Raw genomic sequence first — 55,597 nt, 5'->3', positions numbered from 1 at the left:
AATATATTTGCATTTCTTTAACACTGTTTTGGTTACTACATGATTCCATATGTGTTATTTCATAGTTTTCACGTCTTCGTTATTATTCTACAATGTAGAAAATAGTAAAAACAAGAAAACCCCCTTGAATGAGTAGGTGTCCAAACTTTTTTTTAGTACTGTATGTAAATGTGATGTTTCAGTGTTTATTTTTAATACATTTGCAAAAAATTCTAAAAACATGTTTTTACTTTGTCATTGTGGGGTATTGTGTGTAGATTGATGCAACAAACGATGTAATCAATTTTAGAATAAGGATGTAACGTAACAAAATGTGAAAAAAGTCAAGGGGTCTGAATACTTTCCGAAAGCACTGTAGGCCTATCTACCTCCATGAATTGATGAAGTCATTCTGATTTTAATTTATTATAATAATGATTTAATGATTATTTTTATTTGTAAACATTTAGTTTTTCCAATGACTGTCTAAGGCTCAGACAGTCAATCAAGGGATATAGTACCAATATTCTGGTCTAACTGTACTGTCAGGGTGTGCAAACGGAGGGATTGCAGGGAGGGATACGAGCGTCAAGCTCGGCAGTGGCAGCCTCCATCCATCCACCCCTCCCCTCCCCCTCCTACCCGTCGCATAGAACAGCCCATTTGAATGTTGCCATCACCTTAGGACCAGTGCGGTTAGCGAGGTATCTTTTCAGCATGTAGACCCAAATTCTTGCTTACCCATTGGAGCTTATGCTGTATTCTCAGACAAAAAATAACAGCAACGAGAAACATTGGGAACAACGACAAGAACAGTAGGCCTAATAATATCAAATAGCTACCTGCAGTCCATAACCATTCATTTATGCAAACACGCTAATATCTACTCTGTATCATTTCATTTTCTTCAGCATTAGAGGAATTCCACATAGGCCTAGACGTCTGCACAATTCTGTGCTCTACATTTTTATATGCTGACCAGAAACAACAGATGGGACATCACGTCGGTATACATCCCTCAAACGTTTTTTTCTCTGTCGGATTTGAAGTGAATTTGAACGTGAAGAACATTGTATTTTCTGTTTTTCTAAACTCCCTGTTGACGTCCTTGGACATGGCCGGGTGAGTATTTTAACTCCGTTCAGTGGTGTTCTTCTGTTATTATGATAGGCTAAGGATAATATTGACTCAAAATGCCTCGTGATATTTGAATGACCTGTGAAAATGTCGATGATGTGCACCATTTATTTATTTATATTATTATTATACCTTTCTCGCTAGAAGGCTATTGATATATTATGGGACTGGTAGGCTAATACTGACTACTCCATGAGATAAAACGTAGCCTATTCATGCATCCAACACTGAACATACAGTGGCTACATTACCTTTATCAATATGAAATGCTATAAAACATGTATCAGTTATCTAGGTAGGCTACATTAATGTTGTGGGCAACAGGAATAGATTATGATTCATTAGTAGGGAAGCACTGGCATCTGGAATATCTGAAATCCCGATTTGGCGTATTCTGGGAATAGGGTATAGGCCTACCGGTCACTACTATGATTTATGTCCGAATCCACAGAGATGAGTTATTCAGCAAATAAACCAAAGCCGGTGTCTATCCGGTGTTAACCTTGCAGTAGCCTAGGCCAGCTCACGTATTAAATGTAGCACATTCACGCGGGCAGAATTTGATCGTTTTCCCACTATCAAGAAACGCAATATGTTCCAATCGTATTTTTCTATGTGCTGCAATTCCTCTGAAATCTGTTGCCTCGAAAATGTGTTCTTATTCATATTAGGCCCATCATACCCCATTCCACCTCTAGAAAATAAAAATGAAACCGAATTTAAGAGGTGTATAATTCCATGCTTTGGTGTGCATTTCTATCGTAATGGAAGGATATCGTTGACAAAATAGATTTTTGTGCAGACCAAGGTTAACAACTGATATCTGAAGGTTACAAGTAAAGGGCACGGTGGATTTTGACAATGTACTACTACAATAATACATGCTCCGTGTTGCAAGGGAAAGGGATGCTTTTTAAAAGAATGATATATAAACAGCTATTCTTCCATTCGCTCTTTGATACTGTGGAAATATAAGAACATCTTAGTATAATGCTTCGTGCCACGATGGAGGTGCTTTTACCCTCGCATCACTCCGAGGAGAGTATCCTCTCTGAATCCCAGATCGCTGAGCATCATGGCTGTGCGCGTCGCCTTGGTAAAACCCATTCTAGACATGGATTGGCTATTTCCATAAGAGCGTGACGACGCTCATTCAGAAGGCGGTACTGTGAGAACAAATATATTCTGGAAATGTGTTTACTGTTTGTGTTTAACCTTAAAAATGTTCTTGGGATTTTGATGATTCCTGGGCGCATATAGTAGGCCTAATTTGTCATGTATGGATGGAATAGCATCGAGGGAATAACATTCTCTGTTTGAAGATGATTAAGAGAGGAGGTTATTATGCAAACATAAATAATTATACAAAGTTTAGAAAAGTGTAGCATTAGGAGGCTAAAAGCTTGTCAAATTCATTAGGGCCAAAATAATCAGCAAATCCCATACACACAATCGGATTATTTGCGTAGGCCTTTAAACCATTGATTATGAAGTATAAAATCATAAGGAAATGTAAAGATTTCTCTGTAATGATGTACTGTACTATTTGAAGTCACAATTCAAAGATGTGACTTGGAGTCATAGATAAATAACAGCATCAGTCTTATAAAGATATTGTATATTTGCATGTGTTTTCATCCCAATGCCTTTCTCCTTAATTTGTTTAGTATGAGCATTCAGGATGGTTACGCATGTCCCCATGATCAGAGAGCCAACCCACTGTTAAGTTGTTTCAAGCCAGAGAGGCCTTAACCCCCTAAATCAATAAACTCCAACTCAATAGTCCTCTTATAAATAAGTTATGGTGTCTGTTTTTTTTGTTTTGTTTGTTTCTTCTCCCAGTGAAGGGGGTGTGGGATTCCAGCAACTCCTATTGGGTCACTAGGAATTATCTTTAATACAAATGATAGATCGTATTTTCATGACATGGTGACATTCTGCCAAGACCCTCAATTCCTTACAATCTGAGAGTTATTTTGAGACCTGACTATAAAGTCTTTTAAGGGGACTAATAGTTATTTTTCTCTGTTGGCAAATGCTAACAATTTGATTTATAGATAGGTTTGAATGATAAAAGAATATTCTCTACAAAACCCCTTTTCTCCAGCCTCTAGGTGAATCCAACACGCCACCTTCTGAAGCCTCTTACTCTTTACACTCAAACGTTTGAGCTCTTCTTTTTATTTCTCTCCTTACAAATATCTGTTTCTATGGATTGGTATCCTCCCTATCATTTAGCGTGATGCCCTTTTCTCTTCTGGGGTTGTGAGAAACACCAGATTAAGGTCTCTGGTGGAATAAACCACCGTCAAAGCACACAACAAAAACATTTCCATATGTTCTTCCACACATGCCTTGATATGGAGAATCATAGAAGGGGAAAAGGAGGGAGTGGCATGGGGGAACATTAATCTAAAAATCACATAGTCAAGCATACCCCACTTCCTACCCTGGCCAAGGAGTCCATCAGAAAATCATTGTTTTTTTGAAGAATCAACACATTTCTATAACCACACATTATCATGGGGGACTTAGCCAATAGCTCGGTGGAGTTCAAACCCAAGAAGCGAGGTAGTGGAGGGGGAATGGAGGTCAACCATGCAGGGGACTTTGGGGCTACCCTGGAGGACCTGCGGGACCTTATGGAGCTGAGGGGTGCAGAAGCCATTCAGAAGATCCAGGAGAACTACACGGACACAGAGGGCCTCTGTCAGAGACTGAAGACCTCCCCAGCCGATGGTGAGAGTCTCACTCAGACACACCACTCTCAGAGTGACATACTTCACTTGTAACACAAGATGCACATTATTAGTCCACCTTACTAATCAAATTCAAACCAATATGTTAAATCAACTGAATTTTTTATGAAGAACCAGTTGATGATATTGTATGCCATAGCGCCACTGCCATCGTGTTTGCATAGACGGTTTCTACTTTACTCAATGTCATCATTTGTACTGTCCTCATCCATCTGGTTTTCTATCTGTATTTTTGTATTCCCAACCCAGTCTGCCCGAACATGCTTTCATGTCGTTGCTAAGCTACAAAAGCATCAGCAATCTGGTGGGTGTGAGGCAGAGACAGACACCTCCTCTCATTCAACCTCCAGCAAACATCAAATCAGCCCGAGGAGAGATGCTCAAACCTATAAGAGCATTTCATGTTTTCAGCATAATTACTTTATTTTCACTACTATAGTTTCAAATGATGTAATTGAAAAAAAACTCAGATGACCTTAAATGATACAAGTGCCTTACTGTTCTTCACCATATCATCTTAAACAGGGATTTTTGCTTATGCTGTTGAGTTGAATGGGAACTTTCCAATTAATGTCGGTTTCAGTTTCAATTTACTTAAGTGGAAATTACTAAGTACAGAGCAAAGGAGTCTCATTTGGATTTGCATTTTTTAAGAACAATTTTAAATATTCCTGTTTTTACAATTCAACACACCTCTAATATCTGCAAACTTTTATAATGATTACAAAACAATGTTTTATAATTCAATAGAAATACATGTTTCAATAATCAAATCAAATGTTATTGGTCACGTGCACAGATTTGCTGATGTAATCGCAGGTGCAGTGAAATGCTTTCTAGCTCCCAACAGTACAGCAATACCTTGCAATAATAAAACAAAACAATACACACATAATCCAGAAAAATAAAGAAATCAAGAAACATCTAAACGAGCAATGTCAGAGACCGGACTATAAATATATATCTAATATCCAAAAGGTTTTTCCAGGTGTAGGTAATAATAAAATAAATGTTCTGAGGAAATAATATAAGAAATTACCCTCCAAAACATGATAGTCAATACTGCAAAGTTGGCTAGGAGGTAGAAACAGAGTGATCATGTCTGTCGGCACCATCTTGTTAGAGAGATCAAGAGGAATTTGTTCATGAACCTTTCATTACCATAGAAACTGCAAGAATATTGTCTGAATTAGTAAAAGGGGAATTTTCACAGAGTTTCCATTCAGATAAATGATTCATTAGCATATCTCCTCAACCTGAGATGTCGCTACTCACGTGTCATTTTATCATCCGACTGTTTCACACAATTTCTGAACTTGGTCAAGGTCACATGGAGTTCTGTGTGCGGTGCAGGCCTAGCTCTGGTTATGGTGCGACTACATTTTGACTACCCGACGAAATGGGACTGTGTGAAAAAGAAACCGATAAAGAGAGAGGGAGAGAAAGAGACACAGAGAGAGTGATGACTGGGTTGCCAGTAGCAGCAGGTGACGTTTGGCAGGGAAGGACATGAGGAGTGTGTGACAGTCTGCCTAAGTGTGCTTGCCAGAGCACACACCCCACAGAGAAGCAGACACACTGACTTAGCCATCTGTGCTGTTCACACCCCATCTATCTCACTTCACCAAGAGAGCACCCAGCACTCAAACATGTATATTTCTGTCATATGATGCATGTGAGTGAGTCTATTGACATGTACATTTACAGAAGTAATTGAATGATGCCGTATACTGTGTTCTGTCTGCTCTATTGTAGACATTTTGATAGCACTGTCATAATGCCTACACAAGGCTATAAGAAACATGGCCTAAACTGTCATTTTCTCAAGTTTTATGACCATGTCCAATATAATGTAATGACTGTTTATGACAACATTATTTCACAAGGACACGTTTCTAATATGAACCTATCATGAAGTGTTTCACACTGACTTTGTGAATCATGATGCACTGAAACTCAACAGATTCATGTCAGAGACCTGCGATTTGACAAAGGTTTAGTCTTATGTAGGCATCCTGACAGAACTACCCCCTATACCTACTGAATTCACGCCAGACTCTAATGCCCTCTAGTAGCGTTTTACATTAAATCCAGTGAGGTGAATGATGGGATGCCGTACACCATTGTCAGTAGCAGTATTCCCTCTCCTCTAGGCCTGTCAGACAACCCGTCAGACCTGGAGAAGCGTGGCCAGGTGTTTGGCCAGAACTTTATCCCTCCTAAGAAAGCCAAGTCGTTCCTGGAGCTGGTCTGGGAGGCCCTACAGGATGTCACTCTCATCATCCTGGAGATAGCTGCCATCATCTCCCTCGCACTGTCCTTCTACCAACCGCCCGGAGAGGAGAGCGAAGGTAGGTTTGACTGGCTATCCAGGTATTGAACTTGGGCTTTCCGCATGCCTTAAGAAAGCATTAGCCCTCTGAGCTAATGCCTAGATATTACCTCTGGGAGCTAACCCAAGTTTTCAGTTCTATCAGTTAAGGTAACTCATCAGGTGAGTGGAGTTCTGTCTTCCCTAATTTCTCTGCCCCCTCTCTTTCTCTGTCTCTCTCTGTCATCTTTCTTTCTGTTTCTCTCTCTCCCTCTCTCTGCAGCGTGTGGGAACGTGGCGTCCGGTGCAGAGGATGAGGGCGAAGCGGAGGCTGGCTGGATCGAGGGCGCAGCCATCTTGTTGTCCGTAGTCTGTGTGGTGCTGGTGACGGCCTTCAATGACTGGAGCAAGGAGAAACAGTTCCGGGGACTGCAGAGCCGCATCGAGCAGGAGCAGCGATTCGCCGTGGTGCGGAACGGCACCGTCATCCAGATCCCCGTGGCCGAAATGGTGGTCGGGGATGTGGCCCAAATCAAATACGGTCAGTCCAGGATCAGGAGAGGTCACCTGTGTAGTATACCTGGTTAGACTATCTACATAGCTACCTGTGTAAAACGCATTTGTGGCATTCGTGGTCCTTACAGCAACCATATAATTCATTAAACATATCTGGTATTGTGTATACTTTTATTAAGCAGTTATAACGATGTTTGGATCTTTATAATTCCTTATAGATCCTTATAAGTCTCTGGTCCCATGTCTCCTCCTGCATCCCGCTCCCACACAGGCGATCTCCTTCCTGCTGATGGGATACTGATACAGGGAAATGACCTGAAGATCGATGAGAGCTCGCTGACAGGAGAGTCTGACCATGTAAAAAAGTCTGTTGACAAGGACCCTATGTTGCTGTCTGGTGAGTTGTTTGCATATAATACAGTAGTCATGTTACAGTTGGGCGACAGAGGCCATGCTAGGGGTGTTTGCCTCTGTGCAGTGTGTGTGTGTGTGTTCTAGGTGCTTCCTTAAGCGTGTTCTTTTGTTTCTTGTACGTGCCTACGTCTGACTGATGAGCTGCCTGAGTGAATGGCCTGTCTAATGTGTCAGTATGCTGGCTGTAATGCAGAGAGGGGAAATCTCATTGCCTCTCCCAGTAAGAAAGTGACTCCTCCCTGTTCCCTGGAGCCTGACAGGGCTAATCGGATTGTAGCCCCTGGTCAGCTTCCTGAGCACCGGGTCATAGATCCATTAGACCCACAGGACACCCTCTCTCATCCTTTTCCCAATAATGATACTCGGAACTGGACTTTGCTACTCACTCCATAGGTCCATTGCCCGGCCAGGCCTATGCAGAGATCTAAAAGAGGAGCGTGATATTGTGATCATGGTGTAGCAGCCTCATCCACATTGCTGTAATGGAGCAGAAGAACAAATATTGAACGTTTTCAGATGCAGGTTAAGAAATATGTATGATACGATTGGTCAGTCATTTCATCAATATAGACAATTCCATTTTCTTAGCATTGATGTTTTTTTCCCGGTATGTACCTGTCACGCTTACATACATCACTTGATGTTTGGGCCACAGCATACTGGATGATTGCAAACTCTGTAAATGCAGGAGAATGTATCAGTTCCAGTTGAAATAAATTAGCTTTACCTGCTCTGACCATCTACATGCTGTGGTTTAGTACACATATTCATAAGTCTCAAGCCATTGCATATTTAAGCATTCACAAACATCAAACATATTTAGCAGTATTCTGCGCTATTACTGATTGTTCTTTCTCACAGAGGGCTATTCCTCTCCCTGGTATTAGGGTATGTGAACAGTGTTATTGTACAACTCCTGGTCTCTTGTGATCGAGTAGTTTAATTAATGGGAACATAATGAAGCTCTGCTGTACAAAAGTAATTAGATCACCGGTCAGTAGGAAAAACAGAGGAACGTGACCTTACACAGTGATTAAAAAAGACAAACTACAGTAGCCACAGATTGTTGAGTGTAATTCTGCATTGACCCTGGATTCGACCCTCCGTTCCCAACGGCACACCTCACTCAAGCCAACCATGCAAAACTCTAGAGCAAGAAGCTAGCTTGTCACTCCAGGAATGAGAGTTGGCTTTTAGGTCTTAGGAAAGATGACATCGCTGTGTAATGTTAACTTAGTCGTCCACTATATCTACACTAAACAAAAATATAAACGCAACATGTAAAGTGTTGGTCCCATGTTTCATGAGCTGAAATAAAAGATCCCCTGAATTTTCCATACGCACAAAACGTTTATTTCTCTCAAATGTTGTGCACAAATTTGTTTACATCCCTGTTAGTGAGCATTTCTCCTTTGCCAAGATAATCCATCCACCTGACAGGTGTGGCATATCAAGAAGCTGATTAAACAGCATAATCATTACACAGGTGCCCCTTGTGCTAGGGACAATAAAAGGCCACTCTAAAATGTGCAGTTTTGTCACACAACACAATGCCACATATGTCTCAAGTTTTGAGGGAGCGTGCAATTGGCATGCTAACTGCAGGAATGTCCACCAGAGCTGTTGCCATATCATTTAATGTTAATTTCTCTACCATAAGCCGCATCCAACGTTGTTTTTGAGAATTTGGCAGTACAGGGCCTTCAGAAAGTATTCATACCCCTTGACTTATTCCACATTTTGTTCTGTTACAGCTTGAATTCAAAATGTATTAAATAGATTGGTTTTCTCCACCATCTACACACAATACCCCATAATGACAAATTCAAAACATGTTTTTTGAAATGTTTGCAAATGTATTGAAAATGAAATACAGAAACATCAATTTACATAAGTATTTACACCCCTGAGTAGATACATGTTAGATTCACATTTGGCATTGATTACAGATGTGAGTCTTTCTGGGTAAGTCTCTAAGAGCTTTGACACCCGGATTGTACAATATTTGCACATTATAATTTGTCAAGTTGGTTGTTGACCATCGCTAGACAGACATTTTTAAGTCTTGACATAGATTTTCACGCCGACGTAAGTCTACACTGTAACTAGGCCACTCAGAAACATTCAATGTCGTCTTGGTAAGCAACTCCAGTGTATATTTGGCCTTGTGTTTTGGGTTATTGTCCTGCTGAAAGGGGAATTCATATCCCAGTGTCTGGTGGAAAGCAGACTGAACTAGATTTTCCTCTAGGATTTTGCCTGTCCTTAACGATTACACGCATACCCATAACATGATGCAGCCACCACTAAGCTTAAAACTATGGCGAGTGGTACTCAGTAATGTGTTTTATTGGATTTGCCCCAAACATAACACTTTGTATTCATTGCTTTGCCAATTTTTTTGCAGTATTACTTATATGCATCCTGTTGCAAACAGGATGCATATTTTGGAATATTTTTATTCTGTACAGGCTTCTTTCTTTTCACTCTGTCAATTAGGTTAATATTGTGGAGTAACTAGAATGTTGTTGATCCATGCTCAGTTTTCTCCTATCGCAGCCATTATACTCAGTAACTGTTTTAAAGTCGCCATTGGCCTCATAGTAAAATCACTGAGCGGTTTCCGTCCTCTCCGGAAACTGAGTTCAGAAGGACTCCTGTATATTTGTAGTGACTCTATGTATTGATACACCATCTAAAGTGTAATTAATAACTTTACCATGCTCAAAGGGATATTCAGTGTCAGCTTTTTTTATTTTTACCCATCCATCAATTGGTGCCCTTCTTCGCGAGGCAATGGAAAACATCACTGGTCTTTGTGGTTTAATCTGTGTTTGAAATCCAGATAATTGTATGTGTGGGGTACAGAGATGAGGTAGTCATTAAAAAATCTTGATAAACACTACTATTGCACACAGAGTGAGTCCATGCAACTTATTATGTGACTTGTTAAGCAAATTTTTACTCCTGAACTTATTTTGTCTTGAAATAACAAAGGGGATGAATACTTATTGACTCAATACATTTCAGTTTTTAATTTTGAATTAATAAAAACATTTCAAAAACATAATTAAACTTTGACATTATGGGGTATTGTGTGTAGGCCAGTGACACAAAATCTCAATTTAAATCATTTTAAATTCAGGCTGTAAGACAACAAAATGTGGAAAAAGTCCAGGAGTGTGAATACTTTCTGAAGGCACTGTACGTCTAACCGGTCTCACAACTGCAGACCATGGCGTCGTGTGGGTAAGTGGTTTGCTGATGTCAACGTTGTGAACGAAGTGCCCCATGGTGGCTGTGGTCTTATGGTATGCACAGACATACCGTGATGAGATCCTGAGGTCCATTCTGAGGCCCATTTTTTTTAAAGGTATCTGTGAGGTATCTGGAAATACATATCTGTATTCCCAGTCATGTGAAATCCATAGATTAGGGCCTAATTTATTTATTTCAATTGACTGATTTCCTCATATGTCACGTCCTGACCAGTGAAAAGGGTCATTTGCCATAGTAGAATGGTCAGGGCGTGGCAGGGGGGTTGTTTTGTGTGTTTTGGGGTTTTTTGGTTCTAGGGGAATTTGTTCAAGTTTTCCATTTCTATGTTTCGTTTTCAATGTTTGGCTGAGTATGGTTTCCAATCAGAGGCAAGTGTCTTTCGTTGTCTCTGATTGGAAGCCATACTTAGGCAGCCTGTTTTCCTTTGGGTTTTGTGGGTGGTTGTTTTCCGTTTAGTTATTGTACCTGACGAAACTGTTGGTTGTTTTTTGTTATTTTGTAAGTGTTACTCATTAAAGCATTTGGAATGAGCACTAAACACGCTGCACCTTGGTCTGCTCACTACGACGCCTGTGACATCATATGAACTGTAACTCAGTAAAATCTTTGAAATTGTTGCATGTTACATTTATATTTTTGTTCAGTATACATCCTAGAAATAAACATGATTTTTCTGCAATAACAATCTTTGAATAGCATACAAACAATATTTATGGACATTTTCTCTTCTGTTTTAGGTGCCATATATATAAAGGTACTCTGTTTAATATAGTGTTGATAACTGTGAGTTATTTCCATGCCTATTTATGAATTATATCTTTGTGTCCCCTTAGGAACTCATGTGATGGAAGGCTCTGGAAAGATGCTGGTTACTGCTGTGGGGATCAACTCTCAAACTGGAATCATCTTCACTCTACTGGGGGCTGGAGAGGGTGATCAAGAGGAGGAGAAGAAAGACAAGAAAGGTAAGATAATAAGACATGCTGAAGGTGTAATGTCCTTAAGATGTTGTTATCATTGGTATAAAAGCAAATATAGTAGCCTACATTTGAATCTCAACACATATAGCAGGGATGCTTAATATGGATACAGTGAGGGAAAAAAGTATTTGATCCCCTGCTGATTTTGTACATTTGCCCACTGACAAAGAAATGATCAGTCTATAATTTTAATGGTAGGTTTATTTGAACAGTGAGAGACAGAATAACAACAAAAAAAAACTGAAAAACGCATGTCAAAAATGTTATAAATTGATTTGCATTTTAATGAGGGAAATAAGTATTTGACCCCTCTGCAAAACATGACTTAGTACTTGGTGGCAAAACCCTTGTTGGCAATCACAGAGGTCAGACGTTTCTTGTTGTTGGCCACCGGGTTTGCACACATCTCAGGAGGGATTTTGTCCCACTCCTCTTTGCAGATCTTCTCCAAGACATTAAGGTTTCAAGGCTGACCTTTGACTACTCAAACCTTCAGCTCCCTCCACAGATTTTCTATGGGATTAAGTTCTGGAGACTGGCTAGGCCACTCCAGGACCTTAATGTGCTTCTTCTTGAGCCACTCCTTTGTTGCCTTGGACGTGTGTTTTGAGTCATTGTCATGCTGGAATACCCATCAACGAGCCATTTTCAATGCCCTGGCTGAGGGAAGGAGGTTCTCACCCAAGATTTGACGGTACATGGCCCCGTCCATCGTCCCTTTGATGCGGTGAAGTTGTCCTGTCCCCTTAGCAGAAAAACACCCCCAAAGCATAATGTTTCCACCTCCATGTTTGACGGTGGGGATGGTGTTCTTGGGGTCATAGGCAGCATTCCTCCTCCTCCAAACACGGTGAGTTGAGTTGATGCCAAAGAGCTCCATTTTGGTCTCATCTGACCACAACACTTTCACCCAGTTGTCCTCTGAATCATTCAGATGTTGAGTGGCAAACTTCAGACGGGCATGTATATGTGCTTTCTTGAGCAGGGGGACCTTGCGGGCGCTGCAGGATTTCAGTCCTTCACGGCGTAGTGTGTTACCAATTGTTTTCTTGGTGACTATGGTCCCAGCTGCCTTGAGATCATTGACAAGATCCTCCCGTGTAGTTCTGGGCTGATTCCTCACCATTCTCATGATCATTGCAACTCCTCGAGGTGAGATCTTGCATGGAGCCCCAGGCCGAGGAAGATTGACAGTTCTTTTGTGTTTCTTCCATTTGCGAATAATCACACCAACTGTTGTCACCTTCTCACCAAGCTGCTTGGCGATGGTCTTGTAGCGCATTCCAGCCTTGTGTAGGTCTACAATCTTGTCCCTGACATCCTTGGAGAGCTCTTTGGTCTTGGCCATGGTGGAGAGTTTGGAATCTGATTGATTGCTTCTGTGGACAGGTGTCTTTTATACAGGTAACAAACTGAGATTAGGAGCACTCCCTTTAAGAGTGTGCTCCTAATCTCAGCTCATTACCTGTATAAAAGATACCTGGGAGACAGAAATCTTTCTGATTGAGAGGGGGTCAAATACTTATTTCCCTCATTAAAATGCAAATCAATGTATAACATTTTTGACATGCGTTTTTCTGGATTTTTTTGTTGTTATTCTGTCTCTCACTGTTCAAATAAACCTACCATTAAAATTATAGACTGATCATTTCTTTGTCAGTGGGCAAACGTACAAAATCAGCAGGGGATCAAATACTTTTTTCCCTCACTGTATATACTGTACACGGATGTATTTACATATGATTGACTTGCAATGTCTGTTCCTTATACTGTGTATATACACAGAGACATGTATGTATCAAATAAATAAAAATGAAAATAAATCATGCATTGGCAGTTTCAATAGGTGTGTTGAAATGATGCTCCATTTAGCTGTGAGTCATTTAAGACCGGATGTTACTTCTGCTGAGAAAGAGAGAGCAGAGAGAGCATCACTGAGCTGTACAGTGTATATTTACAGTACATGGGCAGAGACTTTCCTCCCTGTCTCCCTCTCCTTGATATGAAGAGAGTGGTAGCTAGCTAGCTGTTTAATAATTATATCCAGTAAAAGCATAGCAGTCTGCAGAGCGATCAATAATTTAATGGAAAGAGGGAGAGCAAGATGGAGATGGGGTTACACAGACATGGAAGCCTCTGGTTAGGACCAAACTTCAATGTAGACCACAGAAAGATATGATGCAATGGTTTACTTATTTACTGCTCCTGAGGTCTCATTCACTCATTTTTATCCATTCCCTGTTTGTGTTGTTTCTGTTGCTCATTCTTTTTAGTGATTTGATTGTTTTTGTCTCTTAATTTGATAAAATCTCTTATTGTCCCTGTCCCTATCTCAAATCCCAAACCTCTATCCCGTCAGAGGGCAATAATACCCCTGCAGTCGAAGCAAAACAGATCAGCATCACGAATGGTAGGTGTTTCCCCTACTAGACTGGTTAGATTGGTGAAGGGATTTGCTAGAGATATTCCATGGGACTTCCATGGGAAATTGTGGGCCCCTAATGTAATTTGGGGAAAAAATACAAACTGTAAACATATTTTGAAAATTATGTTTAACATGCAATTTCTTCACATGTTTCTGTCACTTTCATTTTGTCTATTCATTTTCCCATTCAATTTTTACTCCTTTAGGGGGGTTAAAATGGGAGCCATGTTTGCCTCCCATGCAGCATTATGTCTGTCACGTTCAGCTGTATCAGTCTAGATATTTATCTCTCTCTCACTCAATCACAGGTAAGCAAGATGGGACATTGGAAAACAATCAGAACAAAGGTAAGAAACAGTGGGATTTCAAGGCAGATGAATCATCCCTCATTTCAAATAGGCTGCCATATATAAAGCATTTGGAGAACTATACAAACAACAGATGGTATGAGGTAATAATTTATACCAAATATTTATATAGAACATTTTTACTTCTCGAATAAGATGGAAGCAATCTCTTGATATATGTTGAAAACATCTTACCTGCACCTGTAAATGTGATAATAATGGATTGTATGTATACAGCGCCTTTTTATTAGGTCTCAAAGTGCTTAAAATCCTATAGGAGGCACTCCATGTTACAGTTGCATACTGTAGCACCAACCTGAGCGAAGCACGGCAGCCATTTTGTGCCGCAACGCTCACCACACCTTTTGACATTCATCTAACCATCCTAACCACTCCCTAACTTTGTGACAACCCCCAACCTTAGCCAAGAAACAGGATGAGGCCGTTGCCATGGAGATGCAGCCCCTGAAGAGCGCTGAAGGAGGGGAGGTGGAAGCAGAGAAGAAAAAGGGCAACGTGCCTAAAAAAGAGAAGTCTGTGCTCCAGGGCAAACTCACTAAACTGGCCGTGCAGATCGGGAAGGCAGGTGAGGGCTGACTCTAAGCATTCAGCATTCATAATCTCTTTTCTGCTGGCCTGCTTGTTCACTTTGACTTGACCTGTGAATACACAAGGTGGCTAGTAGTGCATACACTGCTGACAAACTCTTCACATTTTCTGTCCTCTTTCTCAGGTCTGGTCATGTCAGCCATCACAGTGATCATCCTGGTGATGTACTTTGTGATCGAGACCTTTGTGGTTCAGGGCCGGGAGTGGCTCACTGAGTGTACACCCGTCTATGTGCAGTACTTTGTCAAGTTCTTCATCATCGGCGTCACAGTGCTGGTGGTGGCTGTGCCTGAAGGGCTGCCACTGGCTGTCACTATATCACTTGCCTACTCTGTCAAGGTGAGGGGAATAAGCTGTGTGTGTGTGTGTGTGTGTGTGTGTGTGTGTTGCAGCAGACATTATGTGACAATCATGTTAAATCGCATTTTTGCTCAAATATCCCCCATGTGACAAAAACAAGGCGCGATTACACTATATATTGTGCATGCAGCTGAAATTGTATTGTAGTTTCTCAGGCCTAACAGTAAGATTCCTCTCTGTCTGTTTTCTCCTGTTTCCCTATAGAAAATGATGAAGGACAATAACTTGGTGCGCCACCTAGATGCCTGTGAGACCATGGGCAATGCCACGGCCATTTGCTCTGACAAGACGGGCACCCTCACTACCAACCGCATGACCGTGGTGCAGGCCTACGCGGGCGACCAGCACTTCCACAGGGTCCCACACCCTGACCAGATGAATCCTATGGTGCTGGACACACTCGTAAACGCCATAGCTGTCAACAGCGCCTACACCTCCAAGATTATGGTGAGAGGGTGGATTGTGAAAGACAGATACTGTAGATACCTGCACACTGTTGAATTCTCCTACAGTTTTATTGTGGCATATGTCTGCAGCGTGGAATGATAACGGGACACAGATTTATTTTTTCTGTTTATTCAGTGTAGTTTAGTTGGACATTTACATCTTTATTGGCCATTTGGATGGAAACTCATTTTGTTCATGTCAGCACAACATACAGTAGCTAAAACAATTCATAGAATTCAGAATGTACATACAAATTTGCATACACATTTACATACAAATGTTATCGTCTTACCTTTTCTTTTCCTTCTTGTCTTAGACTCATTTTGCCCAGTCTGTTGAGCGGGGGGGAAATAGTAACTTAATATTTTATCCATTAGCCCCCAGATAAGGAGGGAGGCCTACCCAAGCAGGTGGGCAACAAGACAGAGTGTGCCCTACTTGGCTTCATCCTGGACCTGAAGAGGGACTATGCCCCCGTGAGAGAACAGATCCCTGAGGAGAAGCTCTACAAGGTCTACACCTTCAACTCGGTGCGCAAGTCCATGAGCACAGTGGTGCAGTTGCCCGATGGATCCTTCCGCCTCTACAGCAAGGGGGCCTCTGAGATCCTGCTCAAGAAGTAAGTCTGACTCCGAGGCTTTACAAATAAAGTTGGATTTGATTTGAGGTTACAGCTTTGATAGAGAATGTGGTGGTGGTGGCCTCGAGATAAAGTTAGCCTTGAATGAGGTTTGATGAACAAAACAAAACGACTAACATTAATATTGTGCCCTAACATACAGAGCATCTGACTTGTGTCCTGACTAGGGTATCAAAGGAAGGGTATATTACTGGAAAGTAGCAGTATCTAACACAATTTTGGTAACTTTCAAGGATTTTAAGGAATTTATCACTGGACATCTCGTGGACCTTTTAGGTTCTTCAGATGGTCACTGGTGTCTGTAATTATCTCTGGCCTTCTGAGTGGCCTTATCATATGTACAATATATAACATAATCTAATAAGATTATTTTTTAAATAACATTTAAAATAGAATGACAAAGGTGTAAAATATCCTAAGTATAAACCATGAATTTAGAGAATACCACCATATGCCACCATAAAATATCCTTTATATATTTTTTTACAGACTTGTATTTATTTTACTGTGTCAATATGTCTTTGTTGTAAATGTTGTGGTGCCAAACTGGTGGCAGTTGTGAAAAAATAAATAGTTGGAAAAGTTGCATAGTTAATAAAAAATAATGCCATTGTTGATTAGATGTATTTTTTTTTTTAATGTAATCGGCTATTTTCTCTTGAACCATATGGTCTATTCACTAGTAGCTCATGGAAAATATGGACACAGATATAAAAAATGAATACTATATACTGTATGAATACTTAAAAGTTATTCAAGTATACATTTCCTGTAATTACCGGTAGCTTTGCAACCATAGTTCTGACTCTCTGTCTGTCAGGTGCTCCTCTATCATGGCTGGCGGTGGAGATCCGCGAGGTTTCCGCCCCCGGGACAGGGACGAGATGGTGAAGAAGGTGATCGAGCCCATGGCCTGCGACGGCCTGCGCACCATCTGCGTGGCCTACAAGGACCTGCCAGCCAGCCCTGAGCCCGACTGGGAGGACGAGGCGGGCATCGTCAGCAACCTCATCTGTATCACCGTGGTGGGCATTGAGGACCCTGTCCGCCCAGAGGTAACCAAGACCTTACGCAGAGGGACTCTCTATTGCGGTGCAGTTGTTTACAGATGTAGGTAGAGATTTGGAGTTGAGTTTTTCCACAGGTATGACAATTGACTGTTTCTTGCTCTTCATTTCAAGTGAGTTATTCTGCAGATAAATGTCTAAATAAGTAAAATAGTTATGAATTTAGGAATAAATAAGTTTAGAGTGGGAAGACCCATGCCATTATGGAAGGACTGGAACAGCAGGGTGACACAACAGGTATTGTATACAACAGGTATTGTTAAACAGCAGGTATAGGTATAGTTAGGTATAGGTATAGTTAGGTATAGGTGTAGTTAGGTATAGGTATAGTCAGGTATAGGTATAGTTAGGTATAGGTGTAGTTAGGTATAGGTATAGTTAGGAATAGGTGTAGATAGGTATAGTTAGGTATAGGTGTAGTTAGGTATAGGTGTAGTTAGGTATAGGTGTAGTTAGGAATAGGTGTAGTTAGGTATAGGTATAGTTAGGAATAGGTGTAGATAGGTATAGTTAGGTATAGGTGTAGTTAGGTATAGGTGTAGTTAGGTATAGGTGTAGTTAGGTATAGGTATAGTTAGGAATAGGTATAGTTAGGTATAGTTAGGTATAGGTGTAGTTAGGTATAGGTATAGTTAGGAATAGGTGTTGTTAGGTATAGGTATAGATAGGTATAGTTAGGTATAGTTAGGTATAGGTGTAGATAGGTATAGTTAGGTATAGGTGTAGTTAGGTATAGTTAGGTATAGGTGTAGTTAGGTATAGGTGTAGTTAGGAATAGGTATAGTTAGGAATAGGTATAGTTAGGTATAGGTATAGTTAGGAATAGGTATAGATAGGTATAGTTAGGTATAGGTGTAGTTAGGTATAGGTGTAGTTAGGTATAGGTATAGTGAGGAATAGGTATAGATAGGTATAGTTAGGTATAGGTATAGTTAGGAATAGGTATAGATAGGTATAGTTAGGTATAGGTGTAGTTAGGTATAGGTGTAGTTAGGTATAGGTATAGTTAGGTATAGGTATAGTTAGGAATAGGTATAGATAGGTATAGGTGTAGTTAGGTATAGGTATAGTTAGGAATAGGTATAGATAGGTATAGTTAGGTATAGGTGTAGTTAGGTATAGGTGTAGTTAGGTATAGTTAGGTATAGGTATAGTTAGGTATAGGTGTAGTTAGGAATAGGTATAGTCAGGTATAGGTATAGATAGGCATAGTTAGGTATAGGTATAGGTATAGTTAGGTATAGGTATAGTTAGGTATAGGTATAGTCAGGTATAGGTATAGATAGGCATAGTTAGGTATAGGAATAGGTATAGTTAGGTATAGGTATAGATAGGCATAGTTAGGTATAGGTATAGGTATAGTTAGGTATAGGTATAGTTAGGTATAGGTATAGTCAGGTATTGGTATAGATAGGCATAGTTAGGTATAGGTATAGTTAGGTATAGGTATAGTTAGGTATAGGTATAGTCAGGTATAGGCATAGTTAGGTATAGGTATAGTTAGGTATAGGTATAGTTAGGTATAGGTATAGATAGGCATAGTTAGGTATAGGTATAGTTAGGTATAGGTATAGTTAGGTATAGGTATAGATAGGCATAGTTAGGTATAGGCATAGTTAGGTATAGGTATAGTTAGGTATAGGTATAGTCAGGTATAGGTATAGATAGGCATAGTTAGGTATAGGTATAGTCAGGTATAGGTGTAGTTAGGTATAGGCATAGTTAGGTATAGGTATAGATAGGCATAGTTAGGTATAGGTATAGATAGGTATAGTTAGGTATAGATAGGTGTAGTTAGGTATAGGTATAGTCAGGTATAGGTGTAGTCAGGTATAGGTATAGATAGGCATAGTTAGGTATAGGTATTGTAATCTCACACGTAACATACATAATAAATAGTATCGTAGCGTCTGTCAACAGACTGGGATGCGACGACTAACAAGGAACTTTGTCGCAGGTGTTCGCATTTTTAGAGTTTCGGAAGGGGAGTGGACATTTGGACCATAGACTTGCCATAAGGATACAGAGGGGGGGGGGGCTATTTCACTCCTTGTTGTAGTATATTTTCTAACACATCTGCCCCCAGAACATAATCAAGTGTCCGATGCAATTAAAAATGTTTCAGTTCTGCGTTTCTGATATTATAGGTATTGTTATAATTGTAGTAAATATTCAGTGATTAAGCTGTAGTTTCATGCACATTAGCTAGTAAGAGGGTGTGCCAAGGCTTTATCAAAACCCAGCTGTCTTTTCTAACCAGGTCCCAGATGCTATCAAGAAATGCCAGCGAGCAGGTATCACGGTGCGCATGGTGACAGGTGACAACATCAACACAGCACGAGCCATCGCTGCCAAGTGTGGCATCATCCAGCCAGGGGATGACTTCCTGTGTATAGACGGGAAGGAATTCAACCGACGAATCAGAAATGAGAAAGGAGAGGTAGAATTCATCATTCATGAATTGTTTGACACTTTTTAACTGACAAAAAAATATAAGTGCCCTGGTTCAGTTCCTTAGCTTGTTTTACATAGTGTTACATGACTCAACATTTTCTGTGGATACCCAATCTTTCTTTCTTACAGGTTGAGCAGGAGCGCATTGATAAGGTTTGGCCCAAACTGAGAGTTCTGGCTAGGTCCTCACCTACAGACAAACATACACTGGTCAAAGGTGGGTCAGAGATTCTACAATCAAAGCTACAGTATTCTTTTGTAAACCGTTTGTAAACCATGCAACTGCAGCATTTCCAATGAGACCTTAATCTCCCTGCAGGCATCATAGACAGCACCGTACTGGAACAGCGGCAGGTAGTGGCTGTGACAGGGGACGGGACAAACGACGGACCCGCCCTGAAGAAGGCCGATGTTGGCTTTGCCATGGTGAGACATCATGATGATGATGATGAGGATGGCAAATCTTTAGTCATTTTAGTAACTTTGGGAAAATATTAAGTCCCACACTTAAAGTTGCAGTCCAGGATCATAAGCACTTACAAATTTGTAACGTATCATACAAAATGGTTGATGTAGTACACAATTGTGCACAATTTTCAGGGACCAGTTTTGGCTCGTGAGCACTGCTTTCAAAACTACTGTGTGATATTATGCAAGACCTTTGGAGGATCACTTTAATAATACATTTCCTTACCTATTTACATTGTAGTTACATAGGCATGGTATGTACTGTGGTATTGTTACATTAGTTCTAACATAGTACTTACGGCTATGTAACTATCATGCACATACATAGGTATTAGTGACATGTTTTTTTATGTGAGACTTGTGCAAGCAGGGGGGGTTAATTTAAAGTGGATAATTTTTTGGGCTCTGTGTAGGGCATCGCTGGTACTGACGTAGCCAAGGAAGCCTCTGACATCATCCTGACTGATGACAACTTCTCTAGCATTGTGAAGGCAGTCATGTGGGGACGTAACGTCTATGACAGCATCTCCAAGTTTCTCCAGTTCCAGCTCACTGTCAACGTGGTGGCTGTCATCGTGGCCTTCACCGGCGCCTGTATCACACAGGTACTCACTCCATCTCTGACTGTCACACACCATAGCACAGCACACCACACCACAGCACACCACAACACAATTCACTGTTGTGTAAAATCCAAATTGACCATTTAAGTAACTGTAGTAAATGATCTAAGATGTAGGTAACGGTCTGTGGACATTCCAAACAAGCTTTGAAGCAAAATGAATTAAAATTATATCTACTACCTCTTTTTCTCTCTCCTTCTCTCCTTACCTCTCTCTCTTGCTGTTTCTCTTTTTACTTCTCCCTCTGCCTCTTTCCTTCCCCCTCTCTCTACCTCTTTCTCCCTCTCTCCTTGCATGTCCCAACCCCCTCCTCTCTTTCTCCTCCCTTCAGGACTCTCCTCTGAAGGCTGTCCAGATGTTGTGGGTGAACCTGATCATGGACACCTTTGCCTCCCTGGCCTTAGCCACCGAGCCGCCCACTGAGTCCCTGCTCCTGAGGAAGCCTTACGGCCGCAACAACCCCCTCATCTCCCGCACCATGATGAAGAACATCCTGGGCCATGCCATCTACCAGCTCACCATCATCTTCACCCTGCTGTTTGCGGGTACACACAAGGGAGGAGGAGAGAGACTGGAAGTGGGAGGAGAATGGAGACAATGGGAGGAAGTGGAGGGGGGCTGCAGGTGGAGGTGGGGAAAGGGGGAGTGGGGTGTAGGTAATGGCAATAGTGAGGAACAAGAAGGTTGAAGAAAAACAGTCATAGAACTGTGGTGCTCTATTTAGCTCATAGTATTTTACATGATCATTTAGTATACCTTTGCTTGCCATTAAAGGGATAGTGTGTTTTGCTACTTATCCAGTCAGATGAACTCATGGATACCATTTTTACGTCTTTGCGTTCAGTATGAAGGAAGTTGTAGGTAGTTTTGCGTGCCAATGCTAACTAGCGTTAACGTAATCACTGGAAGTAGAAACTACCGTCAACTTCCTTCAAACTGCACGCAGAGACATAGAAAATGGTATCCATGACTTCATCTGACTTTGGGTAAGTAGCAAGACAGCTTAATTTTCCGAATCTTGCGCTATCCCTTTAACTACAAAATATATATTGACTACATGTGTCTCTTTCTATTGTTTGCTTATCCTTTTTGTGTTCCTCTCCATCTCAGGAGAAAAGATCTTCAACATTGATAGCGGACGCAACGCCCCTCTGCACTCTCCCCCCTCCGAGCACTACACGATCATTTTCAACACCTTTGTGCTCATGCAACTGTTCAACGAGATCAACGCCCGCAAGATCCACGGTGAAAGGAATGTTTTCGACGGCATATTCCACAACCCTATTTTCTGCAGTATTGTGCTGGGGACTTTTTTAATGCAGGTGAGAGGACCACAAGCGTTTACTTTTTATACGTTGTTTTCCCTTTACATTATAGCAACCCTAGTAATGTTATTCAACCATGACATATACCTAATAATATTGACTACTTAATTATTGTCTCACAGGATATATGATACATGTATGTTGTGCTAACCAATGGCAACCACTTTTTGTGATCATATCTCGCTCGTCTTGTGTCTTGTTCTGTACAGTTTGTGATTGTGCAGTTTGGGGGGAAACCTTTCAGCTGCACACCGCTCAATGTGGAGCAGTGGCTGTGGTGTCTGCTCGTGGGAGTAGGAGAGTTGCTGTGGGGACAGGTACTTATGCTGGAGTTAATGTTGTGTGAATGTGTTAACCAATCTGTGGTTCTCCAGTGGTTTTGTGTCAAGACACAATTAAGACCTTTGACATAGACAAACCCACATATCCATAACCCAGTCTTCAGTTGGCTTTGACACAAGGACTTGCTAGGACCAACCAGACCGAAACGGAAGTTGTGTTCTTCTGCTCGTCAACTAACGCTGACCCCTGACCCCAACAGCTCATCACCACGGTGCCTACCAGCCGCCTGCCCTGTCTGAAGGAAGCGGGTCATGCGCTGGGTAAGGAAGAGATGATTGATGATGACATGGCAGATGATGAGCAAGAGATTGACCATGCTGAGAGGGAGCTACGTCGAGGGCAGATCCTCTGGTTCCGGGGCCTCAATCGTATTCAGACTCAGGTACAGTGCATTGGGCTCCACCATTCTCTGTCCCTTGTCTTTCCCTAACAAGGGCTCTGGTATGTGCTGTACTGTCCTACGAAGAGTCTTTTCTGCTTGCCCGACTTATCTCTGTTAATTTGTGTCTCTCTTTCTTCACCATTTGATGCCTTAATTTATTTCACCACACTTTGTTTTCCTATATTTATTGAAATATAATAATCTCTATTGTAACCTATCAGAGTAATTTTGATTACATCTCATGGTCATATTTCTCACTTTTTATCCTTCATCCTCATGTCATTGCGATTATCACAGTTTCTGTCTTTATTTTTTATGTATCGTTAGTCCTCGTCACTGTTACACAGAAAATTCTTCAATGATCATACCTAATAATCCTAACAACAAGTATATTAAATATATTACAAGAGTTCTAATTGTAGCCTGTCTCTTACTCAAACCAACCTCTAGGTGTGACATATGATACTGATGTAGTGCTAAATACAATAATTAACATTACCAGTCCATGTTTAGGGGGCAACATCATTGATTTAAAACATACTTAGATTTTCTTTTAAAATGCCTTTTTGTATCTAATACATGCTTTTGATACCTTCATAGTGGAACATGAACTCTACAAAACTAAAAGTTCTACTATACCATCCCTTGATTCATTCTGCCTGTTGCTTTCATAGCTCTCCAATATGCCCCACAGGGCCCCCTACCAACTGACATGAGGTACTTCAAGACTGTCATGTCCTCTCTGTAATATCCTCCCTTTCTCTCCAACAGATGGAGGTAGTGAGTACCTTCAAGAGAAGTGGTTCCTTTCAGGGTGCTGCGCGACGTCGCTCCTCAGTTCTCAGCCAACTCCATGACGTAACCAATATTTCTACTCCCACTCACGTAGTTCTCTCCACTGCCAATGCAACTGGTGCGCCTGGGAGTGAGTTTCTGCCATCCATTAACGGCACACAACAAAAAACAGTCCACTCACCATCATCAAAATGAGCATGTTGTATGTAGAAAATTGACCTTTGCCTGCCCAGAAATGCAATTAAGCATCAAAGATATGTGTGTTTGTCTGTGTGTGTGTTGTGGCGTGGGGGAGTCAACACTGAGGTGCCTGACCAACTGACCTTTTCATTTGAGTTTTCCTCCTTTGTTCTGGTTTATCTACCATCTCTATCTCCATTATGTTTTAATTCGTTTAGTGACTGTGTGTCTATGTGTATATTTGTGGTTTTATTATTTGTTAATTTAATATTACATTTCTCTACCTCCTTTTCACTACTACCTCATGATCTTAGGCCAGGATTCAATCAGATCCCCGCTAGCCGACAACCGCATAGCTCTTGTTCGAGTGCCGCAATGTCAGGCTGTATACTCGTTTGTCTTTGTAATTATGTATAGGCTACTTCGCTTCTTCAAGCGTGATATTAGCTGGCCAGCTGTATTAAATGAACCCATAAATTAAAATATTTATTTATTATTATTTATGTACAGTGCCTTGCAAAAGTATTCATCCCCCTTGGCGTTTTTCCTATTTTGTTGCATTACAACCTGTAGTTTAAATGGATTTTTATTTGGAGTCATGTAATGGACATACACAAAATAGTCCAAATTGGTGAAGTGAAATGAAAAAAATGACTTGTTTCAAAAAATTCCCAAAAATTAAAAACGGAAAAGTGGTGCATGCATATGTATTCACCCCCTTTGCTATGAAGCCCCTGAATAAGATCTGGTGCAACCAATTACCTTCAGAAGTCACATTATTTAACTAATTAAGTCCACCTGTGTGCAATCTAAGTGTCACATGATCTCAGTATATATACACCTGTTCTGAAAGGCCCCAGAGTCTGCCACACCACCAATCAAGCGGCACCATGAAGACCAAGGAGCTCTCCAAACAGGTTAGGGACAGAGTTGTGGAGAAGTACAGATCAGGATTGGGTTATAAAAAAAATATCTGAAACTTTGAACATCCCACAGAGCACCATTAAATCCATTATTCAAAAATGGAAGAATATGGCACCACAACAAACCTGCCAAGAGAGGGCCGCCCACCAAAACTCACAGACCAGGCAAGGAGGGCATTAATCAGAGAGGCAACAAAGAGACCAAAGATCACCCTGAAGGAGCTGCAAAGCTCCACAGCGGAGACTAGAGTATCTGTCCATAGGACCACTTTAAGCCGTACACTCCACAGAGCTGAGCTTTACGGAAGAGTGGCCAGAAAAAATCAATTTCTTAAAGAAAAAAATAAGCAAACATGTTTGGTGTTCACCAAAAGGCATGTGGGAGACCCCAAACATATGGAAGAAGGTACTCTGGTCAGATGAAAATGGGGGGGGGGGGGGGGGGGGGGGTTAATAGTTATGCACGCTAAAGTTTTCAGTTTTTTTCTTAAAAGTGGTAGGCATGTTGTGTAAATCAATTGATACAACCCCCCCCCCCCCCCAAAAAAAACCATTTTCATTTCAGGTTGTAAGGCAACAAAATAGGAAAAATGCCAAGGGGGCTGAATAGTTCCGCAAGCCACTGTATTCTTTTTTGATTAATTATAGCCTATATTTTTTATGTATGAGAATTTCATAGTTCTGAAAATGTTTCCTCATTTATGCTTTTTGACTGCAAAAATAAGGAGAACGTAGCCAGGTGCCTTTTGTAAACAGTTTTTTGAAAGATTTTACATTCAAGTGTAATTATTTCTATCATCAATAGAGTCTACACGTTATATCAATATTTTGAACTACTAACATTTTAGTGAACGACGGTATCAGGTTTCGGGTAAGACCCAAGTGCAGACTGTGTAGAAGTAACAATGTTTATTGCAACAGCAGGGGCAGGCAAACAACAGGTCAAGGCAGGCAGGAGTTGATAATCCAGAGGGGGACAAGGTACAGGTTGGCAGGCAGGCTCAGGGTCAAGGGTAGGCAGAGTGGTCAGGCAGGCGGGCTCAGAGTCAGGACAGGCAAGGGTCAAAACCAGGAGGGCGATAAAAGAGAGACTGGAAAAAGCAGCAGCTGAGGCACAAAACGCTAGTTGACTTGAACAAACAAGACGAACTGGCAACAGACAAACAGAGAACACAGGTATAAATACACAGGGGATAATGGGGAAGATGGGTGATACCTGGAGGGGGGTGGAGACAATCACAAGGACAGGTGAAACAGATCCCACATTAGCTTCTATTTCTGAATTTGCATTGTTCAGCGTGTCTTTTACTTAATTGTTTTGCTGTTCAGCTTTATAGGTAGTTCTCAATGCTGGTTGACTTGAACAAACAAGATGAACTGGCAACAGAAAAACAGAGAACACAGGTATAAATACACAGGGGATAATGGGGAAGATGGGTGACACCTGGAGGGGGGTGGAGACAGGTGAAACAGATCAGGGCATGACAGACGGTAGTGTCTTTTGACAATGTCCACAAGAGCAGCAGCTCACCAATTTGACAGCTCATACCGTAGTTATACCTCTTACCCGGCCTAAACAAGAGTTTGTTGGCTAATGTGGGTTACCGCTGATCTGATTTAATCCTGGCCTTAATCTATTTCTTCATCTTGCTGCTTTGTTTGGCTTGATGCAGTCTGTGATCAATCGTGTTTTAAACTGCCCAGAGCAGACTGTCTGTATGCTCCTATGGTTTTATCAGATTTGTGACGATACATATGTTTAATTTTCAAAGAGATACGAATTTTATTCAGAGCATTACAACAATGCCAATTTTAAAGAATTTCTTAAATGGCAAATCAAGGTAAAAAAAGACACAAAAGATATAAGAAAAAAAAGAACATGTATTTTGGGTTTGTGCACTTCTAGACAGTTGTAAACCTTCGAGTGTAAGCCTGAAACAGTGACATTTCTAAGATGTTACTGTTTGGTCACCCTACCAATACAAATCTTTCTCTGTCCCTAGGTTCGATCAGACTGCCAAAATAGGATCTGCAGTGTTGCTTTGTACAAATAACTATCCTCATTTTACTTGGTCTTTTTCATTCTCTCTCATTGTAGGTTCTGCATCTCATGAAGGAAGTAGTTTTATTTCCTTTCTATTTCCTAACATAGGCCAACTCTAACTGATTATTACAGTTCATTTTTGTTGTTGTTTTCTTTTCTTATAAAACATACAGATTATCTTATTCCATTGAGATCATTCAATTATATGTTTCCATTAAGATAAGTCAATGATGGGTTGAGGGTGGGCTTAAACTGGAAACTACAGCTCCAAGCATTGCGGGTTCAATCTTGTTTTATTTTTTCTGTTTTAACCCTATCCCAAACCTTAACCCTAACATTTTAACCACTTAGAATGAATGCCTTAACTTAAGTTTCGGTTTCACTTCTACACAGTTTGACTGACAGCTAACTTCAGTTCAGTTTAACTGACAGCTTACATATGGCAAAATACACCATAATTGAAGGGCAAGACACGCCATATATCTGTTGCATGCAGTTATGTCAAATGTCTCCATTTCCTTTGGAGGTTGCATTGCAGCATTTGGTATAATGCAATACCGAGGCATTCGTCCAACCCATATTCAAAAACAGACCATTAAGTGTTGTGCACTTTGCCTATTATCATTTCCTTTGAGGACTTTTTGATTTGCTAATTTCTCTTATAAACAGCCACAGATTGTTCTGTATGTTAGGAAGGTTAGTAGACATCTGAATGTAGGAACACTAGCTTCTATTTCTGAATTTGCATTGTTCAGCGTGTCTTTTACTTAATTGTTTTGCTGTTCAGCTTTATAGATAGTTCTCATTGTTTCCTCTTAATCATACTGTGTACATTGATGGATGGTCCATTATCTTCACTGAGAATAGTTTGACCAATTCATGAATAGAATTGCCATTTAATTCCCTGAATTGACTGAGTGAAAATGAATTGAGCCTAACCCTGACTTGCGTAAATTGTTTAGTGTAATTCAATAAGTCTGAAGTGACCATGGGATTCATACTCCACCACAATAAAACAGGCCTTCTCATCTTCTTCTGTTTTTCCATCCAGCTCCTTGAGAGAACTTTAAGTGGCCCATTTGAAAGAACCAAGGGAATACATTGACTTGAGTAATAGTTCATTTTCAACAGCTGTAGTGTTTTATTGACCATTGCGGGCACTATACTCGAAAGTTTACAATTTTCACAAGGGGACATGAATTCAGAGGGCACATAATAATTATTTATTTTCTAAATAATTTACTTTATGGGAACAAACAGCTCATTGGAAAAACAAATCAGCACAAGTCAACCTTAACAGTGTCTCTGTGTTGCCTGACTCCCTCATCACAACAATGTTATTGGGTCATGTCGCTTCTTGTGCAAGATCTTTGTGGTCATTTTCACATTTAGAATGTTTTTTTGGGTTGTGCTTGCTACAAAGGTTGGTCTTTTTAGAGGTCCTTGCTGAAGAAATGGGTCTTTGTGGCTATGCTTGCTGCAGGAATGAACAAACAAATCATATTGTTTGTGCATGCTGAGGTACAGTCCACTGAGCAAATAGGAATAAGGACCTAAGTATAATTTCTAATGCTCGCCCAAAACTCAGACTTTCACACGAATATCCCTTTTTATATCAGTGCATGATTTAAACAAGGGTTTTAGTTACTCACGTGTATCTCAAGTTAGGATTCAGCCTGTAGTGCCCATCGCAACAGAATATGATTGCATTCATGTTCACACACTTATTTGCTCTGTGGGAATGAATGCATTATTATTATTTTATTATACTTCACAATATGTGCATCTCTTTACCATTTAGGACCAGCCATAGTCATTACAGAAACATTCTATTTATTCATGTATTGTTTTCCTCATTAACAATATTAAAGCAAGCTTACCATAAGGCCTATTAAGACCTATGTTGAGTTCTGTGTGAATGGGTGCTGACTTTGAGTGGATGAATAACCCATCACTTCTTATTCTTTTTGTACAAGGAGATGGGTATGTGGTGGCTGGACACAGAACAACTGGTGGTGTATCATCATAAATGTTTCAAATGTAGATTTTCCCATGCTTACAGTGCCTTACAGTGCAGAAAGTATTCAGACCCCTTGACTTTTTCCACATTTTGTTATGTCACAGTCTCATTCTAAAATGTATTAAATCGTTTATTCCCCCTCATCAATCTACACACAATACCCCATAATGACAAATCAAAAACAGGTTTTTAGAAATTGTTGCTAATTTATCAAAAATTAAAAATGTGTGTTATTTCATAGTTTGATGTCTTCAATATTATATTAAAATTTGTAGGTGTGTCCAAACTTTTGACTGGTACTGTAAGTATTCGGACACTTTGTTGAAGCACCTTTGGCAGAAATTACAGCATTGAGTCTTCTTGCGTACGACGCTACAAGCTTGGCACACCTGTATTTGGGGAGTTACTCCCATTTTCTCAGCAGATCCTCTTATACTCGGTCAGGATGGATGGGGAGCGTTGCTGCACAGCTATTTTCATGTCTCTCCAGATATGATCGATCAGGTTCAAGTCTGGGCTCTGGCTGGGCCACTCAAGGACATTCAGAGACTTGTCCCGAAGCCACTCCTACGTTGTCTTGGCTGTGTGCTTAGGGTCGTTGCCCTGTTGGAAGATGAACCTTCGCCCCAGTCTGAGGTCCTGAGTGCTCTGGAGCAGGTTTTCATCAAGGATCTCTCAGCACTTTGCTCAGTTCATCTTTCCCTCGGTCCTGTCTAGTCTCTGCCGCTGAAAAACATCCCCACCATGCTTCACCGTAGGGATGGTGCCAGGTTTCCTCCAGACTTGACACTTGGCATTCAGGCCAAAGAGTTCAATCTTGGTTTCATCAGACCAGAGAGTCTTGTTTTTCATGGTTTGTGAGTCTTTAGGTGCCTTTTGGCAAACTCCATGCAGGCTGTCATGTGCCTTTACTGAGGAGTGGCTTCCATCTGGCCACTCTACCATAAAGGCCTGATTGGTGGTGCTGCAGAGATGGTTGTCCTTCTGCAAGGTTCTCCCATCTCTACAGAGGAACTCTAGGGCTCTGTCAGAGTGACAATCAGGTTCTTGGTCACCTCCCTGACCAAGGCCCTTCTCCCCCAATTGCTCTGTTTGGCTGGGCGGCCAGCTCTAGGAAGAGTCTTGGTGGTTCCAGTCTTGGTGGTTCCAAAGCTGCAGACATTTTTTTGTACCCTTCCCCCTATCCTGTCTCGGAGCTCTACGGACAATTGCTTCGACCTAATGGCTTGGTTTTTGCGCTGACATGCACTGTCAACTGTGGGATCTTATATAGACAGGTGTGTCTTTCCAAATCATGTCCAATCAATTGACCACAAGTGGACTCCAATCAAGTTGTAGAAACATCTCAAGGATGATCAATGGAAACAGGATGCACCTGAGCTCAATTTCGAGTCTCATAGCAAAGGGGCTGAATACTTATGTAAATAACGTATTTCCACTTTGTCATTATGTGGTATTGTGTGTAGATTGATGAGGGGAAACAAACTATTTAATCCATTTTACAATAAGGCTGTAAAAAAAAATATATATATTTTGAAAAAATCATGGGGTCTGAATACTTTCCGAAGGCACTGTATAATGTGATTTTGAGGAACAGTTTTTAAAACAATTGTTCTAACATTGAAGGTAATGATTTGTTGTACAGCACTGGCAATTCCAGTCTGGTGACTATTGTGCCTTATGTAATACATCTATTGTCTACTATATTGCCATTTTTGTACTGAGCTGGATGATTGCATTTATGACCTTACATTTGTTTGTACTGTATCTAAAACACCTGAGTTTAGATATACCCTAGATAACTTAAAAGTACACGTTCAAGATGTTCAATAGAAATATACATTTCACTTTCAGTAATACTTTTTTGGAAGTTTAACTAATTATTCACATACACTGTTAAGGAAGGGCTTTTTTTTACAGCCACCCCCAAATTTACAGAGTAAATTTGAACAACTTTTACAGTGATATAACAACATTACTCATCAAGTCTACAGAAGCCTGTGATTACTGTGACTGGTCTGTATTGTGGGTGATGTTCACTTAGCTTAACTGGTAGCTGCATTATGGCTCATTGGACGTTGCATCACCCAAACAATATGTTATCCAACTACACCCATTTTCGTTTGCACCAGGACAAGCTCATGCACGACCACCTTGAATGTGTTTCTTTTACAGCATGGCAGTAAATGAGGCTCTCACATGATCAGTCTTGGCATGTCAGTTGTTGTTTGGTTTTTGAACTGATCTGAATCCCATGCTCTGTGTTCTACTTGTTTCACTTGTCCCGTATGCAAGTTCAGAGTTCAGTAGAAAAATGTTTATATGTTTGAGTGTGTGTGTGTGTGTGTGTGTGTGTGTGTGTGTGTGTGTGTGTGTGTGTGTGTGTGTGTGTGTGTGTGTGTGTGTGTGTGTGTGTGTGTGTGTGTGTCAGACAATGTTGTATATCCATCAATTAATATTTGATTAATTTTAAATATCTTATATTGAACTGACAACACTAAGTTTTACTTAAGTCGTTATTTCAGTTTTCATTTGTTTTACTTTCCCTCATTTACTTTAAAGTTACAGAGTAATCCAAAGTGGACATGTACATATTGTACACATACAGTAGGTTTTATCAGGTCAGTGAAACTCATAGGTAATTGATTGCCTTTAAAGAGGCTCTACAGAACTTTTGCCTCTGGGCAAGTTCTTGAGCAAAAGGTGTCCCCTAAATGGACAAATATAATATCTAGGAATGACCTTATTGGACAGAAAGAGGTACACCTCCCCACGCCCAGGCAAGCCTACTACTGTACGATAACACCTTTTATTTAGAATTTATCTAACATTTAGTCGAATTTTCAGAAGATTCAAAAGTTGGATTTTTTCATAACTTTTTCAGGTCAGTTCAGCCAAATAATTCTGCCACTGTGATGCTTTTAAATACTTAAATGCTACATCTCTCTCCAATTGTTTGTCCCATCTATTCCCTTTTCCTTTCTGCATTTCTCCCCTTGTTTGACCATTATTATATAAAACTCAACATAGATCCGAGTGGTGAAAGCATTCCGTAGTCCACTTTATGAGGGCATTGAGAAGCCGGAATCCAAGAACTCCATCCACGACTTCATGGCACACCCGGAATTTCTCATCAGTGACTTGGTCCACAACATCCCCTTGATTGACGAGACAGACATTGAAACCGAAGAATCAGAGCGCTCAGACTGCAACAAAGTTCGCCTGGCTTTTCGTCAAGCACCTCCCCCTGCCCAGCCCCCTCAGCTTCCCCCTCGCTGCCGCTCCGCCTCCCGTCCCGCCCCCTACCGCCAGCAGAGCCTCCCCGTTACACTCAACTGCAACAACAACGCCACTGCTGCTGCTGACGCTGAGAATGGAGATCATCTGAACCCAAAAGATGCAAGACTACCAACTGCTTCTCTCTGCCGCCCCGCCAGCCCATTGCACAGCTTGGAGACCTGTTTATAACTACAATCTGGGCACGTGGTTGACAAGTAGGGAGAGGAAACACCAATGACTTTGATGGACATGGATGTTACCCAACAAAGAGGAAATGAAGAGGAAAACTGGACATGGAAAGAGAAAGTATTACATTGTATAGACCAATGGTTTTATAGATTGTTGCCCAACCTTTCCCCAAAAAGCCACTGCTTTTAGCCTGCACTCCGCTTCAAAACACTCACATATCCTCTCAAAAAGCTCCACAATCTAACGATGCTAACCCCATCAGACTCTGATTGACACTTTTGAAATGTATATCTAGGCACGCAATAGAGGAGTGATTGGTGTAGCAGAGACAAGAAGGAACTGGAATTGATTCTTGCCCTTTTGATTGAAAATATGAAAGACAATGGAAAGTGAAATGGGGTTAATTCATTCTGCTTTTTAACAATATAATTGTTCAGATTATTACTGTTGTTATTACTACTGCAATTATTACAATTACTACTACAATTATTATATTCCAGTTAATGATGCTTCATTAATTAGCTTTATCTTTCCATGTATGTTTGTATGTATTGTTTGTTTGCTTAACTGCTGTATTTGTCTCCTTGTTTTTCTGTTTTTATATACTCCTGGTCACGTCACCTTTTTCCTTTTCTGTGTTTACATGTGTTGTGTATGTCTTGAAAAAGAAAATAATAAATATAACTATTCAAATAAATTTAAAACATATACAACAACTTCAAAACACAAAATGGTAAGAAAATAGTAGATATGCTATAAAAAAACTCCCCAAAAGCACTACTAATATTTTTGGTTCTTCTCTTCATGTAGATATGTCTTGAATTAAGTTATTCATTTGGACACTTCCATGAACAAAGGGAACAACTGAACTGAGTATTGAAAATATTAAGTTGTGCGTAGTGATTAAAGTAATTTTATTTAAATGATTATTTTATTAATCCATGTGTATTCTCTTTATTTTTGTCTTTTAGTTTGCATAGATTACATAACACCAAATGAAAAGGAAATAATTACTTTTTGATGTACTTTAGAATCTATCAAACAATATTTGACTGTATGATTTACAGTGAGGGAAAAAAGTATTTGATCCCCTGCTGATTTTGTACGTTTGCCCACTGACAAAGAAATGATCAGTCTATAATTTTAATGGTAGGTTTATTTGGACAGTGAGAGACAGAATAACAACAACAAAAATCCAGAAAAACGCATGTCAAAAATGTTATAAGATGATTTGCATTTTAATGAGCTAAATAAGTATTGAACCCCTCTGCAAAACATGACTTAGTACTTGGTGGCAAAACCCTTGTTGGCAATCACAGAGGTCAGACGTTTCTTGTAGTTGGCCACCAGGTTTGCACACATCTCAGGAGGGAGTTTGTCCCACTCCTCTTTGCAGATCTTCTCCAAGTCATTAAGGTTTCGAGGCTGACGTTTGGCAACTTGAACCTTCAGCTCCCTCCACAGATTTTCTTTGGGATTAAGGTCTGGAGACTGGCTAGGCCACTCCAGGAACTTAATGTGCTTCTTCTTGAGCCACTCCTTTGTTGCTTTGGCCGTGTGTTTTGGGTCATTGTCATGCTGGAATACCCATCCACGACCCATTTTCAATGCCCTGGCTGAGGGAAGGAGGTTCTCACCCAAGATTTGACGGTACATGGCCCCGTCCATCGTCCCTTTGATGCGGTGAAGTTGTCCTGTCCCCTTAGCAGAAAAACACCCCCAAAGCATAATGTTTCCACCTCCATGTTTGACGGTGGGGATGGTGTTCTTGGGGTCATAGGCAGCATTCCTCCTCCTCCAAACACGGCGAGTTGAGTTGATGCCAAAGAGCTCCATTTTGGTCTCATCTGACCACAACACTTTCACCCAGTTGTCCTCTGAATCATTCAGATGTTCATGGGCAAACTTCAGACGGGCATGTATATGTGCTTTCTTGAGCAGGGGGACCTTGCGGGCGCTGCAGCGTTTCAGTCCTTCACGGCGTAGAGCGTTACCAATTGTTTTCTTGGTGACTATGGTCCCAGCTGCCTTGAGATCATTGACAAGATCCTCCCGTGTAGTTCTGGGCTGATTCCTTACGGTTCTCATGATCATTGCAACTCCACGATGTGAGATCTTGCATGGAGCCCCAGGCCAAGGGAGATTGACAGTTCTTTTGTGTTTCTTCCATTTGCGAATAATCGCACCAACTGTTATCACCTTCTCACCAAGCTGCTTGGCGATGGTCTTGTAGCCCATTCCAGCCTTGTGTAGGTCTACAATCTTGTCCCTGACATCCTTGGAGAGCTCTTTGGTCTTGGCCATGGTGGACAGTTTGGAATCTGATTGATTGATTGATTGCTTCTGTGGACAGGTGTCTTTTATACAGGTAACAAACTGAGATTAGGAGCACTCCCTTTAAGAGTGTGCTCCTAATTTCAGCTCGTTTTATAAACTCGTTTTATAAGCTAATCTCAGCTCATTTTATAACATTTTTGACATGTGTTTTCTGGATTTTTTTGTTGTTATTCTGTCTCTCACTGTTCAAATAAACCTACCATTAAAATTATAGACTGATCATTTCTTTGTCAGTGGGCAAACGTACAAAATCAGCAGGGGATCAAATACTTTTTTCCCTCACTGTATGTGTTTCTACCCAACTATGCTTTACTGCCATCAACAGTGATAACTAGTCACAGCTTTTACAGTGGCACAGTTATGTATCAGAACAGAACATTGAATATATCTTTACTTTTACATTTTACTTACATTTCCACATATAGCGTTTTAAGACTGATTTCGTTTTTTGAAAGTAGCAAATAGGAATTCTCCCTGCTTTGTGGAGCACTTATTAAAGCGGTCTGAAGAAAATAAATTCAACAACCATGAGAAATAATTCCCTTTATCACAGAGTGGGAGTGATGTGGTTGCAATAGAAGTTAGACGACTGAGGTATCTGTAAGGTGTATTGCCATGTTTTCTGATGTTAGACACAATTGATATCAATAAACTGTTTTGCACAAAACTGCCAAGCTGATACTGTCGACCGACAACATCCTAGGTAAGTGTAAAATCATTTATATTTATATTTTTTGTTAGCTATCCCTTTAAACTCCAAGAGAAGAAGTTATAACAGATCTATCAGAGCGGTGTATGGAAGTATTATGGCCAGGTGGTTGATTAATTTTCATCCTGGAAACAAGCTGACACAAACACGATGACTGCCAAGGTATGATAAAATACTTTTTTAATACATTTGTGTACTCCATATAACAAAACTCATATTGGTTTAATACTGGTCTGTGACTTTAAACTTTACAGTAAAAACCAGTCACTCAAAAGAATGGTATTTTCATGATAAATCGCATAATCATAAATGGCCAATAGTGTTACATTTTTTGGGTACACATTTGAGAAAACATACAAAATTAAGTCTTTATTTAAACTATTTGTATCCCTGTCTCTCCGTGCTCAGTGTCTGTCTCAGGGCTGACTGTCTCAGGGCTGCTGTTGGAGCAGGGTGAGGTGGTTGTGTTGTAGCGTGCGCAGCTCCGTGAGTCTCCCCAACAGGCGAGCGAAGCGCTGGGCTCCCTGAGGGCCCTGGGCACCACACCAGGCTCCGCACACCCTGGACAGCAGCTCCAGGATCAGCTCCTGTAAGCTCTCCACACACGCAACCGCTCGCAGGGACGCTTCGTCTGCTAACAGAGATACAGTACATGACAGAACGACATATATGAGTTTGTCATCACTATCTGGGCAAGCTAGAGGAGATATTTAGACACTCTTGGAGGAAAATGATAAGTAAATAAGTGTCTTTATTAATAAAAAAGTATTGTGTTATATGTATTAAAAATGTATTAATAAATACATTTTGCTTTTCATACAGTAATATGTCAGGCATAGAGAGCCAATCACCTGAGCATAACAGTACTGTAGCAGTGAGCAGGGCATATTCAGCCTCGGTCACCCCCAATGCTGCCATGCTGTGGAAGAAGTTGATCACCGGTCCTAGCAGGTCCTCATTGATTCCTGCACACAGACACACTAGCTAAGACACACAATTGAAGAATAGAGTAAAAACACACCATTTCCTTTTTTGCCCCACTGCAACACTTCATTCTAACTTCTTTGAAGGTTTTAGTTCACTATTTTGAAGTTTTAGCATATTTTCGACTTAAGTGTTTTGGTTTCATCCAAACCGTTTTTAATAAGTTGTTTAGCTGGTTATTTAGCAATGTCCAGATTCTCCGGGCTAGTATATTTTTTTGCCTGTATCAATGCTAGTGGAAAATAAGCTAAAATGTTTTTAAAAAATCTGTTGAACCTCTCTTCAAATAGTATTGCAAATAAAGCTCGTAAGATGGGATACTATGGTGGTGGATATACTGTATCTAATAAGGACAGTGTGCCTTACCTGAGTTTACAGGGCCAGTCCCACTATGAATGTTTTCCTTGGACTCCAAGGTTTTCAGCCAATGATGAGTTGAGATGTTGAAAGGCTGTAGTGCTTGTAAAATAAGGGGGAAGAAATGATTAGCTCTATGTCATAATCGGCTCGGATCCATTTTCATCCCTATCCTCTACCTCTTCGGTATGCTGAAATGGAGCCAGGCCAAATGACTCAGACACCCACAATCCTCATGGTGGTGTAGTGGTGTCAGTACCTGGACTACAGGCTGCCGGGTTTTGGGTGAACTGCTGCGCTGAGAGCAGAAACATGACTTCCACAGAGGAACTAGAGAGGAGGGTGCTCTGGTCCGAGCAGTTCAGGAGCTCAAAGCCTACACGGACACCAGACGCTAGATTAGTTAATACTGCTGGAGGTCATTCAGAAGCAGAGGGGCCACAGAGAGAAGAAAGAGTTTTTTTTAAATCTGAAAACATATGGTAGCTGAAAGAAAAATGATGTATGCTTACCAGGTATTTGCTTTCCATTTGACCTGTTTAGTTCTTTCATATCAGTGCAGAAACAAGAAGGGAGAGGAAGCTGATGTACGAGATGAGGCCCAACTCACCAGGTACACTCTTGGCAAACTGCAGCAGCCTCTGAGAGGGAGGGGAGGCCACGTCCATTAGTCTGTCTCCACCATCCTCTGTACAAGTCCACTCAAACACCTGCAGAATAAACTGCCTGAATAAGCTCTCAATGAGATGGGAAGGAAAATGACAACACATCTTTAAATCTCAATCCACGGACAACAGAATGACTATTCTAATCAGCAACCCACCCTACAGTGTACAGTGTACTGAGCCCTGTACTGCCGAAGAGCCTCCACCATCCTGTCCAGCACATGATTCTGTTCTCTTGACAGATTTGCAGACACCACCTGTCACGGAAGGAAATGCATCACCAACAGATCAGTTGATTGCTGAGTGAAATGATCATTCTGAAACAGACTTGGAGTATAAGTAGGGTTCGTACTACAGGACGCCCCCATAAGAAATCATTCACAAGTGTTTCAGGCTACTGATGGAGCATTCCAAAGACATATGCATTGGCCTATAAAATTATCTGATTGTCCAAAAACGTGATCTGGGACATGCTGATGGTCCAAGAACTTAAACTGGATGTCCAAGAAAGTAATATGGGAGAGGGCCACTTATGAACCAAAGTAAGTTAACTTGGGGTCTGAGGAAAAGATCCGGGTACTCCAGTGGTGCAATCCATTCAACAAGATGATCATCCAAAGGTCTGTAACTATTTAGACGCTTGGATATTTGCTTTGGACAAATATTATGATCTTGGGGTATCTTTCAAAAACAGCAAGCTACAATGTCTTCCCCATTCATAATATTCAAGAAAGTTAACCAAAACACTTAAAGGTTAGAAAACTTGATGAGAAAGTTTGAATGGAGGAGAGGAGAAAGGGATGTACCTGTCCTGGCAGCCTGCTGGTGGAGCTGACGCTCCTGCTTTCCATGTTCTCCTCCTCCTCAGGCCCTCCTCCTCTGTGCTTGGCTCCCTTCCTCAGCCTCTTGGACTGGCACTGCACCTCCGTCAGTAGACCTGGCAACACAACTGCCTCTGTCAGACTCACATAGGCAATTATCTTTCATTTATTTGTCCTTTATTTAACTGGGGAGATGTATTGAGATATAGCACATTTTTGCAAGGGATCCATTTCCAAGGTATTTTGGTTGTCTTAGCAATGAAAAATGTTTAAGTCCGCCTGGCTTTAAATTGGATATATGGTCACTGGTCACGATTCTTGATCTTATTGCTATCGGACTTTGTCTTTATTCACATTACTTTCAGTTCAAAATAGTTCAAAAATCCTTACTGTCACACCTTGATCTGTTTCACCTGTCTTGTGCTTGTCTCCACCCCCCTCCAGGTATTGCCCATTTTCCCCATTATCCCCTGTGCATTTATGCCTGTGTTTTCTGTTTGTCTGTTGTCAGTTCGTCTTGCCTCGTCAAGCCTACCAGCGTGTATTCCCGTACTCCTGTTTCTCTTTTGACCACTCTGCCTGCCCTGACCCTGCCTGCCCTGACCCTGCCCTGACCCTGCCTGCCCTGACCCTGCCCTGATCCTGACTGCCCTGACCCTGCCCTGACCCTGCCTGCCCTGATCCTGCCTGCCCTGACCCTGACTGCCCTGACCCTGCCTGCCCTGATCCTGCCCTGATCCTGCCTGCCCTGACCCTGCCCTGATCCTGACCCTGCCCTGACCCTGCCTGCCCTGATCCTGCCTGCCCTGACCCTGCCCTGACCCTGCCTGCCCTGACCCTGCCTGCCCTGACCCTGCCTGCCCTGACCCTGCCTGCCCTGATCCTGCCCTGACCCTGCCTGCCCTGACCCTGCCTGCCCTGACCCTGCCTGCCCTGACCCTGCCCTAATCCTGACTGCCCTGACCCTGCCTACCCTGACCCTGCCCTGACCCTGACCCTGCCCTGACCCTGCCTGCCCTGACCCTGCCTGCCCTGACCCTGCCTGCCCTGACCCTGCCTGCCCTGATCCTGCCCTGACCCTGCCTGCCCTGACCCTGCCTGCCCTGACCCTGCCTGCCCTGACCCTGCCCTAATCCTGACTGCCCTGACCCTGCCTACCCTGACCCTGCCCTGACCCTGCCTGCCCTGACCCTGCCTGCCCTGACCCTGCCCTGACCCTGCCTGCCCTGACCCTGCCCTGACCCTGCCTGCCCTGATCCTGCCCTGACCCTGCCTGCCCTGACCCTGCCCTGACCCTGTCCTGACCCTGCCCTGACCCTGCCTGCCCTGATCCTGCCCTGACCCTGCCTGCCCTGACCCTGCCTGCCCTGACCCTGCCCTGACCCTGCCTGCCCTGATCCTGCCCTGACCCTGCCTGCCCTGACCCTGCCCTGACCCTGCCCTGCCCTGATCCTGCCCTGATCCTGCCTGCCCTGACCCTGCCTGCCCTGATCCTGACTGCCCTGACCCTGCCTGCCATGACCCTGCCCTGATCCTGCCTGCCCTGACCCTGCCTGCCCTGACCCTGACCTGATCCTGCCTGCCATGACCCTGCCCTGATCCTGCCTGCCCTGACCCTGCCCTGATCCTGCCTGCCCTGACCCTGCCTGCCCTGACCCTGCCCTGACCCTGCCTGCCCTGATCCTGCCCTGGCCCTGCCCTGACCCTGCCCTGATCCTGCCTGCCCTGACCCTGCCCTGATCCTGCCTGCCCTGACCCTGCCTGCCCTGACCCTGCCCTGACCCTGCCTGCCCTGACCCTGCCCTGATCCTGCCTGCCATGACCCTGCCCTGATCCTGACTGCCCTGACCCTGCCTGCCCTGACCCTGCCCTGACCCTGCCTGCCCTGACCCTGCCTGCCTGCCGTTCTGTACCTTACTGACTCTGCCCTGGATTACCAACCTCTGCCTGCACTTGACCTGTCGTCCGCCTGACCCCTGTTTTGTTAATAAACATCTGTGATTCAAACTGTCTGCATCTGGGTCTTATCCTGAGTTCTGATACCTACAGGCATTTTGTTATAGTACGTTCCACTCACATTCGTCTAGCATGCCCACAGCACGACATTTCCTCAGGCGGCAGTCCTGGCACTTCCTCCGCATGTACATATCCATCTCACAGCCTCCGCCACTTTTACACCGGTACACTGCTTTCTTTGTCACACTCCTTCGGAAAAAACCTGAAGCACAGGAGTACAGTAATGACAAATTATGACATGGGTTTGAGTAGCAACCACCTCTAGTTGGGGTCCATTTCAATTAAAGTTAATCCAGATATAGATTTTCCCATTGAAGTTATAAACACATATTCAGACAGAATCAGAAATAGCAGGCTCTATGACAAAACTTTCAGATTGACCCTCCCAAATATTGTTGTAAACTTTGATTAAACACTGCCTCCCCTACCTTTGCAGCCTTCACAGGTGAGGGCATTGTAATGGTAGCCAGAGGCTTTGTCTCCACACACCACACAAAGCTCATCCAGGCCCCTCACCCGCCCTCCAGGGCCCAGCCTGGTCCTCTTGACCAGGGGCAGACCTCCGCCACCCCCCTTCCCCAGGCCTCCACACTGGGGCTCCGGGCTGGGCTCGCAGGGAGCCTCCAGGCAGTGGGGGCTGTAAGGGTGGGTGTAGGGTGGGTGGCACGGCTGGGAGGACGGTGGTTCGTAGACAGAGAATTGCAGGTTGACGGGGCTGTACTGCTGTTGGCTGAAGGCTAGGCCCTGTAGGTCTGGCTCCTGGAAAGAGTAGCCCAAAGGGTCCCCCAGCACATCTGTGTGATGGGATAACAACACAAAATTAAATAAGTGTTTTTGTCCTGGTCACTCCGGTTAAGTTTATGTGCACCACAGGAGTGGATTTGGGAACGTCTAATGGCTAGCCTAGAGGGTCCACCGGCACATATTACTAAATAAATTCCTTTTTCTACCAGAGACATTATTACAGTCAAACTGGTTTTTAAGTCAAAGTGCATCAAAAGAATGTGTTCCTTGTCCACAATCTTACGTGTCTTTTATTTGTCCTGTGGGGCGTAATAAAAAAACGTCAGAGCAAGACCTTGTGAACCAGTTTGGACTGTGGAAACAGGATGCAGCTGAGAGGTTACAGCGTTGTTTATGAATTTGATATTTTTTATAGAGTTTTATTCAGTGTTTTATGGCCGTGTAGATTGGTGTTTGACTGAATGTTCTGTGAGCGTAGCGGGGTGGCCGGTGGATCTGTGAACGTTTTGCAACTTCAAGCCCCACGTCCACAGAGGGAACATGTGTCGCCCCTGGCAGCTCTTCTGAAGCACATCTGCATTATAAGGAGAAGAGCTGGTCACAGATCAGCCCTAAATCAGTCACTCTGATCAGAAAGATCCTCTTCTATAACCTGAGTCTCTTGGCGTTTTATTAGTTCAGAAAATAACTGAAAAAGTGAGAGGTTTCTTCTTTTAAACACAAAAACATTGAATGATATTAACCAACTGTCACGTCCTGACCACGTCCTGTTCTTATTAGTTTGGTCAGGACGTGGCAGGGGGTATTTCTTTATGTGGTTCAGGGTGTGTTTGAGTATGTGTTCATGTAGAGGGGTATTTGATTTATTAGTCCGGGGTTTTTTGGCTAGTTCTATGTTGTTAGTTCTATGTCTGTGCTAGGGTATTGTATTTCTATGTTTAGGTATGGGGATTGGGGCCTTCAATTGGAGGCAGCTGTCTATTGTTGCCTCTGATTGAAGGTCCTATATTTAGGAGTGTGTTTGTTTTGGGAATTGTGGCAGATTGTTTCTTGTATTGCTGTGTGTTGCCTACAAGACTGTTTCGTCGTCAGTTTATCGCTTTTCATGTTTGTTTTGGATAAATAAAAATGAGCATTCACGTACCCGCTGCGCCTTGGTCCATCTATTACGACGACCGTGACAGAATCTCCCACCAAACACGGACCAAGCAGCGGAGGAGGGAGCAGCAACAGCTGGACTGTCGGGAGTCATGGACCTGGGAGGAGATTAAGGCCGGAGTGGGCCCATGGAGGACGGCGAAAAGAGGACCGGGAATGTTACAGGGGAACACGGTTGGCGTTCAAACCGGAGAGGCAGCCAGAATCATTTTTTTTTGGGGGGGGCACACGGGTAGTTTGGCTGGGCGAGGATTAAGCCCCAAGCCAAATCCCCGTGCTTTTGTTAAGCAACCTTTGACTGGACAGGTCCCGTGCTTCGGGTTAATGCGTACTGTGGCGAGGCCAAGTATCTTTAGGCCGGTGTGTGCAGTGCCAGTGCCCCGCATTTGCCAGGGGGAATTGGGCACCCAGCCAGTACGGGCAGTGCCAGTCCTGCGCTCGAGACCGCCAGTGCGCCTCTACGGTCCAGTGTATCCTGCTCCTCGCACTAGCCCTGAGGTGCGTGTCTTCAGCCTGGCACATCCAGTACCAGCACCATGCACCAGGCTTCCAGTGCGTCAGCCCAGTCCAACTCGTCCTGTTCCTGCTCCTCGCACTAGTCCTAAGGTGCGTGTTTCCAGTCTGGCACATCCAGAACCAGCACCACGCACCAGGCTTCCAGTGCATCAGCCCAGTCCAACTCATCCTGTTCCCGCTCCTCGCACTGGCCTTGGGATGCGTGTCCCTAGTCTGATACCTCCAGTACCAGCCCCACGCACTAGGCTTCCAGTGCGTCAGCCCAGTCCAGTACGTCCTGTTCCTGCTCACCGCACTAGCCCTGAGGTGCGTGTCACCAGTCTGGTACCTCCACTACCAGCCCCACGCATCAGGCTTCCAGTGCGTCAGCCCAGTCCCGAGCTTCCGACGACAGTGCCTCGTCCAGAGTGCCCGGTAACAGTGCCTCGTCCAGAACTTCCGGCAACAGTGCCTCGTCCAGAACTTCCGGCAACAGTGCCTCGTCCAGAGTGTCCGGCAACAGTGCCTCGTCCAGACTGTCCGGAACCAAGAGAGACGGCCCACTGTCCGGAACCAGGAGAGACGGCCCACTGTCCGGAACCAGGAGAGACGGCCCACTGTCCGGAACCAGGAGAGACGGCCCACTGTCCGGAACCAGGAGAGATGGCCCACTGTCCGGAACCAAGAGAGACGGCCCACTGTCCGGAACCAAGAGAGACGGCCCACTGTCCGGAGCTCCCAGAGTCGTCCTACAGTCCGGAGCTCCCAGAGTCGTCCTACAGTCCGAAGCTCCCAGAGTCCAGTCCAGGGTCTAGAGTGAATGGCCTCAGGAAGAGGTATTCAGTGGGGGTGGATTGGTCAGGTAGGGGACTAAGGCCTGAGGCTGAGCCACCTCCACTGTAGGAGGGTTGGGGAGGGGGGGTGTAGCACGGGAGCCGTCGGTGATGGCAGCCACCCTCCCTTCCCTCCCTTTAGTAAGGGGTTGATTTTTGTAGGGTTTTTTTTTGTCAGGTGCATCCGGGGTATGCACCTTTGGGGGGGGGTACTGTCACATCCTGACCAGTAAAGGGGTTATTTGTTCTTATTAGTTTGGTCAGGACGTGGCAGGGGGTATTTGTTTTATGTGGTTCAGGGTGTGTTTGAGTATGTGTTCATGTAGAGGGGTATTTGATTTATTAGTCCGGGGTTTTTTGGTTAGTTCTATGTTGTTAGTTCTATGTCTGTGCTAGGGTATTGTATTTCTATGTTTAGGTATGGGGATTGGGGCCTTCAATTGGAGGCAGCTGTCTATTGTTGCCTCTGATTGAAGGTCCTATATTTAGGAGTGTGTTTGTTTTGGGAATTGTGGCAGATTGTTTCTTGTATTGCTGTGTGTTGCCTACAAGACTGTTTTGTCGTCAGTTTATCGCTTTTCGTGTTTGTTTTGGATAAATAAAAATGAGCATCTATTACGACGACCGTGACACCAACAATGACTAGAAGTTCCATCCTTTCTCAAAATGCATCAATACTAGGGGTTGTACACTGTACTCAGGCACACTTTGAGTGTCTTCTTACCATATAAGCATGGATATTCGTCCACAACTCTGATGCCCTGACATGGACTGAATACCACAGTGACTTCTAGAGTCCAACCTCTGACCTATGACCCCTAATTTCTGAATCCCAAAACTCACCCCATCCTCAACCACAACCTTCCTCACCCCTCTTCTAGAACCTTGACTCTCTAGCCTTTCTCTCTCTCTCTCTCTCTCTAGCCTTTCTCTCTCTCTCTCTCTCTCTCTCTCTCTCTCTCTCTCTCTCTCTACTAACTCATTCCGTCTCTCCCAGATGTTTCCTGTCCTGGTGAGAATGGAGGCCAATACTGAGCTTGTGTGACAACGCTGTGGTGAGCTCTGTTAGTAAACCGTTTCAGCACTGTGTAAACACCCGGATCGCCCTCCTTCCCACGCACACTAACACTACCCCCCATCATGCAGCTTGTCATATCCCATCCGTCCAGCTAGGAGAGGACAACAATGTGAAGAAAGAAGCCTCATAGTTCGGATTAGGCCATAACTCTCTACTGCAACCATTATAAATAGCCCCTCTTTCCAATGACATTTTTTTGTTAGCTAACATCCTGTGTATTGGAAAAAATACAAATAAAGACAGTTCTTTTCTAAATGTATAAGGTTAGACCCACATTATGTATCCCTACAAGTCTCCCTTTCTAATCTGCAGGCCCTATGGCACTAAACATTTGAACAAAAAAGCAACACACAAACTAAAGCAGAACAAAGCAAGCATAAACATGTGGAATATAAATGTCTAATCATGACATTTTGATTCAATTAGGTCATCCCCATACAATTACAGGGTATGTATCAAGATAAATTGTGTTTGGATCAGCATACCATAGTATTGCAGACAATTTATAACCCCTAAAAAATCTGACTAGATTATTTTAGTATAATTGCAGACAGTCCAGATCAAGAGTCGCTCACCGTAGTACTGCAGAGGCTCGGAAATGCCGTATCCATCAAAGGCGGAGAGGTAACCACCGGCAGACATGGTCATCTCCGACTCACTCCACTCTCTCATCTTGACAGCTGATCCACAGTCAGTTCTTAGGAACACCCGCTTAATCTATTGACACACACACAGGGAACCACACATCTGAGGAATTTGCAACTCTCCAAACATTTTATATCCACGCTGACGACAGGTCTCCTCAGTCTCCTAGCTGTGATATCATTGCCTATTTTAAGCTACCCTCTATGATGCAAAACTAAAGGTTACTGTTGTCCACTGTGGAGGCGTGCAGCTGAAGTCTGTGGCAATGGGATGGATCTCTGCTCCTCTGAGAGGAATCACGGGGAGACAAGGGACAGCGATGAGAGTATGAGAAGAAGAGAGAGATGGGACTCATGTCCAAACAGCTGCCCCGGCTGAATGTTCAGAGGGAAGAGAGAGGTCTTGTCAGATGGGGGCCTGTCCCTGGTGAGGAGCTCAGGTTTGGCCTGGGTGGATGGATCCCACCCCACTATGGAACAACAGGGACCCAATAATCACCCACTTGAGCGTGTGTGTGTCGTAGGAGAGGAGATCACAGAGTTGGATCAATGATTTAGCTGTAGCTGATAACTCACTGCTATTTTGTCTCTGTACCAACAAAACTTGACATGACCAGTGGTCAATCTTTGTAATATTTCTTCTATTTTCCATAAACATCCTGATAACTTTAATACTCTTCCCCATCTACACTACACAGTATACTATTACTATGCTGTAGTTACTCTCCCTGGGTGGGTAGTGTGTGTGTGTGGGTGTGCACGCGCGGGCATATGCATGTTTGTTTGTATGAGTGTGTATGTGTATTAGTGTATGTGTGAGCATGTGTGTGTATACACTACCATTCAAAAGTTTGGGGTCACTTAGAAATGTCCTTGTTTTTGAAAGAAAAGCACATTTTTTGTCCATTAAAATAACATCAAATTGATCCGAAATACAGTGTAGACATTGTTAATGTTGTAAATGACTATTAATGGAATATCTACATAGGCGTACAGAGGCACATTATCAGCAACCATCACTCCTGTGTTCCAATGGCATGTTGTGTTAGCTAATCCAAGTTTATCATTTTAAAAGGCTAACTGATCATTAGAAAACCCTTTTGCAATTATGTTAGCACAGCTGAAAACTGTTGTTCTGATTAAAGAAGCAATAAAACTGGCCTTCTTAAGACTAGTTGAGCATTTGTGGGTTCGATTACAGACTCAAAATGTCCAGAAACAAAGACTCATCAGTCTATTCTTGTTCTGAGAAATGAAGGCTATTCCATGCGAGGAAATGCCAAGAAACGGAAGATCTCGTACAACGCTGTGTACTACTCCTTTCACAGAACAGCGCAAACTGGCACTAACCAGAATAGAAAGAGGAGTGGGAGGCCCCGGTACACAACTGAGCAAGAGGACAAGTACATTAGAGTGTCTAGTTTGAGAAACAGACGCCTCACAAGTCCTCAACTGGCAGCTTCATTAAATAGTTGACGTTGAGACACCAGTCTCAACGTCAACAGTGAAGAGGCGACTCCGGGATGCTAGCCATCTAGGCAGAGTTGCAAAGAAAAAGCCATATCTCAGACTGGCCAATAAAAATAAAAGATTAAGATGGGAAAAAGAACACAGACACTGGATAGAGGAACTCTGCCTAGAAGGCCAGCATGCCGGAGTTGCCTCTTCACTGTTGACGTTGAGACTGGTATTTTGCAGGTACTATTTAATTAAGCTTTGGAGCCCCCAGGGCATTTATGCCACTGCTTTGTTTGTATTGCAGTTAATATTTGACGCTGGGCAGATTTAGAGTTTGGGGGACTTGGATGCCCCTCCAGTTGATTAGGTTGAGTTGAGCCCTGATGAGAGAGAGAGAGACCCTAGATTTGCCCTTACCTCTCCCTGATTGGGTTTGACATGCAGCTTGATTCTAGAGAACTTATGGTATCCTTCCCACCCTCACCGCATTCCTAAACTGTCTCATTACACTGGCCTGTGCGTGAACCAAGCCGAGCAACAAGCAGCATTTAATTTAATTAGACTTTATCTATCCCACGTGTTGAGCATCTGTGTTGAGCAAGCAGTGCAAATGAGAAGGTACACCGTACGTAGGATGCATACAGTATATGCACACACGCATAACATGAAGTGATAAAAGTAATAATAGTTCGGTGACTAATTAGTTACAGATATAGTATCCTAATTTGATCACTCTGTTCTCGCTGCGAATTTTCCTGCGTCGCAGGACATTCAAATGAGCCTTGTGATTTACATAAATTAATTGAAAGCCATCAGTTCTCTTTCTCTCCCGCTTGCCCAAACGCTAAAGCACCAGACAGAATAAATGTCCTACTACTGTAGGTACTACTGAGACATTCAAACGTACAAAAATGTATCTGAAAGGCAGCCCTACATATCAACAATCATTGTTTTATATATACTGAATAAAAAAATGTATGAACGTGTAAAGTGTTGGTCCCATATTTCATGAGCTGAAATAAAAAAAACTAGAAATGTTCCATACACACAAAAAGCTTATTGTTGTGCACAAATTTGTTTATATCCCTGTTAGTGAGCATTTCTCATTTGCCAAGATAATCCATCCACCTGACTGGTATGGCATATCAAGGATCTGATTAAACAGCATGATCATTATACAGGTGCACCTTGTGCTGGGGACAATAAAAGGCCACTCTAAAATGTACAGTTTTGTCACATAACACAATGCCACAGATGTCTCAAGTTTTGAGGCAGCGTGGAGTTGGTATGTTGACTGCAGGAATGTCCACCAGAGAGGTTGCCAGAGAATTTAGAGAATTTCTTCATTTCTTTACCATAAGCTGTCTCAAATGTCGTTTTAGAGAATTTGGCAATACATCCAACCGGCCTCACATCCGCAGACCACATGTAACCATGCCAGTCCAGGACCTCCACATCCTGCTTCTTCACCTGCGGGAGTGTCTGTGACCAGCCACTCGGACAGCTGATGAAACTGTGGGTTTGCACAACTGAAGAATTTCTGCACAAACCGTCAGGAACCATCTCAGGGAAACTCATCTGCATACTCTACGTCCTTACCAGGGTTTGACCTGACTGCAGTTCGGCATCGTAACCGACTTCAGTCGGCAAATGCTCACCTTCAATGGCCACTGGCACACAGGAGAAGTGTGCTTTTCACGGATGAATCCCAGTTTAAACTGTACCAGGCAGATGGCGTTGAGTGGGCGAGTGGTTTGCTGATGTCAACATTGTGAACAGAGTGCCCCATGGTGGCGGTGGGGTTATTGTATGGGCAGGCATAAGCTATGGACAACGAACACAATTGCAATTTCTCTATGGCAATTTGAATACACACAGATACCGTGACGAGATCCTGAGGCCCATTGTCATGCCATTCATCTGCCGCCATCAACTCATGTTTCAGCATGATAATGCACGGCCCCATGTCGCAAGGATCTGTACACAATCCCTGGAAGCTGAAAATGTCCCAGTTCTTCCATGGCCTGCATACTCACCAGATATTGTCACCCACTGAGCATGTTTGGGATGCTTTGGATCGCCTTGTACGACAGTGTGTTCCAGTTCACCCAAATATCCAGCAAGGAGATGTGTCGCGCTGCATGAGGGAAATGATGGCCACACCAGATACTGACTGGTTTTATAATCCACGCCCCTATTTGTTTGTAAGGTACAGTTGAAGTCGGAAGTTTACATTCACTCATGAGTCATTAAAACAATTCTTTCAACCACTCCACAAATTTCTTGTTACCAAACTATAGTTTTGGCAAGTCGGTTAGGACATCTACTTTATACATGACACAAGTCATTTTTCAAACAATTGTTTACAGACAGATTATTTCACTTATAATTCACTGTATCACAATTCCAGTGGGTCAGAAGTTTACATACACTAAGTTGACTGTGCCTTAAACAGCTTGGAAAATTCCAGAAAATGATGTCATGGCTTTAGAAGCTTCTGATAGGCTAATTGACATCATTTGAGTTAATTGGAGGTGTACCTGTGGATGTATTTCAAGGACTACCTTCAAACTCAGTGCCTCTTTGCTTGACATCATGGGAAAATCAAAAGAAATCAGCCAAGACCTCAGAAAATAAATTGTAGACCTCCACAAGTCTGGTTCATCCTTGGGAGCAATTTACAAACGCCTGAAGGTACCACGTTCATCTGTACAAACAATAGTACGCATGTATAAACACCATGGGACCACGCAGCCATATACCACTCAGGAAGGAGACGCGTTCTGTCTCCAAGAGATGAATGTACTTTGGTGCGAAAAGTGAAAATCAATCCCAGAACAACAGCAAAGGACCTTGTGAAGATGCTGGAGGAAACAGGTACAAAAGTATTTTTATCCACAGTAAAACGAGTCCAATATCTACATAACCTGAAAGGCTGCTCAGCAAGGAAGAAGCCACTGCTCCAAAACCACCATAAAAAGCCAGACTACGGTTTGCAACTACACATGGGCACAAAGATTGTACTTTTTGGAGAACTGTCCTCTGGTCTGATGAAACAAAAATAGAACTGTTTGGCCATAATGACCATCATTATGTTTGGAGGAAAAAAGGGGGATGCTTGCAAGCCGAGGAACACCATCCCAACCGTGAAGTACGGGGGTGGCAGCATCATGTTGTGGGGGTGCTTTGCTGCAGGAGGGACTGGTGCACTTCACAAAATAGATGGCATCATGAGGAAAGAAAATTATGTGGATGTATTGAAGCAACATCTCAAGACATCAGTCAGGAAGTTAAAGCTTGGTCACAAATGGGTCTTCCAAATGGACAATGACCCCAAACATACTTCCAAAGTTGTGGCAAAATGGCTTAAGGGCAACAAAGTCAAGGTATTGGAGTGGCCATCACAAAGCCCTGACCTCAATCCTATAGAAAATTTGTGGGCAGAACTGAAAAGCATGTGCGAACAAGGAGGCCTACAAACCTGACTCAGTTACACCAGCTCTGTCAGGAGGAATGGGCCAAAAATCACCCAACTTATTGTGGGAAGGTTGTGGAAGGCTACCCAAAATGTTTGACCCAAGTTCAACAATTTAAAGGCAATGCTACCAAATACTAATTGAGTGTATGTAAACTTCTGACCCACTGGGAATGTGATGAAAAAATAAAAAATGAAAGCTGAAATAATCATTCTCTCTACTATTATTCTGACATTTCACATTCTTAAAATAAAGTGGTGATCCTAACTAACCTAAGACAGGGAATTTTTACTAGGATTAAATGTCAGGAATTGTGAAGAACTGAGTTTAAATATTTTTGGCTAAGGTGTATGTAAACTTCCAACTTCAACTGTATCTATAACCAACATATGCATATCTGTATTCCCAGTAAATCCATAGATTAGGGCCTAATTTATTTATTTAAATTGACTAATTTCCTTATATGAACTGTAACTCAGTAAAATCTTTGAAATTGTTGCAAGTTGCATTTATATTTTTGTTCAGTGTAGCTTAATAACACAATATAGATTTTAGTCTCCACTATGAAGTACAAGTGTATCCTGAACTATAGCTTACTGTAGCCTATCAAAACTAATTTCGTTTTAGAAATTATCACTTTTTAGAATCAAATCCTGCTGCAGGACTATTTTACTCCTGCGACGAAACTGGTCAAATTAAGATCCGACACCTGTATGTTTCACTAACTCATGCTCAGGCATGCAGTCCTCTGTTCTTCACTAATGGTTTCCAGTATACTGTAACTGTGCCAAACTCATAATTCCCAATGAGCTGAACCTTCAATGAGGGCTGTCTGGAAAGAGGTGGCAACCCCAGGTTGGGGAGTGGTCTAAATCATTTTGGATATAGATGAATATGCCACACTGTGTTGTGCATCAAACATGACACTGAAGGAATATGAATCCTTGGTGGGAAATTACAGGTCTCCTGTAAAGTGAAAGATATTGAGAGGACGAGGTGAAAGAGCAATCAACAGAGGAGGATGCTCTAAACAGGTCCATACTGTAGAGTTTGGAGAAATGGGCGCAAACCTGACTATTGGTGGATTCTGGATGATTCAAAAACATTTATGTATAAAAGCTTTGATGATGCGCAGAAAAACAGACCCTCTATATTGATCGTCTCTGTTACAGTAACTCGCAATTTCTCTCCATAGCTCCCAATAAAGCAACTTCACATTAACATTGTGTCAACTTTGGATCCATCTAATATCCCTTCATCTGATACCTAGGAACAACCGACTAAGGTCCCCAATGTAGAGAAATCCCAAATACACTATGTCATTATTACATTTATCTGATTCCTCTTTGTCATTGTAAAAGTAAATGAACAAATCCCAGGAAAGACTTCTGTTGTTATGTTCCTCTGTCATTTGTATTGTTACATTAGTCATGTCCTCACATATCCGGCAAAACAAGCTTGATATCCATCATACTGCAGGATAACGGAGGGAACGACTGCGTGCACATTCATTCCTTTTTCCCATCATATTTAGTGATGGGGACAATTTATTGGAGTGTATACATGTGGCCATGGATCTCCTAGTCTGGCCTAGTTGTCACTTTGTTGGACAAGGGCCTGAATATGTTGCACATCCCCAAGGGAAGCTTTTTGGAGGAGGAGGAGGATGCGGAGGTGAAGGAGGAGGAGAAGGAGGAGGGTAGGGTAAGGGTGGGCTTAAAATATTTACCCTTGATTCACAAAAAATGTGGACTGAAGGCAGTAAGCACACAATAAATCTATTTCTCTTTCTTTCATTCAGCATGTCCCCCTGCTTGTCTATTTATCGCTGCACACTGTTTGCTGGTAGCCTGATTCAGATAGCACAGTGTTTACTGATTCAAACAGGAAACTTACATTAGATTAGAGTGGCCTTGCAGGGAGGGCCAGTAGATGGATTTGTGGGTAAAGTCCAGTGCTACATTTGAGGGGTCAGTGTGTGTGTGTGTGTGTGTGTGTGTGTGTGTGTGTGTGTGTGTGTGTGTGTGTGTGTGTGTGTGTGTGTGTGTGTGTGTGTGTGTGTGTGTGTGTGTGTGTGTGTGTGTGTGTGTGTGTGTGTGTGTATTACTAACATAATTACTAACATAATATTCACTATTCAAATCTTTTATTTTAATTGTGGGCACTGTTGTCGCTTTAGAAAACTTGAGCTAGCACAACTGCAGGTTTCAGAAAATGCTTCTCTCTCAAATGGATTCCACAGAATCAAGATTTTGGTTTCCCCCCTACATACTGTAGATGCAAGCTTAACAACTATATTTTCCTTATCCATTACTTGTTTGTAACAGCAGGTCTTAAAAACCTTCATAAATGTGTTAGGCTACTGTTGTCAGGACGGAAAGGACACAGAATCAACTTAAAACACTGGCTCAACACGGTGGCAAAGATATTTTTTAAAGTCCAAGTGCAACCACCAAACCTCTGTAACCTGTCCAATGTCAGTTCCTTCTTGCATGCATCACTAATGTGTAAAAATAAACATAAAACTAATTTTAAAAAACAGTAAACTTAGTTGAGTACCCTTCCAAAGCACACTGTTAAAACTTCTAAATCTCTCTGTAAGGCAGTAAGATGCACTATGGCTCCTTAGCACTTCATCTATCAGGTAGCAAGTTTCTCAAGAGAAGTAGGACACCGCTGAGCTTCTTCACATTAACAAGAGGACACATTCTAGTGGCGTTGGGGAAGATTATGGTCAAACTAAGATTTCCAAATACACAGTCCATAGCAGAGTTTGAATAAAGGTTCATATTAGAATAAGGCTATTACTCTTCATCCAGTAAAATGTATTTAAAATAGTGATATGAACTCACCAGCGGTGGTCTTCTTCCTCGTGTGTTGACTCTTCTGATAGCCTCTTGATTTTTCCTCCCCTTACATTTGTAATGTTGACTGCAGTCCAGCCTCTGACACCCTACACTTGCCAAACATGCACATGCACACGCGCACACACACACACACGCTACACACACTCGCACATACACACACTCACAAGTACAAAGAAGAGATTTCCCTCTCAAAAAAAAGACTGGACACAATATCAGAAACATTGTATGTAGTAGATTAGGGTATTAAATACCATGGATTTCTTTCAAGAAGAGGGGTTCTCAGAGTAAATTTAGCAGAGGTACTGTTTCCAATACAGTAAGTAGGATGTCAATATAGTGTGCAAGGTTATTGACTGTGAAATGTAATGTATGCGATTCTTTCCCCAAACATGATCAGTCATTTATTAAAATGAATAATGCCTGCAAAGAAATATACGCACCTATTACTATGCAGTGATACATAGGCCTCGGTGGGTAAACCTTAGAATTTAGCTCAAGTCAAATCATCACACTGACAAATCTTTCCTGAGAGTGTGCACACCTTGCTTTGGCCTACGGCATGAGGTGATATCTGAAGTTGTAATTGATACCTCCCTCAATGAATTGCATTGTGTGAAACTAGAGAGCATAGAGGGATGTATATGAAGTATATGGAGCACCATCATGAAGAACGAAGGGGAAAGTGGATGTGATGGTGTGGGCCATGGCCCTGCAGTGAGAGAGAGCAGGCTCATTAAGACATTCCCAGCATTGTGTGTTTATAAACAGCTTCTTGTTCATCCCGGTGATGGATGATGGCCCGCTATCTCTGGCTCTTCCTGCTGCCCTCCGTAAGAAGCCTGGGACTGCCTAGGAACACAACCTCAGTTTCACAACCGACGACGACTACACGCACACATACTCCTACTCCCTCAATGTCACTGTACGATATCAGCCCCCCACACAGTTCATCTTCTCAATGAACCCATCGTGATAGTTATGTTCTGACCTTTCCTTCCTCTCTGGGTGGGCCCTCAATGTCACTTATATGTGTGTGTATGTGTGTGAGAAGGAAAACGTGTGTGTGTGTGTGTGTGTGTGTGTGTGTGTGCGTGTGAGTGAGTGAGTGAGTGAGTGAGTGAGTGAGTGAGTGAGTGAGTGAGTGAGTGAGTGAGAGGAGGGTTTCCCGGGGTCCGAATTCCATTGCTCGTTTTCTTCACTAACATGACAGTATAAGAATACCTCCACTAATGAAGAGAAACAACATAGCTGTGTATTCCAGGAACATTAGCTCCAGTGACAGGTCTACCAGGCTCCCCCAGGGTCTACCAGTGTGTGGAGTGGAAAGGTTAGAGGTCAGGAATAGGGCTTGATCTGCACGTGACATGATTAATTAAGGTTGAGTGTACATGGGATAAAGTCAAGGTTACAGTTGGATAAATATGGTGAAATATATAATACCAGAGCCATATATATAGAGAGAGAGTTCGGCCATGTTGGCGCGTTCATTCTCTAAATGCGCCTTCACGGCCCAGTGTATCCTGTTCCCGCTCCTCGCACCAGCCCTGAGGTGCGTATATCCAGTCTGGCATCTCCAAAGCCAGCCCCACGCACCAGGCCTTCAGTGCGTCAACCCAGTCCAACTCGTCCTGTTCCTACTCCTCGCACTAGCCTTGAGGTGTGTGTCTCCAGTCTGGTACCTCCAGTACCAGCCCCACGCACCAGGCTTCCAGTGCGTCAGCCCAGTCCAACTCGTCCTGTTCCTGCTCCTCGCACTAGCCTTGGGGTGCGTGTCTCCAGTCTGGTACCTCCAGTACCAGCCCCACGCACCAGGCCTCCAGTGCGTCAGCCCAGTCCAGCTCGTCCTGCTCCTGCTCCTCGTACTAGCCCTGTGGTGCGTGTCCTTAGTCTGGCGCGTCCTAAGCCAGCCCCACGCATCAGGCCTTCCGACAACAGTGCCTCGTCCAGAGTGTCCGGCGACGGTGCCTCGTCCAGAGTGTCCGGCGGCGGTGCCTCGTCCAGAGTGTCCGGCGACGGCGCCTCGTCCAGAGTGTCCGGCGACGGTGCCTCGTCCAGAGTGTCCGGCGACAGTGCCCCGTCCAGAGCTTCCGGCGACGGTGCCCCGTAGAGAGACGGCCCACAGTCCGGAACCGAGAGAGACGGCCCTACAGTCCGGAGCTCCCAGAGTCGGCCCTACAGTCCGGAGCTCCCAGAGTCGGCCCTACAGTCCGGAGCTCCCAGAGTCGGCCCTACAGTCCGGAGCTCCCAGAGTCGGCCCTACAGTCCGGAGCTCCCAGAGTCGGCCCTACAGTTTGAGGTCTACAGCGATGCGCTTCAGCCCGAGGTCTACAGCGACGTGCTTCAGCCCAAGGTATTCAGCAGGGGGGGACTGGTTAGGTGGGGGACTAAGGCCAGAGCCTGAGCCACCTCCACAGTAGGAGGATTCGGGAGGGGGGGTGTAGCACGGGAACCGTCGGTGACGGTTGCCACCCTCCCTTCCCTCCCTTTAGTTTGGGGGGTTTATTTTTGTGGTTAGTTTTTGTGAGGTGCATCCGGGGTCTGCACCTTTGGGGGGGGTACTGTCACGTCCTGACCAGGAAAGGCGTTATTTGTTATTGTAGTTTGGTCAGGACGTGGCAGGGGGTGTTTGTTTTATGTGGTTCGGGGTTTGTTGGTATATGT

The 55,597-nt window shown here is 43.0% G+C and overlaps 2 protein-coding genes and 1 long non-coding RNA gene across 14 annotated transcripts; 2 read left to right on the top strand and 1 right to left on the bottom strand.

Moving 5' to 3' along the window:
- The first annotated feature begins 632 nt into the window (after positions 1-632).
- Positions 633-32,991, top strand: LOC115165896 (plasma membrane calcium-transporting ATPase 3). Of its 8 annotated transcripts, none has more exons than XM_029719371.1 (23): positions 633-1,101; positions 3,224-3,855; positions 6,029-6,226; positions 6,470-6,727; positions 6,974-7,099; positions 11,229-11,360; positions 13,735-13,785; positions 14,109-14,147; positions 14,572-14,733; positions 14,881-15,095; positions 15,321-15,563; positions 15,941-16,182; positions 17,024-17,258; positions 19,531-19,710; positions 19,854-19,941; positions 20,044-20,150; positions 20,606-20,797; positions 21,147-21,360; positions 21,926-22,137; positions 22,350-22,457; positions 22,682-22,864; positions 23,636-23,722; positions 31,857-32,991. In XM_029719371.1, the coding sequence occupies exons 2-23, from the start codon at positions 3,639-3,641 to the stop codon at positions 32,292-32,294; spliced, it is 3,927 nt and encodes a 1,308-aa protein (XP_029575231.1). In that variant the 5' UTR covers positions 633-1,101; positions 3,224-3,638; the 3' UTR covers positions 32,295-32,991. The 8 variants fall into 8 exon arrangements, with proteins under 8 accessions (XP_029575231.1, XP_029575232.1, XP_029575236.1 ...); XM_029719372.1 differs by having other exon boundaries at positions 2,959-3,855; XM_029719376.1 differs by having other exon boundaries at positions 23,636-23,789; positions 31,857-32,016.
- On the top strand, positions 25,358-28,711 carry LOC115165898 (uncharacterized). The gene is made up of 2 exons (XR_003870250.1): positions 25,358-26,099; positions 27,602-28,711. It is a non-coding gene; the product is annotated as an uncharacterized LOC115165898 (long non-coding RNA).
- A 2,504-nt stretch (positions 32,992-35,495) lies between the features above and the next one.
- Positions 35,496-53,024, bottom strand: LOC115165895 (bile acid receptor). Of its 5 annotated transcripts, none has more exons than XM_029719366.1 (11): positions 52,922-53,024; positions 45,067-45,208; positions 40,612-40,977; positions 40,245-40,385; positions 38,153-38,283; positions 37,505-37,603; positions 37,292-37,391; positions 36,941-37,093; positions 36,691-36,783; positions 36,192-36,305; positions 35,496-35,974 (listed from the first exon to the last, which is right to left on the bottom strand). In XM_029719366.1, exons 2-11 carry the CDS (start codon positions 45,161-45,163, stop codon positions 35,772-35,774), a joined length of 1,497 nt encoding a protein of 498 aa, XP_029575226.1. In that variant the 5' UTR covers positions 45,164-45,208; positions 52,922-53,024; the 3' UTR covers positions 35,496-35,771. The 5 variants fall into 5 exon arrangements, with proteins under 5 accessions (XP_029575226.1, XP_029575230.1, XP_029575227.1 ...); XM_029719370.1 differs by having other exon boundaries at positions 35,496-35,971; positions 36,941-37,057; XM_029719367.1 differs by lacking the exon at positions 52,922-53,024 and having other exon boundaries at positions 35,496-35,971; positions 45,067-45,163.
- Positions 53,025-55,597: the final 2,573 nt, after the last annotated feature.

Source organism: Salmo trutta, chromosome 28 (genome assembly GCF_901001165.1).
Source record: "Salmo trutta chromosome 28, fSalTru1.1, whole genome shotgun sequence".
Taxonomy (NCBI): Eukaryota; Metazoa; Chordata; class Actinopteri; order Salmoniformes; family Salmonidae; genus Salmo; species Salmo trutta.
The sequence above is the reverse complement of the archived record's forward strand: the minus strand, read 5'-3'. Positions and strand labels throughout refer to the sequence as shown.

Bases quoted from the DNA above. Each gene is read 5' to 3' on its own strand.
- LOC115165896 (XM_029719371.1), top strand. From the start codon at position 3,639: ATGGGGGACTTAGCCAATAGCTCGGTGGAGTTCAAACCCAAGAAGCGA. The intron at 3,856-6,028 runs GTGAGAGTCTCA...CCTCTCCTCTAG, and splicing joins GAAGACCTCCCCAGCCGATG to GCCTGTCAGACAACCCGTCA. The intron at 13,786-14,108 runs GTAGGTGTTTCC...ACTCAATCACAG, and splicing joins ACAGATCAGCATCACGAATG to GTAAGCAAGATGGGACATTG.
- LOC115165895 (XM_029719366.1), bottom strand. From the start codon at position 45,163: ATGAGAGAGTGGAGTGAGTCGGAGATGACCATGTCTGCCGGTGGTTAC. The intron at 40,978-45,066 runs GTGAGCGACTCT...CCCATCACACAG, and splicing joins CGAGCCTCTGCAGTACTACG to ATGTGCTGGGGGACCCTTTG. The intron at 35,975-36,191 runs GTGATTGGCTCT...TATCTCTGTTAG, and splicing joins TACAGTACTGTTATGCTCAG to CAGACGAAGCGTCCCTGCGA.